Source organism: Oncorhynchus mykiss, chromosome 21 (assembly GCF_013265735.2).
Source record: "Oncorhynchus mykiss isolate Arlee chromosome 21, USDA_OmykA_1.1, whole genome shotgun sequence".
Taxonomy (NCBI): domain Eukaryota; kingdom Metazoa; phylum Chordata; class Actinopteri; order Salmoniformes; family Salmonidae; genus Oncorhynchus; species Oncorhynchus mykiss.
The window spans coordinates 2,188,617-2,260,705 of NC_048585.1; the positions used below are offsets into that span (position 1 = coordinate 2,188,617).

Below are 72,089 nucleotides of genomic sequence, written 5' to 3' on the forward strand. Positions count from 1 at the left end.
ACACTGGTACAGAGAGACAGGAAACACAGGGATAAATACACTGGTACAGAGAGACAGGAAACACAGGGATAAATACACTGGCACAGAGAGACAGGAAACACAAGGATAAATACACTGGTACAGAGAGACAGGAAACACAGGGATAAATACACTGGTACAGAGAGACAGGAAACACAGGGATAAATACACTGGCACAGAGAAACAGGAAACACAGGGATAAATACACTGGTACAGAGAGACAGGAAACAGAGATAAATACACTGGTACAGAGAGACAGGAAACAGAGATAAATACACTGGTACAGAGAGATAGGAAACACAGAGATAAATACACTGGTACAGAGAGACAGGAAACACAGAGATAAATACACTGTCACAGAGAGACAGGAAACACATGGATAAATACACTGGTACAGAGAGACAGGAAACACAGAGATAAATACACTGGTACAGAGAGACAGGAAACACAGATAAATACACTGGTACAGAGAGACAGGAAACACATGGATAAATACACTGGTACAGAGAGACAGGAAACACAGAGATAAATACACTGGTACAGAGAGACAGGAAACACAGGGATAAATACACTGGTACAGAGAGACAGGGAACACAGGGATAAATACACTGGCACAGAGAGACAGGAAACACAGGGATAAATACACTGGTACAGAGAGACAGGAAACGCAGAGATAAATACACTGGCACAGAGAGACAGGAAACACAGGGATAAATACACTGGTACAGAGAGACAGGAAACACAGGGATAAATACACTGGCACAGAGAGACAGGAAACACATGGATAAATACACTGGTACAGAGAGACAGGAAACACAGGGATAAATACACTGGCACAGAGAGACAGGAAACACATGGATAAATACACTGGCACAGAGAGACAGGAAACACAGGGATAAATACACTGGTACAGAGAGACAGGAAACACAGGGATAAATACACATATACATATAGCCCCCCCTTATGTACATATAGCCTCCCCTTATATACATATAGCCCCCCCTTATATACATATAGCCTCCCCTTATATACATATAGCCCCTCTAGATTTCATGATAATCTTCAATAATCTGACTGGAGACAGACGTTCATCTAGGTCCTTCACCATTAACACACACCCATCAGACTGGAGACAGAGTAGGAGTGACCTAGGATCAGATCTCCCCCCACCGTCCATGTAATCTGACCTAGGATCAGATCTCCCCCCACCGTCCATGTAATCTGACCTAGGATCAGATCTCCCCCCCACCGTCCATGTAATCTGACCTACGATCAGATCTCCCCCCCACCGTCCATGTAATCTGACCTACGATCAGATCTCCCCCCACCGTCCATGTAATCTGACCTACGATCAGATCTCCCCCCCCACCGTCCATGTAATCTGATCTATTACGTAACTGAACCTAGATCAGCCCTCCTGAATTTTTAAGACTATTTCTTAATGAGTCAAAGTTGTTCTCTGAAGAGGCGGGCTGGAGGCGGGGATGCAAATGAGGAAACCAAGTGAGTTACTACTTCTTTATTTCTGATGTGCCTCAAAAAGGGGAACATCCATAAAGACATTGGTCACAGGCCTTGAACAGAAGACATTCTGACATGTACTGCAATCATTATACAACTCAAATATATAACAGGTTAAATGTATATACAGCGTGATCAATATTTACCGTCAGACTTTAATATCTACGAGATGATAGCAATAAAACGGGGGAAAAAGTTCAACATTTCAGCATGAATAATACACAGTTCAGTGTATGGACAGCGAAGCCCCCCATTCAGAGAGAGACGTAGAGCAGTACAATGAAACAGAGCTCCTTTAAAGAAAAACACACTAATTCAGGTTCAAGGACATATGGATCAACCAACTTCACAAGTGAAGAAACTGCCATAATTTTAACAAAGATCTGAAATCTAAATCACAGCATCATTTGATGCAGGTAAATGATGGAGAAACACATGATGCATTGTGGTCCATAGTTCAGCAGGTTGGGGGTTCCAGTCCATTCACAAAGCAAACCTAATTCCAAAATGTTCCTGATTGAAGAGAACTGGAATTTCAGTGTACTTCCTGAATGGACTAGATTTGAACCCCAAAGTTGAGTATCAAATACATGTTCCAAGCATGCTGTATGGGACATGTCAAAGCCAGCTTTTGATCAAGTCATGATCGGGGTCCATTTGAATTGAAGCCAGTCAATTGAGGAAGTGAATTGTATTTAACATTGCTAATGTAAAAAAACTTGGAATAAATAACTTCTGCTTTTCAGTTTGAGAAATCATTGAAAATAGATCTTTTTTTTTTCTTCTTCATTTATTGTATTGGAATTTCAGTTGACTTCCTGAATTGATGACTTCTAATTCACCTTGACCACAACCCCAGATCAAGTGGTACCACGTGTTGCTGCTTTAGGCAGTGTTGGCGTCCCTCTTCCCAATCTGGCAGTACAGGGTCATGGCGAAGGCCATTCCAAAGAGCTGAAACACAAAACAGGTACGTCACAACCCATTCACTACCAGGCTATAGCCCGGTCCCACATCAGTTTGTGGTGTCTAGCCTGGTTCCAGATCCATTTGTACAGTCTTGCCAACAGGTTGTTAATTGGCAATGACAAACGGCCATCGGCGTTGCCAAGAAGGTGCCAACAGATCTGAGACCAGGATACAGTCACTAAGTACTGAGTGAATTGCACATATCCATCTTAATGCCAATGAGAACAGCCATAAAGTAAGAGTTAGTGAAGATGAAACAGACCAATACAAATGTATTCCATTTATATTACCGGTACAGTACATAATATAATGTATTAATAGAGGCTTTGTTATACATAATATAGTGTATTAATAGAGGCGTTGTTATACATAATATAATGTATTAATAGAGGCGTTGTTATGTATAATAGTGTATTAATAGAGGCGTTGTTATGTATAATAGTGTATTAATAGAGGCGTTGTTATGTATAATATAGTGTATTAATAGAGGCTTTGTTATGCATAATGTAATGTATTAATAGAGGCTGTGTTATGTATAATAGTGTATTAATAGAGGCTTTGTTATGTATAATAGTGTATTAATAGAGGCTTTGTTATGTATAATAGTGTATTAATAGAGGCGTTGTTATGTATAATAGTGTATTAATAGAGGCTTTGTTATGCATAATATAATGTATTAATAGAGGCTTTGTTATGCATAATGTACTGTATTAATAGAGGCTTTGTTATGTATAATAGTGTATTAATAGAGGCTTTGTTATGTATAATAGTGTATTAATAGAGGCTTTGTTATGCATAATGTACTGTATTAATAGAGGCTTTGTTATGCATAGTATAATGTATTAATAGAGGCTTTGTTATAGAGATTGAACTTTTGGATTCTTACCATCAAGACTGCGATACCAAATGCAATCCCCAGCGCGATGATTGCGTGCTTCTCCATGAACGAAGTCACAAACTTGGCACAAGGCTGCGGAGGACAAAGCCAACAGTCAACACTAGTTAACACCAGGTCATGGTAACTGTACGAAGACGCTGCTTTGCGGTTCGGGGTTGTATCATCCTGGAACCCTCTATGGTTTCATGTGGCTGTAGATCAGTTCCCTGTACAGGTTCTGTTTATAGGAGTGTAGTGGAATGTAGAGTAGTGGTAGTGTAGTGTAATGGTAATGTATGGTAGCATAGTGGTAATGTATGGTAGTGGTAATGTAGAGTAGTGGTAGTGTAGTGTAGTGGTAATGTATGGTAGTGTAGTGGAATGTAGAGTGGTGGTAGTGTAGTGTAATGGTAATGTATGGTAGTGTAGTGTAATGGTAATGTATGGTAGTGTAGTGGTAATGTATGGTAGTGTAGTGGAATGGTAATGTATGGTAGTGTAGTGGAATGTAGAGTGGTGGTAGTGTAGTGGAATGGTAATGTATGGTAGTGTAGTGTAATGTAGAGTGGTGGTAGTGTAGTGGAATGGTAATGTATGGTAGTGTAGTGTAATGTAGAGTAGTGGTAGTGTAGTGTAATGGTAATGTATGGTAGTGGAATGTAGAGTAGTGGAATGGTAATGTATGGTAGTGTAGTGGAATGTAGAGTAGTGGTAGTGTAGTGGAATGGTAATGTATGGTAGTGGAACGTAGAGTAGTGGAATGTAGAGTAGTGGAATGTAGAGTAGTGGTATGGTAATGCATGGTAGTGTAGTGGAATGTAGAGTAGTGGTAGTGTAGTGTAATGGTAATGTATGGTAGTGGAATGTAGAGTAGTGGAATGTAGAGTAGTGGTATGGTAATGCATGGTAGTGTAGTGGAATGTAGAGTAGTGGTAGTGTAGTGTAATGGTAATGTATGGTAGTGGAATGTAGAGTAGTGGAATGTAGAGTAGTGGTATGGTAATGTATGGTAGTGTAGTGTAATGTAGAGTAGTGGTAGTGTAGTGTAATGGTAATGTATGGTAGTGGAAAGTAGAGTAGTGGAATGTAGAGTAGTGGTATGGTAATGCATGGTAGTGTAGTGGAATGTAGAGTAGTGGTAGTGTAGTGGAATGGTAATGTATGGTAGTGGAAAGTAGAGTAGTGGAATGTAGAGTAGTGGTATGGTAATGCATGGTAGTGTAGTGGAGAGTAGTGGTAGAGTAGTGGTATGGTAATGTATGGTAGTGTAGTGGAATGTAGAGTAGTGGTAGTGTAGTGGAATGGTAATGTATGGTAGTGTAGTGGAATGTAGAGTAGGTGTATGGTAATGTATGGTAGTGTAGTGGAATGTAGAGTAGTGGTAGTGTAGTGTAGTGGTAATGTATGGTAGTGTAGTGGAATGTAGAGTAGTGGTAGTGTAGTGTAATGGTAATGTATGGTAGTGTAGTGGAATGGTAATGTATGGTAGTGTAGTGTAATGTAGAGTAGTGGTAGTGTAGTGGAATGGTAATGTATGGTAGTGTAGTGTAATGTAGAGTAGTGGTAGTGTAGTGGAATGTAGAGTAGTGGTATGGTAATGTATGGTAGTGTAGTGTAATGGTAATGTATGGTAGTGTAGTGGAATGGTAATGTATGGTAGTGTAGTGTAATGTAGAATAGTGGTAGTGTAGTGGAATGGTAATGTATGGTAGTGTAGTGGAATGGTAATGTATGGTAGTGTATTGGAATGTAGAGTAGTGGTAGTGTAGTGAAATGTAGAGTAGTGGTATGGTAATGTATGGTAGTGTAGTGTAATGTAGAGTAGTGGTAGTGTAGTGGAATGGTAATGTATGGTAGTGGAACGTAGAGTAGTGGAATGTAGAGTAGTGGAATGTAGAGTAGTGGTATGGTAATGCATGGTAGTGTAGTGGAATGTAGAGTAGTGGTAGTGTAGTGTAATGGTAATGTATGGTAGTGGAATGTAGAGTAGTGGAATGTAGAGTAGTGGTATGGTAATGCATGGTAGTGTAGTGGAATGTAGAGTAGTGGTAGTGTAGTGTAATGGTAATGTATGGTAGTGGAATGTAGAGTAGTGGAATGTAGAGTAGTGGTATGGTAATGTATGGTAGTGTAGTGTAATGTAGAGTAGTGGTAGTGTAGTGTAATGGTAATGTATGGTAGTGGAAAGTAGAGTAGTGGAATGTAGAGTAGTGGTATGGTAATGCATGGTAGTGTAGTGGAATGTAGAGTAGTGGTAGTGTAGTGGAATGGTAATGTATGGTAGTGTAGTGGAATGTAGAGTAGTGGTAGTGTAGTGTAATGGTAATGTATGGTAGTGGAAAGTAGAGTAGTGGAATGTAGAGTAGTGGTATGGTAATGCATGGTAGTGTAGTGGAATGTAGAGTAGTGGTAGTGTAGTGGAATGGTAATGTATGGTAGTGTAGTGTAATGTAAAGTAGTGGTAGTGTAGTGGAATGTAGAGTAGTGGTATGGTAATGTATGGTAGTGTAGTGTAATGGTAATGTATGGTAGTGTAGTGGAATGGTAATGTATGGTAGTGTAGTGTAATGTAGAGTAGTGGTAGTGTAGTGGAATGGTAATGTATGGTAGTGTAGTGTAATGTAGAGTAGTGGTAGTGTAGTGGAATGTAGAGTAGTGGTATGGTAATGTATGGTAGTGTAGTGTAATGGTAATGTATGGTAGTGTAGTGGAATGGTAATGTATGGTAGTGTAGTGTAATGTAGAATAGTGGTAGTGTAGTGGAATGGTAATGTATGGTAGTGTAGTGGAATGGTAATGTATGGTAGTGTATTGGAATGTAGAGTAGTGGTAGTGTAGTGAAATGTAGAGTAGTGGTATGGTAATGTATGGTAGTGTAGTGTAATGTAGAGTAGTGGTAGTGTAGTGGAATGGTAATGTATGGTAGTGGAACGTAGAGTAGTGGAATGTAGAGTAGTGGAATGTAGAGTAGTGGTATGGTAATGCATGGTAGTGTAGTGGAATGTAGAGTAGTGGTAGTGTAGTGTAATGGTAATGTATGGTAGTGGAATGTAGAGTAGTGGAATGTAGAGTAGTGGTATGGTAATGCATGGTAGTGTAGTGGAATGTAGAGTAGTGGTAGTGTAGTGTAATGGTAATGTATGGTAGTGGAATGTAGAGTAGTGGAATGTAGAGTAGTGGTATGGTAATGCATGGTAGTGTAGTGGAATGTAGAGTAGTGGTAGTGTAGTGGAATGGTAATGTATGGTAGTGTAGTGGAATGTAGAGTAGTGGTAGTGTAGTGTAATGGTAATGTATGGTAGTGGAAAGTAGAGTAGTGGAATGTAGAGCAGTGGTATGGTAATGCATGGTAGTGTAGTGGAATGTAGAGTAGTGGTAGAGTAGTGGTATGGTAATGTATGGTAGTGTAGTGGAATGTAGAGTAGTGGTAGTGTAGTGGAATGGTAATGTATGGTAGTGTAGTGGAATGTAGAGTAGGTGTATGGTAATGTATGGTAGTGTAGTGGAATGTAGAGTAGTGGTAGTGTAGTGTAGTGGTAATGTATGGTAGTGTAGTGGAATGTAGAGTAGTGGTAGTGTAGTGTAATGGTAATGTATGGTAGTGTAGTGGAATGGTAATGTATGGTAGTGTAGTGTAATGTAGAGTAGTGGTAGTGTAGTGGAATGGTAATGTATGGTAGTGTAGTGTAATGTAGAGTAGTGGTAGTGTAGTGGAATGTAGAGTAGTGGTATGGTAATGTATGGTAGTGTAGTGTAATGGTAATGTATGGTAGTGTAGTGGAATGGTAATGTATGGTAGTGTAGTGTAATGTAGAATAGTGGTAGTGTAGTGGAATGGTAATGTATGGTAGTGTAGTGGAATGGTAATGTATGGTAGTGTATTGGAATGTAGAGTAGTGGTAGTGTAGTGAAATGTAGAGTAGTGGTATGGTAATGTATGGTAGTGTAGTGTAATGGTAATGTATGGTAGTGTAGTGGAATGTAGAGTAGTGGTAGTGTAGTGGAATGGTAATGTATGGTAGTGGAATGTAGAGTAGTGGAATGTAGAGTAGTGGTATGGTAATGCATGGTAGTGTAGTGGAATGTAGAGTAGTGGTAGTGTAGTGTAATGGTAATGTATGGTAGTGGAATGTAGAGTAGTGGAATGTAGAGTAGTGGTATGGTAATGTATGGTAGTGTAGTGTAATGTAGAGTAGTGGTAGTGTAGTGTAATGGTAATGTATGGTAGTGGAAAGTAGAGTAGTGGAATGTAGAGTAGTGGTATGGTAATGCATGGTAGTGTAGTGGAATGTAGAGTAGTGGTAGTGTAGTGGAATGGTAATGTATGGTACTGTAGTGGAATGTAGAGTAGTGGTAGTGTAGTGTAATGGTAATGTATGGTAGTGGAAAGTAGAGTAGTGGAATGTAGAGTAGTGGTATGGTAATGCATGGTAGTGTAGTGGAATGTAGAGTAGTGGTAGAGTAGTGGTATGGTAATGTATGGTAGTGTAGTGGAATGTAGAGTAGTGGTAGTGTAGTGGAATGGTAATGTATGGTAGTGTAGTGGAATGTAGAGTAGGTGTATGGTAATGTATGGTAGTGTAGTGGAATGTAGAGTAGTGGTAGTGTAGTGTAGTGGTAATGTATGGTAGTGTAGTGGAATGTAGAGTAGTGGTAGTGTAGTGTAGTGGTAATGTATGGTAGTGTAGTGGAATGTAGAGTAGTGGTAGAGTAGTGGTATGGTAATGTATGGTAGTGTAGTGGAATGTAGAGTAGTGGTATGGTAATGTATGGTAGTGTAGTGGAATGTAGAGTAGTGGTAGTGTAGTGTAGTGGTAATGTATGGTAGTGTAGTGGAATGTAGAGTAGTGGTAGTGTAGTGGAATGGTAATGTATGGTAGTGTAGAGGAATGTAGAGTAGTGGTAGTGTAGTGGAATGTAGAGTAGTGGTATGGTAATGTATGGTAGTGTAGTGTAATGGTAATGTATGGTAGTGTAGTGGAATGGTAATGTATGGTAGTGTAGTGTAATGTAGAGTAGTGGTAGTGTAGTGGAATGGTAATGTATGGTAGTGTAGTGTAATGTAGAGTAGTGGTAGTGTAGTGGAATGTAGAGTAGTGGTATGGTAATGTATGGTAGTGTAGTGGAATGTAGAGTAGTGGTATTGGAATGGTAATGTATGGTAGAGTAGTGGTATGGTAATGTATGGTAGTGTAGTGGAATGTAGAGTAGTGGTAGTGGAATGGTAATGTATGGTAGAGTAGTGGTATGGTAATGTATGGTAGTGTAGTGGAATGTAGAGTAGTGGTAGTGTAGTGGAATGGTAATGTATGGTAGTGGAATGTAGAGTAGTGGAATGTAGAGTAGTGGTATGGTAATGCATGGTAGTGTAGTGGAATGTAGAGTAGTGGTCGTGTAGTGTAATGGTAATGTATGGTAGTGGAATGTAGAGTAGTGGAATGTAGAGTAGTGGTATGGTAATGTATGGTAGTGTAGTGTAATGTAGAGTAGTGGTAGTGTAGTGTAATGGTAATGTATGGTAGTGGAAAGTAGAGTAGTGGAATGTAGAGTAGTGGTATGGTAATGCATGGTAGTGTAGTGGAATGTAGAGTAGTGGTAGTGTAGTGGAATGGTAATGTATGGTAGTGGAAAGTAGAGTAGTGGAATGTAGAGTAGTGGTATGGTAATGCATGGTAGTGTAGTGGAGAGTAGTGGTAGAGTAGTGGTATGGTAATGTATGGTAGTGTAGTGGAATGTAGAGTAGTGGTAGTGTAGTGGAATGGTAATGTATGGTAGTGTAGTGGAATGTAGAGTAGGTGTATGGTAATGTATGGTAGTGTAGTGGAATGTAGAGTAGTGGTAGTGTAGTGTAGTGGTAATGTATGGTAGTGTAGTGGAATGTAGAGTAGTGGTAGTGTAGTGTAATGGTAATGTATGGTAGTGTAGTGGAATGGTAATGTATGGTAGTGTAGTGTAATGTAGAGTAGTGGTAGTGTAGTGGAATGGTAATGTATGGTAGTGTAGTGTAATGTAGAGTAGTGGTAGTGTAGTGGAATGTAGAGTAGTGGTATGGTAATGTATGGTAGTGTAGTGTAATGGTAATGTATGGTAGTGTAGTGGAATGGTAATGTATGGTAGTGTAGTGGAATGTAGAATAGTGGTAGTGTAGTGGAATGGTAATGTATGGTAGTGTAGTGGAATGGTAATGTATGGTAGTGTATTGGAATGTAGAGTAGTGGTAGTGTAGTGAAATGTAGAGTAGTGGTATGGTAATGTATGGTAGTGTAGTGTAATGTAGAGTAGTGGTAGTGTAGTGGAATGGTAATGTATGGTAGTGGAACGTAGAGTAGTGGAATGTAGAGTAGTGGAATGTAGAGTAGTGGTATGGTAATGCATGGTAGTGTAGTGGAATGTAGAGTAGTGGTAGTGTAGTGTAATGGTAATGTATGGTAGTGGAATGTAGAGTAGTGGAATGTAGAGTAGTGGTATGGTAATGCATGGTAGTGTAGTGGAATGTAGAGTAGTGGTAGTGTAGTGTAATGGTAATGTATGGTAGTGGAATGTAGAGTAGTGGAATGTAGAGTAGTGGTATGGTAATGCATGGTAGTGTAGTGGAATGTAGAGTAGTGGTAGTGTAGTGGAATGGTAATGTATGGTAGTGTAGTGGAATGTAGAGTAGTGGTAGTGTAGTGTAATGGTAATGTATGGTAGTGGAAAGTAGAGTAGTGGAATGTAGAGCAGTGGTATGGTAATGCATGGTAGTGTAGTGGAATGTAGAGTAGTGGTAGAGTAGTGGTATGGTAATGTATGGTAGTGTAGTGGAATGTAGAGTAGTGGTAGTGTAGTGGAATGGTAATGTATGGTAGTGTAGTGGAATGTAGAGTAGGTGTATGGTAATGTATGGTAGTGTAGTGGAATGTAGAGTAGTGGTAGTGTAGTGTAGTGGTAATGTATGGTAGTGTAGTGGAATGGTAATGTATGGTAGTGTAGTGTAATGTAGAGTAGTGGTAGTGTAGTGGAATGGTAATGTATGGTAGTGTAGTGTAATGTAGAGTAGTGGTAGTGTAGTGGAATGTAGAGTAGTGGTATGGTAATGTATGGTAGTGTAGTGTAATGGTAATGTATGGTAGTGTAGTGGAATGGTAATGTATGGTAGTGTAGTGTAATGTAGAGTAGTGGTAGTGTAGTGGAATGGTAATGTATGGTAGTGTAGTGGAATGGTAATGTATGGTAGTGTAGTGTAATGTAGAGTAGTGGTAGTGTAGTGGAATGGTAATGTATGGTAGTGTAGTGTAATGTAGAGTAGTGGTAGTGTAGTGGAATGTAGAGTAGTGGTATGGTAATGTATGGTAGTGTAGTGTAATGGTAATGTATGGTAGTGTAGTGGAATGGTAATGTATGGTAGTGTAGTGTAATGTAGAGTAGTGGTAGTGTAGTGGAATGGTAATGTATGGTAGTGTAGTGTAATGTAGAGTAGTGGTAGTGTAGTGGAATGTAGAGTAGTGGTATGGTAATGTATGGTAGTGTAGTGTAATGGTAATGTATGGTAGTGTAGTGGAATGGTAATGTATGGTAGTGTAGTGTAATGTAGAATAGTGGTAGTGTAGTGGAATGGTAATGTATGGTAGTGTAGTGGAATGGTAATGTATGGTAGTGTATTGGAATGTAGAGTAGTGGTAGTGTAGTGAAATGTAGAGTAGTGGTATGGTAATGTATGGTAGTGTAGTGTAATGGTAATGTATGGTAGTGTAGTGGAATGTAGAGTAGTGGTAGTGTAGTGGAATGGTAATGTATGGTAGTGGAATGTAGAGTAGTGGAATGTAGAGTAGTGGTATGGTAATGCATGGTAGTGTAGTGGAATGTAGAGTAGTGGTAGTGTAGTGTAATGGTAATGTATGGTAGTGGAATGTAGAGTAGTGGAATGTAGAGTAGTGGTATGGTAATGTATGGTAGTGTAGTGTAATGTAGAGTAGTGGTAGTGTAGTGTAATGGTAATGTATGGTAGTGGAAAGTAGAGTAGTGGAATGTAGAGTAGTGGTATGGTAATGCATGGTAGTGTAGTGGAATGTAGAGTAGTGGTAGTGTAGTGGAATGGTAATGTATGGTACTGTAGTGGAATGTAGAGTAGTGGTAGTGTAGTGTAATGGTAATGTATGGTAGTGGAAAGTAGAGTAGTGGAATGTAGAGTAGTGGTATGGTAATGCATGGTAGTGTAGTGGAATGTAGAGTAGTGGTAGAGTAGTGGTATGGTAATGTATGGTAGTGTAGTGGAATGTAGAGTAGTGGTAGTGTAGTGGAATGGTAATGTATGGTAGTGTAGTGGAATGTAGAGTAGGTGTATGGTAATGTATGGTAGTGTAGTGGAATGTAGAGTAGTGGTAGTGTAGTGTAGTGGTAATGTATGGTAGTGTAGTGGAATGTAGAGTAGTGGTAGTGTAGTGTAGTGGTAATGTATGGTAGTGTAGTGGAATGTAGAGTAGTGGTAGAGTAGTGGTATGGTAATGTATGGTAGTGTAGTGGAATGTAGAGTAGTGGTATGGTAATGTATGGTAGTGTAGTGGAATGTAGAGTAGTGGTAGTGTAGTGTAGTGGTAATGTATGGTAGTGTAGTGGAATGTAGAGTAGTGGAATGGTAATGTATGGTAGTGTAGAGGAATGTAGAGTAGTGGTAGTGTAGTGGAATGTAGAGTAGTGGTATGGTAATGTATGGTAGTGTAGTGTAATGGTAATGTATGGTAGTGTAGTGGAATGGTAATGTATGGTAGTGTAGTGTAATGTAGAGTAGTGGTAGTGTAGTGGAATGGTAATGTATGGTAGTGTAGTGTAATGTAGAGTAGTGGTAGTGTAGTGGAATGTAGAGTAGTGGTATGGTAATGTATGGTAGTGTAGTGGAATGTAGAGTAGTGGTATTGGAATGGTAATGTATGGTAGAGTAGTGGTATGGTAATGTATGGTAGTGTAGTGGAATGTAGAGTAGTGGTAGTGGAATGGTAATGTATGGTAGAGTAGTGGTATGGTAATGTATGGTAGTGTAGTGGAATGTAGAGTAGTGGTAGTGTAGTGGAATGGTAATGTATGGTAGTGTAGTGGAATGGTAATGTATGGTAGTGTATTGGAATGTAGAGTAGTGGTAGTGTATTGGAATGTAGAGTAGTGGTAGTGTAGTGGAATGGTAATGTATGGTAGTGTATTGGAATGTAGAGTAGTGGTAGTGTAGTGGAATGTAGAGTAGTGGTATGGTAATGTATGGCAGTGTAGTGTAATGGTAATGTATGGTAGTGTAGTGGAATGGTAATGTATGGTAGTGTAGTGTAATGTAGAGTAGTGGTAGTGTAGTGTAATGGTAAAGTATGGTAGTGTAGTGTAATGTAGAGTAGTGGTAGTGTAGTGTAGTGGTAATGTATGGTAGTGTAGTGGAATGTAGAGTAGTGGTAGTGTAGTGGAATGGTAATGTATGGTAGTGTATTGGAATGTAGAGTAGTGGTAGTGTAGTGGAATGTAGAGTAGTGGTATGGTAATGTATGGTAGTGTAGTGTAATGGTAATGTATGGTAGTGTAGTGGAATGGTAATGTATGGTAGTGTAGTGTAATGTAGAGTAGTGGTAGTGTAGTGTAATGGTAAAGTATGGTAGTGTAGTGTAATGTAGAGTAGTGGTAGTGTAGTGTAATGGTAAAGTATGGTAGTGTAGTGTAATGTATAGTAGTGGTAGTGTAGTGTAATGGTAAAGTATTGTAGTGTAGTGGTAAAGTATGGTAGTGTAGTGTAATGTAGAGTAGTGGTAGTGTAGTGGAATGGTAATGTATGGTAGTGTAGTGTAGTGGTAATGTATGGTAGTGTAGTGTAATGTAGAGTAGTGGTAGTGTAGTGGAATGGTAAAGTATGGTAGTGTAGTGGAATGGTAATGTATGGTAGTGTAGTGTAGTGTAATGTAGAGTAGTGGTAGTGTAGTGTAATGTAGAGTAGTGGTAGTGGAATGGTAAAGTATGGTAGTGTAGTGTAGTGGAATGGTAAAGTATGGTAGTGTAGTGGAATGGTAGTGTAGTGTAGTGGAATGGTAAAGTATGGTAGTGTAGTGTAATGTAGAGTAGTGGTAGTGTAGTGTAATGTAGAGTAGTGGTAGTGTAGTGTAATGTAGAGTAGTGGTAGTGTAATGTAGAGTAGTGGTAGTGTAGTGGAATGGTAAAGTAGTGCAGCGGTAATGTAATGTGTGTTATTGATGTTTCCTATATACCAAGTAAAGAGTTGAGTTTCCTAGATAGTACTTTATTAATAATATGTGATTGTCTGCTTACCGTTGAGTACACTTGGCGTCCATCTGCACTTTGGCACGCCTGAGCGGTGTCAACACAGTTACAAGAGCTGGGGACAGTGGAGCCCCAGTCAGAGGGTCCGTTGATCAGTCCACAGCACTTTGCCTGAAAAACAAAGGAGTTAGACCTCCGTCTCACCGACACAGGGGTTGTGTTCAGTAAAGGCACACTGTCATTTTCCCGTTGCAAAATATTTCACTACAATCTGTTTAGGTAGCAGCCCATCTAACATTTTTTTTTAAAGTTATTCAGTTCGTCGACAAAAATAATCCAATAACATTCGTAGCCGATTAAGAACAATTAATCTGGACCCAACTAATTAAGTTTAACCAATAATTATTCATACATTCATGACAGGACCATCGATTACTGCGTCCCAAATTGCACCCCGTTCCCTTTGGAAACAAAGTAGGACCCTATGGGTCCTGCTCAAAAGTACTTCACTACAGGGAATTGATACCATTTGTGGCACATCCTATGTCCAGGTGATTCATATTGGGACCTGTGAAACCCCCACTTTTTGGGGGCGGCAGGTAGCCTGGTGGATAGAGCGTTGGGCCAGCAACTGAAAGGTTGCTAGATTGAATCCCCGAGCTGACAAGGTAAGGCAAGAATCTGAACAATATGCTCCTGAACAAGGCAGTTAACCCTCTGCTCCTAGGCCGTCACTGTAAATAAGAATTTGTTCTTAACTATGTTATCATGGGTAATGCCATTGATGAGTTTTGAATTGTAGGGGGGGGGGGGGATTCAACTTCATTGGCTGATCCCTCCTGATGGCCCTGTTGGAGTCATGTCCACCTTGGTCATCAGGAGAGATCAAAGAACTCATTTAACTTGTGATGAAGTGTACTACTTCAAAACAGCGAGTACCTCAACGCCGTTGCCCCCCCGTGTTCACAGACACCACAATTAGACATGTAAAAAAAAAAATCTAGCATTCTCTATGGTACCTCCACTTCCAGTTTCTGCAAGTCCGTTTGAACGTCAGGCTTCTGGTCCCTCAGTGGTAGCAGCTTCGCCATACTCTCCTTCACCCACACCTGAGACTGGAAGAGGCCATTTACAGTCATGGACCAGTAGGAGAGTCACACAAAGACATGAAACAGTCCTTCACCCACACCTGAAACTGGAAGAGGCCATTTACAGTCATGGACCAGTAGGAGAGTCACACAAAGACACGAAACAGTCCTTCACCCACACCTGAGACTGGAAGAGGCCATTTACAGTCATGGAACAGTAGGAGAGTCACAGACAGGAAACAGGTGTGGAACAGTAGGAGAGTCACACAAAGACAGGAAACAGGTGTGGAACAGTAGAAGAGTCACACAAAGACAGGAAACAGGTGTGGAACAGTAGGAGAGTCACACAAAGACAGGAAACCGGTGTGGAACAGTAGGAGAGTCACACAAAGACAGGAAACAGGTGTGGAAAGAATGTTTTATTAGCACATGCAACAAGTGTCAAGGTCCCAACAGGTTAAGAGTTTTGGGCCAGGAACCGAGAGGTCGAAGGTTAGAATCCGAGCCGAATTAGGGACAAACTGTCGCTGTTCCCAAGGCAACCTAGTTGCACCTGTAAGTCGCTCTGTATAAGAGCTTCTCCTAAATGAATAAAATATAAAATCTGATCGCACCGAGTGGGTCATCACGGGTGATGACGTCCTCCTTACCTTCCCCTCACTAACAGTGGGTGTGTGAGACATCCCTCTGAGCACAGAATTCAATTCAACTTCTATTCCACGTTAGTTCAACGTAATTTCATTGAAATGTGGAAACGCTGATTCAACCAGGGAGGGTTTCCTCCTTACCTTCTTCTCTCCGACAGCTCCCAGGATTCCGGCGATCAACAGGAGGATGAAGATGAGGAGCAGCCCGATGAAGAACTGAAACAAACCAATAACCGCGCGCACATGATATTTGTCCCATTAAGGCAAGGGGACAGATATCTGGATTTAACATTTTAATCTGATTTGGGTTTTTCCAAAACTGAAATGATACTCTGATCCTTCAGTCAAGGATTTGGTGATCCTTCAGATAAGAATTTGGTAATCCAATATCACCTTTTAAAAAAATCAGGATTCAAATGTAGTGATGAGGCTATTTTTGATACCGAAAAAAAATATTTACCAAATTTGTGTTACAGCCTGAACTCAAAATGGATTAAACATATCCCCCGCCCCCCCCACCTCACCCATTTATGCACAATACTGCACAATGGCAAAAAATAAATGTTTTAGACATTTGCACATTTATTGTAATCTCATTTATAAAAGTATCCACCCAACCCCCCTTGAATACTTTCTGAAGGCACAATATAAAAGGGATTTGCTCCATTTTAAATTGGACTTATTTTCATTAAATGTAGGTTACTCATCTCTGTGTCCCTGTAATAGTGAAGTAGTACCCCAATGTCAATTAGATGGTGAGGTGTGGGCCAAGTCAAAGCACTGAAAATCTGGATTCTGTGATCTTGATATGTTGCCATCTGGATCAGATTGATCCAATTATGGGAAAGTGGGAAAAAAATGGCTGAAAAAATAGCCAGATTGTAATCGTCTGATCCTGGATAGCAAAAACAGACTCTGGATCATTCCGATCTTTTAAGTTGTGAAAAACTGGCCATAGAAGTCTTTTCCAATGGGTGACCTGGAAAACCAGCTCACACTTGGCATCTCTTTTGCAAAAGTGACATCTCTGACATGTACGAAAAGGTTAAATAAATGATTGTGTGTGTGTGTGTGTAGGTACTTTTTCCACATTGTTCCATCTACATACAAACACGCCATAATGACTGCACAATACCCCATAATGACATCACAATAGCCCCATAATGACATCACAATAGCCCATAATGACATCACAATAGCCCCATAATGACATCACAATAGCCCCATAATGACAAAGCGAAAACAGGTTTAGCATTTTTTTGCAAATGTATTTAAAACACTGAAATCTTATTTACATAAGTATTCAGACCCTTTGTTATGAGACTCGAAAATTGATCTCAGGTGCATCTTACTTACATTGATCATCCTTGATATGTTTCTACAACTTGAACGGAGTCCACCTGTGGTCAACTGAATGGGACATGATTTGGAAAGGAACGCATCTGTCTATACAAAGTCCCAGAGTTGACCGTGCATGTCAGAGCAAAAACCAATCCGTGAGGTTCAAGGAGTTGTCCGTTTAGCACCGATACGGGATTGTGTCAAGGCACAGATACGGGGAAGGATAAGCCAAAAAAATATTCTGTGGCATTCATCATTCTTAAATGGAAGACGTTTGGAACCACCAAGACTCAACCTAGAGCTGGCCTCACGGCCAAACTGAGCAATAGGGGAAGGGGCTTGGTCAGTGAGGTGACCAAGAACCCAATGGTCACTCTGACAGAGCTCTAGAATTCATCTGGAGATGGGAGAACCTTCCAGAATGACAACAATCTTCGCAGTACTCCACCAATCAGGCCTTCATGGTAGAGTGGCCAGACGGAAGCCACTCCTCAGTAAAAAGGCTTGGAGTTTGCTAGAAGGCACCTAAAAGGACTCGGACCATGAGAAAAATCTTGGTTTCATCACACGATAATTTAACTCTTTGGCCTGAATGCCAAGCGTCATGTCTTGAGGAAATCTGGCACCATCCCTACGGTGAAGCGTGGTGGTGGCAGCATCATGCTGTGGGGGACGTTTTTCAGTGGCAGGGACAAGGAGACTAGTCCGGAATGAGGGAAAGATGAACGGAGCAAAGTACAGCGAGATACAGAGAAAACATGCTCCAGAGAACTCAGGACCTCAGACTGGGGTGAAGGTTCACCTTCCAACAGGACAACGACCCTAAGCACACAGCCAACGCAGGAGTGGCTTCCGGACAAGTCTCAATGTCCTTGAGTGGCCGAGCCAGAGGCCGGACTTGAACCCGATCAAACATCTCTGGAGAGACCTGAATATAGCTGTGCAGCAACGCTCCCCATTCAACCTAACAGATCTTGCAGGGATCTGCAGAGAAGAATGGGATAAACTCCCCAAATACAGGTGTGTCAAGCTTGCTGCATCATTCCCAACGAGACTCAAGTTTGTAATCGCTGCCAAAAGTGCTTCAACAAAGTCCTGAGAAAAGGGTCTGAAGACTTATGTAACAGGGATGGTTTTTATTACATTATTACAACCTGTTTTTGCTTCGTCCTTATGGGGTAGTGTGATGTCATTATGGGGTAGTGTGATGTCATTATGGGGTAGTGCGATGTCATTATGGGGTAGTGCGATGTCGTCCTTATGGGGTAGTGCGATGTCGTCCTTATGGGGTAGTGTGATGTCATTATGGGGTAGTGCGATGTCGTCCTTATGGGGTAGTGCGATGTCGTCCTTATGGGGTAGTGCGATGTCGTCCTTATGGGGTAGTGCGATGTCGTCCTTATGGGGTAGTGCGATGTCGTCCTTATGGGGTAGTGCGATGTCGTCCTTATGGGGTAGTGCGATGTCGTCCTTATGGGGTAGTGCGATGTCGTCCTTATGGGGTAGTGCGATGTCGTCCTTATGGGGTAGTGCGATGTCGTCATTATGGGGTAGTGCGATGTCGTCATTATGGGGTAGTGCGATGTCGTCATTATGGGGTAGTGCGATGTCGTCCTTATGGGGTAGTGCGATGTCGTCCTTATGGGGTAGTGCGATGTCGTCCTTATGGGGTAGTGCGATGTCGTCCTTATGGGGTAGTGCGATGTCATTATGGGGTATTGCGATGTCATTATGGGGTATTGTGATGTCATTATGGGGTATTGTGATGTCATTATGGGGTATTGTGATGTCATTATGGGGTATTGTGATGTCATTATGGGGTAGTGTGATGTCCTTATGGGGTAGTGTGATGTCCTTATGGGGTAGTGTGATGTCATTATGGGGTATTGTGATGTCATTATGGGGTAGTGTGTAGATTGAGGGGGGAAAAAGTTCATATATTTCTGAATAAGGCTGTAACATGAAATGTGGAAAAAGTCAAGAGGTCTGAATACTTTTCGAATGCACTGCATATGAAGAGACTGGTTTGGTTAGAACCTAGAACCGCTTCAGCGGTTGGCTATTGGGACAGCATTATCCTGGGCAGTGTACAATGTAACATTTTAAATGTGAGGGTTGGCTATTGTAAGGGAGTGTGTGTTTCCCCTCACCAGAATGAGCATGCATCGGTTTTCCTTAATGGCTCCACAGCAGCCCAGGAAGCCCAGTACCATGATGATGACGCCAACAGCTATCAGCAGGTCTACAAACGGCACTGCCTCATCCATTATCTGAGGGAGGGGGACAGACAGTTACTCAGTCATTTTACATGTAGATATGTGCTGAATAGGTGTATATGACTGGATGCATTTGTTTCAAGGTGTTATTTTTTACTGTGTAAAGAGGGCTTTTGATGGTGTTGGCATTAATTGAATGTCACACTGGATATTTCCTTACCACGTTTGCATTCTTGCTCACTTTGAGGTAGATGGAGACACCAAGAATGATGCAGCCACTGATCTGGAAAACAAAATGAGATGACATGAGCTTTTTATCTAGAATCAACTTTAGAAAGTTGTGCGTTTCAATGTCACTGGGATTGAAGGAACAGGTCTTGTTGCATACCAACTCAACACACTAGCTACATCTACTGGCAACTCTGAGGAACTACAGTTGAACCACCATCACAATAGAGCATCATCCAGCCCCCACATGAGGATATCTTTCCTGGGTTAACAGTGGACTCTAGACCACATGGGGGAATCTCAATTGCATTAACTTGATTCCTCAGATACTCTCCTCTTAAATCCAGAGGGGAGAGGATGCGAGGAATCCAGGAAAATAAATAGAGATTCTCATGGGGGAATCTCAATTGCATTAACTTGATTCCTCAGATCCTCTCCTCTTAAATCCAGTGGGGAGAGGATGCGAAGAATCCAGGAAATGAAATAGAGATTCTCCCGTGGTGTCAGAACTGATAGTGACAGGTTACATGCATTGAATATTTAATGTAACTATTTTTTTGAGGCCAGTCAACACAACAGACATAAGGTTAAATGTCAAGGCTACATGAATGAATGCTCATTATTTAGAGAGATTATATACCATATACCCACATTTATGTTGAAGACATTCTGCGATGACTGGACTATGAATTTGGTAATTATTTTGGCTTTCAAAAACGAGATTCCCTTCAAATTTAAAAAAATAAATAAGATTCTGATTGAGATTAACTCCAAATATGAGTCCTCACATCCACACAGCCCCCCTTGTGGCCTGGAGTGGCATGCCCAAGCAGGAGAGGTTGTGACATCATGATTTGCATCTCGTCATTCCACACCCGTGCATCCAGTGACTCAAAAACACAGGAACCAGAAAACCTCAACACTTAAGCTAAATGCAATGAGGGCTGTTTCCAAAATAAACACTGGGGTATAGTCTTCGACAAGAGAGCTACTGTAAAGTGTCATTTCAGCAAACAATGGCAACTTCTGTTCTTAAGCCAGGGACACTTTAAAATGAGCTTCTACACACTGTCAATACATTACACTATAACCTACAGTAGGTACAGTCATCTCTGGTTAATATATTACACTATAACCTACAGTAGGTACAGTCATCTCTGGTTAATATATTACACTATAACCTACAGTAGGTACAGTCATCTCTGGTTAATATATTACACTATAACCTACAGTAGGTACAGTCACCTCTGGGTAATATATTACACTATAACCTAGGTACAGTCATCTCTGGTTAATATATTACACTATAACCTACAGTAGGTACAGTCATCTCTGGTTAATATATTACACTATAACCTACAGTAGGTACAGTCATCTCTGGTTAATATATTACACTATAACCTACAGTAGGTACAGTCACCTCTGGTTAATATATTACACTATAACCTACAGTAGGTACAGTCACCTCTGGTTAATATATTACACTATAACCTACAGTAGGTACAGTCATCTCTGGTTATTATAATACACTATAACCTACAGTAGGTACAGTCATCTAGGTAATATATTACACTATAACCTACAGTAGGTACAGTCACCTCTGGTTAATATATTACACTATAACCTACAGTAGGTACAGTCATCTAGTTAATATATTACACTATAACCTACAGTAGGTACAGTCACCTCTGGTTAATATATTACACTATAACCTACAGTAGGTACAGTCACCTCTGGGTAATATATTACACTATAACCTACAGTAGGTACAGTCATCTCTGGTTAATATATTACACTATAACCTACAGTAGGTACAGTCATCTCTGGTTAATATATTACACTATAACCTACAGTAGGTACAGTCACCTCTGGTTAATATATTACACTATAACCTACAGTAGGTACAGTCACCTCTGGTTAATATATTACACTATAACCTACAGTAGGTACAGTCATCTAGGTAATATATTACACTATAACCTACAGTAGGTACAGTCATCTCTGGTTAATATATTACACTATAACCTACAGTAGGTACAGTCATCTCTGGTTAATATATTACACTATAACCTACAGTAGGTACAGTCACCTCTGGTTAATATATTACACTATAACCTAGGTACAGTCACCTCTGGTTAATATATTACACTATAACCTAGGTACAGTCATCTCTGGTCAATATATTACACTATAACCTACAGTAGGTACAGTCACCTCTGGGTAATATATTACACTATAACCTACAGTAGGTACAGTCACCTCTGGGTAATATATTACACTATAACCTACAGTAGGTACAGTCACCTCTGGTTAATATATTACACTATAACCTACAGTAGGTACAGTCACCTCTGGTTAATATATTACACTATAACCTAGGTACAGTCATCTGGGTAATATATTACACTATAACCTACAGTAGGTACAGTCATCTCTGGTTAATATATTACACTATAACCTACAGTAGGTACAGTCATCTCTGGTTAATATATTACACTATAACCTACAGTAGGTACAGTCATCTCTGGTTAATATATTACACTATAACCTAGGTACAGTCATCTCTGGTTAATATATTACACTATAACCTACAGTAGGTACAGTCATCTCTGGTTACTATATTACACTATAACCTACAGTAGGTACAGTCACCTCTGGTTAATATATTACACTATAACCTAGGTACAGTCACCTCTGGTTAATATATTACACTATAACCTAGGTACAGTCATCTCTGGTTAATATATTACACTATAACCTACAGTAGGTACAGTCATCTCTGGTTAATATATTACACTATAACCTACAGTAGGTACAGTCATCTCTGGTTAATATATTACACTATAACCTACAGTAGGTACAGTCACCTCTGGTTAATATATTACACTATAACCTACAGTAGGTACAGTCACCTCTGGTTAATATATTACACTATAACCTAGGTACAGTCACCTCTGGTTAATATATTACACTATAACCTAGGTACAGTCACCTCTGGTTAATATATTACACTATAACCTACAGTAGGTACAGTCATCTAGGTAATATATTACACTATAACCTACAGTAGGTACAGTCACCTCTGGTTAATATATTACACTATAACCTACAGTAGGTACAGTCATCTAGTTAATATATTACACTATAACCTACAGTAGGTACAGTCACCTCTGGTTAATATATTACACTATAACCTACAGTAGGTACAGTCACCTCTGGGTAATATATTACACTATAACCTACAGTAGGTACAGTCATCTCTGGTTAATATATTACACTATAACCTACAGTAGGTACAGTCATCTCTGGTTAATATATTACACTATAACCTACAGTAGGTACAGTCACCTCTGGTTAATATATTACACTATAACCTACAGTAGGTACAGTCATCTAGGTAATATATTACACTATAACCTACAGTAGGTACAGTCATCTCTGGTTAATATATTACACTATAACCTACAGTAGGTACAGTCATCTCTGGTTAATATATTACACTATAACCTACAGTAGGTACAGTCACCTCTGGGTAATATATTACACTATAACCTACAGTAGGTACAGTCACCTCTGGGTAATATATTACACTATAACCTACAGTAGGTACAGTCATCTCTGGTTAATATATTACACTATAACCTACAGTAGGTACAGTCACCTCTGGTTAATATATTACACTATAACCTACAGTAGGTACAGTCATCTCTGGTTAATATATTACACTATAACCTACAGTAGGTACAGTCATCTCTGGTTAATATATTACACTATAACCTACAGTAGGTACAGTCATCTCTGGTTAATATATTACACTATAACCTACAGTAGGTACAGTCATCTCTGGTTAATATATTACACTATAACCTACAGTAGGTACAGTCACCTCTGGTTAATATATTACACTATAACCTACAGTAGGTACAGTCATCTCTGGTTAATATATTACACTATAACCTACAGTAGGTACAGTCACCTCTGGTTAATATATTACACTATAACCTACAGTAGGTACAGTCACCTCTGGTTAATATATTACACTATAACCTAGGTACAGTCATCTGGGTAATATATTACACTATAACCTACAGTAGGTACAGTCATCTCTGGTTAATATATTACACTATAACCTACAGTAGGTACAGTCACCTCTGGTTAATATATTACACTATAACCTACAGTAGGTACAGTCACCTCTGGTTAATATATTACACTATAACCTACAGTAGGTACAGTCATCTCTGGTTAATATATTACACTATAACCTACAGTAGGTACAGTCACCTCTGGTTAATATATTACACTATAACCTAGGTACAGTCATCTAGGTAATATATTACACTATAACCTACAGTAGGTACAGTCACCTCTGGGTAATATATTACACTATAACCTACAGTAGGTACAGTCATCTCTGGTTAATATATTACACTATAACCTAGGTACAGTCATCTCTGGTTAATATATTACACTATAACCTACAGTAGGTACAGTCATCTAGTTAATATATTACACTATAACCTACAGTAGGTACAGTCATCTCTGGGTAATATATTACACTATAACCTACAGTAGGTACAGTCATCTAGGTAATATATTACACTATAACCTACAGTAGGTACAGTCATCTCTGGGTAATATATTACACTATAACCTACAGTAGGTACAGTCATCTCTGGGTAATATATTACACTATAACCTACAGTAGGTACAGTCATCTGGGTAATATATTACACTATAACCTAGGTACAGTCATCTGGGTAATATATTACACTATAACCTACAGTAGGTACAGTCATCTAGGTAATATATTACACTATAACCTACAGTAGGTACAGTCACCTCTGGTTAATATATTACACTATAACCTACAGTAGGTACAGTCATCTCTGGTTAATATATTACACTATAACCTACAGTAGGTACAGTCACCTCTGGTTAATATATTACACTATAACCTACAGTAGGTACAGTCACCTCTGGTTAATATATTACACTATAACCTACAGTAGGTACAGTCATCTCTGGTTAATATATTACACTATAACCTACAGTAGGTACAGTCATCTCTGGTTAATATATTACACTACAACCTACAGTAGGTACAGTCATCTCTGGTCAATATATTACACTATAACCTACAGTAGGTACAGTCATCTCTGGTTAATATATTACACTATAACCTACAGTAGATACAGTCACCTCTGGTTAATATATTACACTATAACCTACAGTAGGTACAGTCACCTCTGGTTAATATATTACACTATAACCTACAGTAGGTACAGTCATCTCTGGTTAATATATTACACTATAACCTACAGTAGGTACAGTCACCTCTGGTTAATATATTACACTATAACCTACAGTAGGTACAGTCATCTCTGGTTAATATATTACACTATAACCTACAGTAGGTACAGTCATCTCTGGTTAATATATTACACTATAACCTACAGTAGGTACAGTCACCTCTGGTTAATATATTACACTATAACCTACAGTAGGTACAGTCACCTCTGGTTAATATATTACACTATAACCTACAGTAGGTACAGTCACCTCTGGTTAATATATTACACTATAACCTACAGTAGGTACAGTCATCTCTGGTTAATATATTACACTATAACCTACAGTAGGTACAGTCATCTCTGGTTAATATATTACACTATAACCTACAGTAGGTACAGTCACCTCTGGTTAATATATTACACTATAACCTACAGTAGGTACAGTCATCTCTGGTTAATATATTACACTATAACCTACAGTAGGTACAGTCATCTCTGGTTAATATATTACACTATAACCTACAGTAGGTACAGTCACCTCTGGTTAATATATTACACTATAACCTACAGTAGGTACAGTCATCTCTGGTTAATATATTACACTATAACCTACAGTAGGTACAGTCACCTCTGGTTAATATATTACACTATAACCTACAGTAGGTACAGTCATCTCTGGTTAATATATTACACTATAACCTACAGTAGGTACAGTCATCTCTGGTTAATATATTACACTATAACCTACAGTAGGTACAGTCATCTGGGTAATATATTACACTATAACCTACAGTAGGTACAGTCACCTCTGGTTAATATATTACACTATAACCTACAGTAGGTACAGTCATCTCTGGTTAATATATTACACTATAACCTACAGTAGGTACAGTCATCTCTGGTTAATATATTACACTATAACCTAGGTACAGTCATCTCTGGTTAATATATTACACTATAACCTACAGTAGGTACAGTCATCTCTGGTTAATATATTACACTATAACCTACAGTAGGTACAGTCACCTCTGGTTAATATATTACACTATAACCTACAGTAGGTACAGTCATCTCTGGTTAATATATTACACTATAACCTACAGTAGGTACAGTCACCTCTGGTTAATATATTACACTATAACCTACAGTAGGTACAGTCATCTCTGGTTAATATATTACACTATAACCTACAGTAGGTACAGTCATCTCTGGTTAATATATTACACTATAACCTACAGTAGGTACAGTCACCTCTGGTTAATATATTACACTATAACCTACAGTAGGTACAGTCACCTCTGGTTAATATATTACACTATAACCTACAGTAGGTACAGTCACCTCTGGTTAATATATTACACTATAACCTACAGTAGGTACAGTCACCTCTGGTTAATATATTACACTATAACCTACAGTAGGTACAGTCATCTCTGGTTAATATATTACACTATAACCTACAGTAGGTACAGTCATCTCTGGTTAATATATTACACTATAACCTACAGTAGGTACAGTCATCTCTGGTTAATATATTACACTATAACCTAGGTACAGTCATCTCTGGTTAATATATTACACTATAACCTACAGTAGGTACAGTCATCTCTGGTTAATATATTACACTATAACCTACAGTAGGTACAGTCATCTCTGTTTAATATATTACACTATAACCTACAGTAGGTACAGTCATCTCTGGTTAATATATTACACTATAACCTACAGTAGGTACAGTCATCTCTGGTTAATATATTACACTATAACCTACAGTAGGTACAGTCATCTCTGGTTAATATATTACACTATAACCTACAGTAGGTACAGTCACCTCTGGTTAATATATTACACTATAACCTACAGTAGGTACAGTCACCTCTGGTTAATATATTACACTATAACCTACAGTAGGTACAGTCACCTCTGGTTAATATATTACACTATAACCTAGGTACAGTCACCTCTGGTTAATATATTACACTATAACCTACAGTAGGTACAGTCATCTCTGGTTAATATATTACACTATAACCTACAGTAGGTACAGTCACCTCTGGTTAATATATTACACTATAACCTACAGTAGGTACAGTCACCTCTGGTTAATATATTACACTATAACCTACAGTAGGTACAGTCACCTCTGGTTAATATATTACACTATAACCTACAGTAGGTACAGTCACCTCTGGTTAATATATTACACTATAACCTACAGTAGGTACAGTCATCTCTGGTTAATATATTACACTATAACCTACAGTAGGTACAGTCACCTCTGGTTAATATATTACACTATAACCTACAGTAGGTACAGTCACCTCTGGTTAATATATTACACTATAACCTACAGTAGGTACAGTCACCTCTGGTTAATATATTACACTATAACCTACAGTAGGTACAGTCATCTCTGGTTAATATATTACACTAACCTACAGTAGGTACAGTCACCTCTGGTTAATATATTACACTATAACCTACAGTAGGTACAGTCACCTCTGGTTAATATATTACACTATAACCTACAGTAGGTACAGTCACCTCTGGTTAATATATTACACTATAACCTACAGTAGGTACAGTCATCTCTGGTTAATATATTACACTATAACCTACAGTAGGTACAGTCACCTCTGGTTAATATATTACACTATAACCTACAGTAGGTACAGTCACCTCTGGTTAATATATTACACTATAACCTAGGTACAGTCATCTCTGGTTAATATATTACACTATAACCTACAGTAGGTACAGTCATCTCTGGTTAATATATTACACTATAACCTACAGTAGGTACAGTCATCTGGTTAATATATTACACTATAACCTACAGTAGGTACAGTCATCTCTGGTTACTATATTACACTATAACCTAGGTACAGTCTTCTAGGTAATATATTACACTATAACCTACAGTAGGTACAGTCATCTCTGGTCAATATATTACACTATAACCTACAGTAGGTACAGTCATCTCTGGTTAATATATTACACTATAACCTACAGTAGGTACAGTCATCTCTGGTCAATATATTACACTATAACCTACAGTAGGTACAGTCATCTCTGGTTAATATATTACACTATAACCTACAGTAGGTACAGTCACCTCTGGTTAATATATTACACTATAACCTACAGTAGGTACAGTCATCTCTGGTTAATATATTACACTATAACCTACAGTAGGTACAGTCACCTCTGGTTAATATATTACACTATAACCTACAGTAGGTACAGTCACCTCTGGTTAATATATTACACTATAACCTACAGTAGGTACAGTCATCTCTGGTTAATATATTACACTATAACCTACAGTAGGTACAGTCATCTAGGTAATATATTACACTATAACCTACAGTAGGTACAGTCATCTCTGGGTAATATATTACACTATAACCTACAGTAGGTACAGTCATCTCTGGTCAATATATTACACTATAACCTACAGTAGGTACAGTCATCTCTGGGTAATATATTACACTATAACCTACAGTAGGTACAGTCATCTCTGGTTAATATATTACACTATAACCTACAGTAGGTACAGTCATCTCTGGTTAATATATTACACTATAACCTACAGTAGGTACAGTCACCTCTGGTTAATATATTACACTATAACCTACAGTAGGTACAGTCATCTCTGGTTAATATATTACACTATAACCTACAGTAGGTACAGTCACCTCTGGTTAATATATTACACTATAACCTACAGTAGGTACAGTCATCTGGTCAAATACGTGGCGTGATAAGACAACTTGGGGAAATGCATTGAACAGTTACATCCCTCTGATAAAGGAGTTAGATTTCTGGGACGTGTAAATAGACCACATTACAGATAATAGAAGGCAGGGCAGGTATCAGTTCCCCCTTGTGCTTTTCCTATCAGATTGTTGCTAAGCAACTCAAGACAAAAAAACAACCTCACAAAGCTTTTGTTTTATTCTTGAGATAAAGACCCGGTCCCCTTGCCAAGACTGGACAGGCAGAAAACACGAGTCTCGGACAAAGGACAGGTTGTGAGCAGATCCTTGCTATTGTCTGGTCATTCACTGTGTCCAACTTCATCCCAAATGGTATCTGATTACCCATTGGCCCAGAGGAGTATGCTTCCAATCAAGATCAAGGAGTTAAACCAGCTAACTGGCCTGAAAATCATCCCAAATGGAATCTGATTACCCATTGGCCCAGAGGAGTATGCTTCCAATCAAGATCAAGGAGTTAAACCAGCTAACTGGCCTGAAAATCATCCCAAATGGTATCTGATTACCCATTGGCCCAGAGGAGTATGCTTCCAATCAAGATCAAGGAGTTAAACCAGCTAACTGGCCTGAAAATCATCCCAAATGGAATCTGATTACCCATTGGCCCAGAGGAGTATGCTTCCAATCAAGATCAAGGAGTTAAACCAGCTAACTGGCCTGAATATCATCCCAAATGGAATCTGATTAGAGACGGTCTAAGGGCCTCATCCACACATCTAGGTTTAGCTTTCTTAACGTTAGGTAAACCAGAAAAAATACATCTGTTGTTTCTCAAAGTCAGCAGGCTAACTCATTGATCCTGCTTTGTAGTGTACCCCTCTGGTCAACAGTAGTGCACTATAGGGAATCCTAGGGTTCCATTTGAGACACCTAATAGTAATTGCACCTGTCCACAAAGGTCAGGTGACACCTTATACCTCAGACTGAATACCCTTTGTTTGTCAACCAACTCAACACAAAACGTACCTGGCGAGCCAAGCGTTCAGTTATTGCAGTGAGGCAACATTGGCTGCCTGAAAATATCACAAGTCTAAACCATAGAGTACAGTTATGTCTAGATACAGTGGGGCAAAAAGTATTTAGTCAGCCACCAATTGTGCAAGTTCTCCCACTTAAAAAGATGAGGCCTGTAATTTATCATAGGTACACTTCAACTATGACAGACAAAATTAGAAGAAAAATGGGAGAACTTGCAATTGGTGGCTGACTAAATACTTTTTGCCCCACTGTACATGACGAGTGGTATGCTCAACTAAGGAACACTGAGCAACACGGCTTTCCATTCTAGAACGGCACAAGTGTACCATTTTAGAAGACACTTCTGCAATAACATTCTAGAACGGCACAAGTGTTCCATTTTAGAAGACACTTCTGCAATAACATTCTAGAACGGCACAAGGGTTCCATTTTAGAAGACACTTCTGCAATAACATTCTAGAACGGCACAAGTGTTCCATTTTAGAAGACACTTCTGCAATAACATCCTAGAACGGCACAAGGGTTCCATTTTAGAAGACACTTCTGCAATAACATCCTAGAACGGCACAAGGGTTCCATTTTAGAAGACACTTCTGCAATAACATTCTAGAACGGCACAAGGGTTCCATTTTAGAAGACACTTCTGCAATAACATTCTAGAACGGCACAAGCGTTCCATTTTAGAAGACACTTCTGCAATAACATCCTAGAACGGCACAAGGGTTCCATTTTAGAAGACACTTCTGCAATAACATCCTAGAACGGCACAAGGGTTCCATTTTAGAAGACACTTCTGCAATAACATCCTAGAACGGCACAAGGGTTCCATTTTAGAAGACACTTCTGCAATAACATTCTAGAACGGCACAAGGGTTCCATTTTAGAAGACACTTCTGCAATAACATTCTAGAACGGCACAAGTGTTCCATTTTAGAAGACACTTCTGCAATAACATTCTAGAACGGCACAAGGGTTCCATTTTAGAAGACACTTCTGCAATAACATTCTGGCACCATCTCCTACATCAGTCATATAGAAGTTGAAGGAGTTCAAACCACACACTAAACACTGTGCCTGGTGACATTTAGCCAGATATCTGGAACGTATTCATTACACACCAAACGGAAGAAAATTGGCCAAATCAGGGAGTTTTTTTTTGTTTTTAGCTATGGAGTGCACTAATACGACCCTGCTTTAACTGTGGTAACTGAGAAGGTTTGTTCTGCTGTCGTCTCAAAGACAACATCTTCCAGAATCAAGAGGTAGAATTAGTTATTCTCCTTCCCAGTCACCCCAGAGTGAGAACCAGTTAGGGCAGTACTGGCACATTGTAGAACAGTGACTAAGTGATTAAGTGATACTTGCACCATTGTCTTCTATCCAACAACCAAGGGTCAGAGGTAATAGTCGTAGCCCAGTCCTCCCCTACCAGCAGTTTCATAAATTAATGAGACCAGGGGTAAACCCAGATTAATATGGGACTGAAACATGTCCTCAGGCCTAATGCAAACCCAGATTAATATGGGACTGAAACATGTCCTCAGGCCTAATGCAAACCCAGATTAATATGGGAGTGTACTGAAACATGTCCTCGGGCCTAATGCAAACCCAGATTCATATGGGACTGAAACATGTCCTCAGGCCTAATGCAAACCCAAATTAATATGGGACTGAAACATGTCCTCAGGCCTAATGCAAACCCAGATTAATATGGGACTGAAACATGTCCTCAGGCCTAATGCAAACCCAGATTAATATGGGACTGAAACATGTCCTCAGGCCTAATGCAAACCCAGATTAATATGGGACTGAAACATGTCCTCAGGCCTAATGTAAACCCAGATTAATATGGGACTGAAACATGTCCTCAGGCCTAATGCAAACCCAAATTAATATGGGACTGAAACATGTCCTCAGGCCTAATGCAAACCCAGATTAATATGGGACTGAAACATGTCCTCAGGCCTAATGCAAACACAGTTGAAGTCGGAAGTTCTTAACCAAATACATTTAAACTCAGTTTCACAATTCCTTACATTTAGTCCAAGTAAAAATTAATTAATTGTCTTAAAATAACGTGGTGATCCTAAGAATGTGAAATATCAGAATAATTTGAGAAAAATATTTATTTCATCACATTCCCAGTTGGTCAGAAGTTTACATGCTACCAAATACTAATTGAGTGTATTGCCATTAAAATTGTTTAACTTGGGTCAAATGTGTCGGGTAGCCTTCCACAATAAGTTGGGTGAATTTTGGCCCATTCCTCCTGACAGAGCTGGTGTAACAGTTAGGTTTGTAGGCCTCCTTGCTCGCACATGCTTTTTCAGTTCTGCCCACAAATTATCTGTAGGATTGAGGCCAGGGCGTTGTGATGGCCACTCCAATACCTTGACTGTTGTCCTTAAGCCATTTTGCCACAACTCTGGAAGTATGCTTGGGGTCATTGTCCATTTGGAAGACCCGTTTGCGACCAAGATTTAACTTCCTGACTGATGTCTTGAGATGTTGCTTCAATATATCCACATAATATTCCATCCTCATGATGCCATCTATTTTGTGAAGTGTACCAGTCCCTCCTGCAGCAATGCACCCCCACAACATGATGCTGCCACCCCCGTGCTTCACGGTTGGGATGGTGTCCTTGGTCTTGTAAGCCTCCCCCTTGTTCCTCCAAACATAACGATGGTCATTATGGCCAAACAGTTCTATTTTTGTTTCATCAGACCAGAGGACATTTCTCCAAAAAGTACGATCTTTGTCCCCATGTGGAGTTCCAAACCGTAGTCTGGCTTTTTTATGGCGGTTTTGGAGCAGTGGCTTCTTCCTTGCTAAGCGGCCTTCCAGGTTATGTCGATATAGGACTCGTTTTACTGTGGATATAGATACTTTTGTATCTGCTTCCTCCAGCATCTTCACAAGGTCCTTTGCTGTTGTTCTGGGATTGATTTGCACTTTTTGCACCAAAGTACGTTCATCTCTAGGAGACAGAACGCATCTCCTTCCTGGGCGGTATGACGGCTGCGTTGTCCCATGGTGTTTATACTTGCATACTATTGTTTGTACAGATGAACGTGGTATCTTCAGGCATTTAGAAATTGCTCCCAAGGATGAACCAGACTTGTGGATGTCTACAAAAAAACATTCTGAGGTCTTGGCTGATTTCTTTTGATTTTCCCATGATACCAAGCAAATATGCACTGAGTTTGAAGGTAGGACTTGAAATACATCCACAGGTACACCTCCAATCAACTCAAATGATGTCAATTAGCCTATCAGAAGCTTCTAAAAACATGACATAATTTTCTGAAATTTTCCAAGCTGTTTAAAGGCACAGTCAACTTAGTGTCGGTAAACTTCTGACCCACTGGAATTGTGATAGTGAATTATAAGTGAAATAATCTGTCTTTGTGGAGTGGTTTAAAAACGAGTTTTAATAACTCCACTCTAAGTGCATGTAAACTTCCGGACTTCATCTGTACATAGTGCTGTAACCTGCGAGTCTCTACAGTGCTGCAACTCTCCAACCTGTTATGCTACATTACATTAGTGATGAACCTCTCCAACCTGTCGTGCTACATTACAGTGCTCTACTGTACCCACTACAGTGTTAAGCTACTAACAACACATGAGTTTAATACACTTTCCACTACCCCATCAAGACACAGCCCCTAGGCTACTGAATACAGATATGTACAGGACATTCCAGAGAAAGAATAGTATAACAAATGATAACAGCTCTATAAAAAGTGACATAATTGTATATTTTATTTATTCATCCGATTAGCTCCAGCCTTTCATCTGATCACCTAGATGGAGCGTTGTGACATATTGCTTAGACTCCATATCGACCCAATATTTAAGAGCTCCACTAAATACCTGGGGGGGGGGGGGGGGGGTGAGACAGAATTAGAACTATGGTTTCTGGGTTGTTTAAGGTTCGGTAAACATACGCAAAGAACTCAGGACAAGTCCTGGCAACAGGCTAAGGACAGATAAACAGGAAGCACTACACTTAGTGATATTTTTCCACATTAACAGTAGTAGAATATTGTATGTCCTACGTTGCCTGTCCAGGCTATGGTTGGGAGACTAGTTTAAGAAGAAGTTGACAAAACATACAGAGAAAAAGGGACTTGGCTGTAAAGGTTTCTTTCTACACACAGATTAAATCACCATGTCACATCTTCCAAAACAACTACCTGTAAAAACTCAGGACAGAGACCAATGACAAAGGGATTGTTATTATTCTTTGAAGGGTTTAGATCTGAGAAGTGCATCTATACATTATCCTGCTATGACCTGGCTATAACATCCCTCTGGTCGGGCTGAGAGGGTGGCAAAATGGAATTATCATTGATTTGATAATGTCTTTAGGAAGATGGAAAAAGCCAGTGTGGCTCTACGGAACAGAAACCAGACGAAGGAGGGAGTGGTCAGTGTTTGTCTAAGGCTTCGTGAATTTTTAGTCATGTGATGTTCACACATTGTTTCCATAGAAATGTGAACGTCATCTCATTTCCATAGCAGACATGTAAACAGATTTTAAAATGGATTACTATGTGTACTAGGCTACTAGTTGATCACTAAACAAACAAACATCACTATACCACACACACACACACGATTAAAAACCTACATCAAACCAATGGAGAACACTATAGTTAAAGTAAAGAATGCAGGTTAATAGGACTCACCCAGAACAGTAGATTGAAGAGAAAGAGCGAGTACTTGATACACTTATTCACAGCCATCTTCTAACCTTCCAACAGACAGGAAAGACGCGATGTGACAAACCAATGTTAAGTTAATCCCTATTCCTCTGTTCCAGACCCACCCTGGTGTTGCAGGTGTGCGCGCGTGTGAGAGAGGGTTCTTTCACAAGCCCGTATTTAAAAGCTGTGGGTGTGGTTCCTGACTAGTCAGTCCAGTCCAGGCTCCTACCAGTCCCCACTCTCTAGCTCGTATTTAAAAGCTGTGGGTGTGGTTACCGACTACTCAGTCCAGTCCAGGCTACAACAGTCTCCTACATAAAGACCCCACAGCAAACACCCTCCTCTGAAGACCTGACCCTCAGTCTTCTAGATAGTGAAACCCCAGAGCAAACACCCTCCTCTGAAAACCTGACCCTCAGTCTTCTAGATAGTGAAACCCCAGAGCAAACACCCTCCTCTGTTTGTAGTTAAATAAAGTTAGACTAGTTCAAGCAGGTCTGACTCTCGCTTGAGAGGCACAATTTACTCAGAGCACAGGGTGAAACAGTGGCAGACTGATCGCCAAAACATAGACGATGCAAACTACAACGACACCAGCTATATCCTGGGTAAAGAGTTTGTATGATGCCCTGAATATGCTTTCTGTATGGTCCTCATCACCTGCCTTTCTGAAGAACAATGGGCTGTTTTCCTTCATTAGATTGATTGGGAAGTCCTGGTGTTAAGGGCTTGATTTGGCAACGGGACCAATTCCAAATCAACCTCTAGCATCTAGGCCAGGGGTGTTCAACTCATTCCATGGAGGACCTCGTGTCTGCTGATTTTAGTTTTTTTCCTTTCAATTAAGACCTAGACAACCAGGGGAGGATAGTTCCTTACTAATTAGTGACCTTAATTCATCAATCAAGTACAAGGGAGGAGTGAAAAACCACAGACACTCAGCCCTTCGTGGAATGAGTTTGACACGTGACCTAGGCCCTGCTTGGATATTTTAAATGATCAGATAGGTGAAGGCAATAATATGTTAATTGCTTCACCTTGCCTTATGATAGGCTGAGTTGAGTTTTCACCATTTTGCTTACACCTTTCCAATAACTTCAGATCTACAGGAGTGGCTAGGGAGTAGGCGATAGTCGTCTGTTTGGAATTCAGCCAATCTCTCCAAGTCCTCTGCTGGCTCGTTCATCAGTGTAATCAGCCAGTAACAATTATCATCTGAGTCCAATTAACTAATTACGCCTACTGCCAATGAACTACATCATCACGGCTCACAAGCTGTACCTACTGCCGATTAACTACATTATCACGGCTCACAAGCTGTACCTACTGCTGATGAACTACATTATCAAGGTTCACAAGCTGTACCTACTGCTGATGAACTACATTATCACGGCTCACAAGCTGTACCTGCTGCCGATGAACTACATTATCAAGGCTAACAAGCTGTACCTACTGCTGATGAACTACATTATCAAGGCTCACAAGCTGTACCTGCTGCCGATGAACTATATTATCAAGGCTCACAAGCTGTACCTACTGCTGATGAACTACATTATCACGGCTCACAAGCTGTACCTACTGCTGATGAACTACATTATCAAGGCTCACAAGCTGTACCTACTGCTGATGAACTACATTATCAAGGCTCACAAGCTGTACCTACTGCTGATGAACTACATTATCAAGGTTAACAAGCTGTACCTACTGCTGATGACCTACATTATCAAGGCTCACAAGCTGTACCTACTGCCGATGAACTACATCATCATGGCTCACAAGCTGTACCACAGGAAATAACAACCATTATACATGTTAAAGCCTTGCTCTGTACAACTTGTAAATCTTTGTTTGACAAAGCAACCCCCATATGCAGAGACCAAACCATTATCTCTGTCTGTCCCCATATACAGAGACCCAGCCATTGTCTCTGTCTATCCCCATATACAGAGACCCAGCCATTGTCTCTGTCTGTCCCCATATACAGAGACCCAGCCATTGTCTCTGTCTGTCCCCATATACAGAGATCTAGACATTGTCTCTGTCTGTCCCCATATACAGAGACCCAGCCATTGTCTCTGTCTGTCCCCATATACAGAGACCTAGTCATTGTCTCATATACAGAGAGAGAGAGAGTGACTTAAATAACAAAATTGCATGAGAGAGAGAGAGAAAGAGACAGAGGGAGACAGAGAGAGAGAGAGACAGAGAGAGACAGAGAGAGACAGAGAGAGACAGAGAGAGACAGACAGAGAGAGACAGAGAGAGAGAGACAGAGACAGAGAGAGACAGAGAGAGAGAGAGAGAAAGAAAGAAAGAGAGAGAGAGAGAGAGAGCGAGACAGAGAGAGAGAGAGAGAGAGAGAGAGAGAGAGAGACAGAGAGAGACAGAGAGAGAGAGAGAGAGACAGAGACAGAGATAGAGAGAGACAGCAGAGAAAATGAGAGAGAGAGAGAGAGAGAGAGACAGCAGAGAAAATGAGAGAGAGAAAGAGAGAGAGAGAGAGAGAGACAGAGAGAGAGAGAGACAGCAGAGAAAAGGAGAGAGAGAAAGAGAGAGAGAGAGAGAGAGAGAGAGAGACAGAGAGAGAGAGAGCGCTCAGAGAAAAGGAGAGAGGACTCCAGTGTCCTCCACGACCCATTAGAGTTTAATGAACATGGTGTTAGAGAGGAAACACCAGGCAGATGCATCCCTAATGGCTGTGTTACTATGAGCCATGACACAGATCCAATAACCCAGGAGAGACTTCATAGCTCAGGGAGGAAACTGTTGCTGGTTTCTGATGTTTCCCAGGCCAGCTGCCTATGTATGTGATTAGATGTAAACCCTCATTAGATTAGATGATGATAGGTCCATCTCAACTCTCAGCTGAGGCCTGTTGGTAGGCAGATAGAGGAGCAACAGGGGTCAGAAGGGTCGAAAGCAGAATGTGATGCAAACTCTCCCTAAAATGTGTGTGTGTGTGTGTGTGTGTGTGTGTGTGTGTGTGTGTGTTTGCATTTTGGGCATTGGGCCACTCCCTAAACAGTGTGCAGTGTGGTCAGTGTAGCGAGCGGCGTACACAGACCGAATGGCTTGTGGCAGGAACCACCTCCTCCACTATGTCCTCTGAGACATGGGCTGTATGAGTCAGAGATGAATTAGCTCCATCTCAGATCTGACATGACAGCAGGCAGATAACGGAGCAACAACAGGGTCAGTCAGTGCAGAAACCTGGAAGCCAGCGCAGGCTCTGGGTATAAGAGACATAAGAAGACGCCGATAGGGGAACCCCAAACTAAGGAAGTCAGGGTCTCAACTTACTGTTAGAAAGGATAGGAGAAGGTGACGTGTGTTTTATTTGGTTCTGCAACAGTTTTCCTCTTGTCAATCACTGAGAGTCAGACAACAGAGCTCGCCAGACGCTAGTCCTAAAAAACAGACATGTTTCCTACCTCTGGTTCGTTCAGCCGTTCCTATCGGGGAAATGAATGGGGAAATGAATGGGGAAATGATTGGGGAAATGAATGGGGAAATGAATGGGGACATGAATGGGGACATGAATGGGGAAATTAATGGGGAAATGAATGGGGACATTCATGGGGAAATGAATGGGGAAATGAATGGGGAAATGAATGGGGACATTAATGGGGAAATGAATGGGAAAATGAATGGGAAAATGAATGGGGAAATGAATGGGGAAATGAATGGGGAAATGATTGGGGAAATGAATGGGGAAATTAATGGGGACATTAATGGGGAAATGAATGGGGAAATGAATGGGGAAATGAATGGGGACATTAATGGGGAAATGAATGGGGAAATGAATGGGGACATTAATGGGGAAATGAATGGGGAAATGAATGGGGAAATGATTGGGGAAATGAATGGGGAAATGATTGGGTAAATGAATGGGGAAATGAATGGGGAAATTAATGGGGACATGAATGGGGAAATTAATGGGGAAATGAATGGGGACATTCATGGGGAAATGAATGGGGAAATGAATGGGGAAATGAATGGGGACATTAATGGGGAAATGAATGGGAAAATGAATGGGAAAATGAATGGGGAAATGAATGGGGAAATGATTGGGGAAATGAATGGGGAAATGAATGGGGACATTAATGGGGAAATGAATGGGGAAATGAATGGGAAAATGAATGGGAAAATGAATGGGGAAATGAATGGGGAAATGATTGGGGAAATGAATGGGGAAATGAATGGGGACATTAATGGGGAAATGAATGGGGAAATGAATGGGGAAATGAATGGGGACATTAATGGGGAAATGAATGGGAAAATGAATGGGGACATTAATGGGGAAATGAATGGGGAAATGAATGGGGAAATGATTGGGGAAATGAATGGGGAAATGAATGGGGAAATGATTGGGGAAATGAATGGGGAAATGAATGGGGAAATGAATGGGGAAATGAATGGGGACATTAATGGGGAAATGAATGGGGAAATTATTGGGGAAATGAATGGGCAAATGAATGGGGAAATGAATGGGGACATGAATGGGGAAATGAATGTGGAAATTAATGGGGAAATGAATGGGGAAATGAATGGGGACATTAATGGGAAAATGAATGGGGAAATGAATGGGGAAATGAATGGGGTTTGGGGTAAAACGTCGACAATAAGGTCTGAGGTTAACACATTTCTTAGGAGATCTTATAGCTTTCGTTCTATGTGATAATATCCGTCAGTTAAAGGTAGATTCAGCTAAATGGCGTTGCCATGAGCCGAGCCACAGATGATGAGAAGAGCGAGATGCAAGACTCTCACACAGTTATGTGATTTATGGGCTTATTTTGATGACATAAATGCTTTAAAAAAATCCTAAAAAGGGACGTTAACTGATGAAGATTATCTCATAGAACAAAACGCATAAGATCTCCTGAGCCTGTGTTCACCACAGACCTTATTTTCAGGAGTTTATCCAAAAAGTAAAAAATAAATAAAAGAAGACCATTACTGGCCAACGAGCCATGGCAGAGTTAGCCTCTGTTAGTACCTACAAAAAGACACCATTAGTGATGAGTGTTTGCAAGCTGACTTCAGTTGCCAGCTGGACGGTGTTTCCTCCGACACATTGGTGCTTCTGGTGTTAAGCGAGCAGTGTGGCTTGGCAGGGTTGAGTTTCGGAGGACACATTGGTGCTTCTGGTGTTAAGCGAGCAGTGTGGCTTGGTAGTGTTGAGTTTCGGAGGACACATTGGTGCTTCTGGTGTTAAGCGAGCAGTGTGGCTTGGCAGGGTTGAGTTTCGGAGGACACATTGGTGCTTCTGGTGTTAAGCGAGCAGTGTGGCTTGGCAGGGTTGAGTTTCGGAGGACACATTGGTGCTTCTGGTGTTAAGCGAGCAGTGTGGCTTGGCAGGGTTGAGTTTCGGAGGACACATTGGTGCTTCTGGTGTTAAGCGAGCAGTGTGGCTTGGCAGGGTTGTGTTTCGGAGGACACATTGGTGCTTCTGGGTTAAGCGAGCAGTGTGGCTTGGCAGGGTTGTGTTTCGGAGGACACATTGGTGCTTCTGGGTTAAGCGAGCAGTGTGGCTTGGCAGAATGTGTGTGTGTTGGGGGGGGGGGGGGGGGTGGGGGGGGTACATGTCCCCAGTGAAAGTTGTGCCCCGGGGTTGCTAGGTAAGATAGTCTAGCCAGCAATCTTAACCTTGCAGTAATCATGGAGGAGTGGGCCCCCATTGATTTAGTCACTCTCACTCAGATATCATATGAACATAAGTCATGGCAAAATGTGTCAAATTGAAGGAAATGTTCTTTAAAGGGGCAATACACAGTGGGAACAAAAAGGGGCAATACACAGTGGGAACAAAAAGGGGCAATACACAGTGGGAACAAAAAGGGGCAATACACAGTGGGAACAAAAAGGGGCAATACACAGTGGGAACAAAAAGGGGCAATACACAGTGGGAACAAAAAGGGGCAATACACAGTGGGAACAAAAAGGGGCAATGCACAGTGGAAACAAAAAGGGGCAATACACAGTGGGAACAAAAAGGGGCAATACACAGTGGGAACAAAAAGGGGAAATGCACAGTGGGAACAAAAAGGGGCAACACACAGTGGGAACAAAAAGGGGCAATACACAGTGGGAACAAAAAGGGGCAATGCACAGTGGGAACAAAAAGGGGCAATACACAGTGGGAACAAAAAGGGGCAATACACAGTGGGAACCAAAATGGGCAATACACAGTGGGAACAAAAAGGGGCAATGCACAGTGGGAACAAAGATATACCATGACGAGATCCTGAGGTCCATTGTCGTGCAATTCATCCGCCACCATCACCTCACGCATTATAATGCTCGGCCCCATGTCACAATGATCTGTGCACAATTCCCGAAAGCGGAAAATGTCCCAGTTCTTCCATGGCCTGCATATTCACCAGACATGTCACCCACTGAGCATGTTTGGGATGCTCTGGATTGACGTGTACAACAGCTTGTTCCAGTTATATCTAGCAACTTCGCACAGCCATTGAAGAGGTGTGGGACAACATTCCACAGGCCACAATCAACAGCCTGATCAACTCTATGCGAAGAAGTTGTATCGCGCTGCATGAGGCAAATGGTGTTCACGCTTCAACCTTTAAAAAAAAGATATCTGTGGCCAACAGATGCATATCTGTATTCCCAGTCATGTTAAATCCATAGATTAGGGCCTAATGAATTTATTTAAATTGACTGATTTCCTTATATGAACTGTAACACAGTAACATCTTGGAAATTGTTGCATGTTGCGTTTATATTGTGTTTGCTTCTCTTGGCTATCTCTGGCTTCTCCGGGCTATCTCTGTCTTTTCCTGACTATCTCTGGCTTCTCCGGGCTATATCTGGCCTCTCCTGGCTATCTCTGGCTTCTCCTGACTATCTCTGGCCTCTCCTGACTATCTCTGGCCTCTCCTGACTATCTCTGGCTTCTCCGGGCTATCTCTGGCATCTCCTGGCTATCTCTGGCTTCTCCTGACTATCTCTGGCTTCTCCTGGCTATCTCTGGCCTCTCCTGGCTATCTCTGGCTTCTCCTGACTATCTCTGGCTTCTCCTGACTATCTCTGGCCTCTCCTGGCTATCTCTGGCCTCTCCAGGCTATCTCTGGCCTCTCCTGGCTATCTCTGGCCTCTCCTGGCTATCTCTGGTCTCTCTTGGCTATCTCTGGCCTCTCCTGGCTATCTCTGGCCTCTCCTGGCTTTCTCTGGTCTCTCCTGGCTATCTCTGGCTTCTCCTGACTATCTCTGGCCTCTCCTGACTATCTCTGGCCTCTCCTGACTATCTCTGGCTTCTCCTGACTATCTCTGGCTTCTCCTGACTATCTCTGGCTTATCCTGACTATCTCTGGCCTCTCCTGGCTATCTCTGGCCTCTCCTGACGATCTCTGGCTTATTCTGACTATCTCTGGCCTCTCCTGGCTATCCCTGGCTTCTCCTGGCTATATCTGGCCTCTCCTGGCTATCCCTGGCTTCTCCTGGCTATCTCTGGCCTCTCCTGAATATCTCTGGCTAATCCTGGCTATCTCTGGCCTCTCCTGGCATCTCTGGCATCTCCATATTTCTCTTCTATAGTTACACCTTCTTGGCCCTGCAATGCCTTGAAGTGTGAACAAACATTCCCGCTCCTCTATTGCAACCCTCCCCAAAATGTAAGTGATTTCGACATGCTGCGTAGCTGTGTGTGTGGGCGTGCAGTAGGCCACTCCCAAAACAATGCTCAGTGTGATGTATTATTGTACACAAACTGAAATGTTGTAGCAGGTACCTCCATCGCCACTATACCACGCCTGGTGGAGGAATGTTCTCTCTCTCTCTCTCTCTCTCGCTCTCGCTCTCTCGCTCTCGCTCTTTCTCTCACTTTCTCTCACTTTCTCTCTCTCTCTCTCTCTCTGTCTTTCTCTCTCTCTGTCTTTCTCTCTCTCTCTTGCTCTCTCTCACTCTTGCTCTCTCTCTCTCACTCTCACTCTCTCTCTCTCTCTCTCTCTCTCTCTCTCTCTCTCTCTCTCTCTCTCTAGAGAGTGGATTCTGGTGGATTCTGTTTGATTTACATTCATTAGTGTAGGTTCAAGTCAGAGAGAATGACTCAATACTTCCATAAAGGAGAGGTGAATCTCTGAATAAAAGCGGGTCAGAGAAAAATGCTCCTAAATGAAAACTAGATGGTGAATGAAACAGAGGCCATTCTATGGGTTCAGGTTCCAGACAGAGTTATAGCCTATTATAATAGTTGTTTGTTAACTCACACACATTATACAAGCTTGTAAATCATTGTAGTCCTGTTGCTAGGCTCCTCTCACTAGGCATATGCTCCTCCTGCAAATTCAGACTCATTCATTGTTTGAATTGTGTAAATTGTGTAAATTGTTTGAATTGTTTGAATTGTGTGAATTGTGTAAATTGTGTAAATTGTGTAAATTGTGTAAATTGTTTGAATTGCGTAAATTGTGTAAATTGTGTAAATTGTTTGAATTGCGTAAATTGTGTAAATTGTTTGAATTGTGTAAATTGTGTAAATTGTGTAAATTGTTTGAATTGCGTAAATTGTGTAAATTGTTTAAATTGTGTAAATTGTTTGAATTGCGTAAATTGTGTAAATTGTGTAAATTGTGTAAATTGTTTGAATTGTTTGCTCTTTGTTAAATGTTTCTCAATCCAAACAACCTACAACACAGTGTATATGTTTCTCAATTCCCTGATTAATATATTAATATATCACCATGAATGAATTTACTGTGAATCCCCATCACATTTCCCAGTTAATGTTCAGTTACATTTGTAGCCTATTGTCTGTTCATTCATTAAAATGTGTTTCCACTTTATTTTACCGTTCTCATTCCTGGAGGGGAAACGTTGTTTGCAGAGTTCACAAACTACACGACACTTGTGAGTGGAGGAGAAACGTTGTTTGCAGAGTTCACAAACTACACGACACTTGTGAGTGTTGGAGAAACGTTGTTTGCAGAGTTCACAAACTACACGACACTTGTGAGTGGAGGGGAAATGTTGTTTGCAGAGTTCACAAACTACACGACACTTGTGAGTGGAGGGGAAATGTTGTTTGCAGAGTTCACAAACTACACGACACTTGTGAGTGGAGGAGAAACGTTGTTTGCAGAGTTCACAAACTACACGACACTTGTGAGTGTAAGATGTTTTGGTTAATTCATTTCAGATTTTTTTTTTGCCAAACTCCCCAATGTCTTGTTTAGAGCGCTCAGGGTGTGCATGTGTTTGGTTTCTCCATCCTGTTGAATGTTATGGGGGCGTTTGTTTAGAGCTCTCCGTGTGTGCATGTGTTTGGTTTCTCCATCCTGTTGAATGTTACGGGGGCGTTTGTTTAGAGCGCTCAGTGTGTGCATGTGTTTGGTTTCTCCATCCTGTTGAATGTTATGGGGGCGTTTGTTTAGAGCGCTCAGTGTGTGCATGTGTTTGGTTTCTCCATCCTGTTGAATGTTATGGGGGCGTTTGTTTAGAGCGCTCAGGGTGTGCATGTGTTTGGTTTCTCCATCCTGTTGAATGTTATGGGGGCGTTTGTTTAGAGCGCTCAGTGTGTGCATGTGTTTGGTTTCTCCATCCTGTTGACTGTTATGGGGGCGTTTGTTTAGAGCGCTCAGTGTGTGCATGTGTTTGGTTTCTCCATCCTGTTGAATGTTATGGGGGCGTTTGTTTAGAGCGCTCAGTGTGTGCATGTGTTTGGTTTCTCCATCCTGTTGAATGTTATGGGGGGCGTTTGTTTAGAGCGCTCAGTGTGTGCATGTGTTTGGTTTCTCCATCCTGTTGACTGTTACGGGGGCGTTTGCCGTGAACCGCCTAGAAATACGTGACCTGCACGCCAAATTTGAGTAGGTTCTAAATCTACTGTGAGTTGAAGGAAAATGGTGTTTAATTTATGAACTGTGATGAAACAGTAGCTGTAAAACCTACCTGAGTAGGCTGCATAGATTTCATGGCTAAAGCCTCAAAAGAAGAAAACTCCGTTTTTTTTTGTGTGTTTGTAGTTTACTGTAGTAAATACATGTTGGATTTTGTGAGCAGAAACCAACCTCTCCAGCCATGATGAAAAGCTCCTTTACGCTCATGGAACAAAGAGAGGATATGTGGTTTTTTGTGCCAATATCCCCTTTTGTTCCCATTTGGTTTCATTTGATTAAAAACAGAAGTATAGAGGCTCCCCTCAATGAAGGCTGTTGTTGTTGTTGTCCTGCCCAATGCGTTCGCCATGTAGCCAAGCCTACCAATAAAGGTGTTTGGCTCCTGAGACTGCTTTGAAATAAATCTTAATTGCCAAAGCCTTAGTAAAATATATAGTTTGGAAGCAGCAAAACAGTGAGTGGACATCCCTTTATATCTATATATTGTTTAGGCCCATAGCTGCAGGATGTAGGGGTGCTGGGGGTGCTGCAGCAACCCCTGAAAATATATAGATAATTTTTGGAGAAAAACAAATATTGTTTCACAAAAGTAGTGCACTGGAAGAACACAACGCTGTACCATTTCTCTGTGATGTCATTCTAATGGAATCCAGAAAGAACACAACCCTGTACCATTTCTCTGTGATGTCATTCTAATGGAATCCAGAAAGAACACAACCCTGTACCATTTCTCTGTGATGTCATTCTAATGGAATCCAGAAAGAACACAACCCTGTACCATTTCTCTGTGATGTCATTCTAATGGAATCCAGATAGAACACAACCCTGTTCCATTTCTCTGTGATGTCATTCTAATGGAATCCAGAAAGAACACAACCCTGTTCCATTTCTCTGTGATGTCATTCTAATGGAATCCAGAAAGAACACAACCCTGTACCATTTCCCTGTGATGTCATTTTAATGGAATCCAGAAAGAACACAACCCTGTACCATTTCTCTGTGATGTCATTCTAATGGAATCCAGATAGAACACAACCCTGTACCATTTCTCTGTGATGTCATTCTAATGGAATCCAGAAAGAACAAAACCCTGTACCATTTCTCTGTGATGTCATTCTAATGGAATCCAGAAAGAACACAACCCTGTACCATTTCTCTGTGATGTCATTCTAATGTAATCCAGAAAGAACACAACCCTGTACCATTTCTCTGTGATGTCATTCTAATGTAATCCAGAAAGAACACAACCCTGTACCATTTCTCTGTGATGTCATTTTAATGGAATCCAGAAAGAACACAACCCTGTACCATTTCTCTGTGATGTCATTCTAATGTAATCCAGAAAGAACACAACCCTGTACCATTTCTCTGTGATGTCATTCTAATGGAATCCAGAAAGAACACAACCCTGTACCATTTCTCTGTGATGTCATTCTAATGGAATCCAGAAAGAACACAACCCTGTACCATTTCTCTGTGATGTCATTCTAATGGAATACAGAAAGAACACAACCCTGTACCATTTCTCTGTGATGTCATTCTAATGGAATCCAGAAAGAACACAACCCTGTACCATTTCTCTGTGATGTCATTCTAATGGAATACAGAAAGAACACAACCCTGTACCATTTCTCTGTGATGTCATTCTAATGGAATCCAGATAGAACAAAACCCTGTTCCATTTCTCTGTGATGTCATTCTAATGGAATCCAGAAAGAACACAAACCATACCAAGCAAAAAAAATGTACATTCCACAAGTATTATCAGATGAACTGTTTTGTACAGATAATTATCAGACTCAAGTTATGTGAACATCCATACATTTAAATTGTTGCATATTGAGGAGAGAAAATTGCTTGTTTTTTTATTAATTTTATAATTGTATAAATAAATAAACGTATTAGAATGATTCACTGCCCTGGCTTTATGATGAGAACGAAGCAACCACATATTTATCCATGGAGACACGTTCTGATTGGCCAGTGAGGGGTCAAGCCTCCAACTTATTTATTCATCAACACTCAGCCCTTTTACGCCACCGCCAGCTACTGCGCCCATAATTCCCACTGTGAAAATAGCACCACCATTTCTGACACACCACTGGACAGTGCTACGGCCAGTACTAAGATTTAACATTGCATTAGAGCCCAGAGGGTATGTATGTGGTCTGTTACCAGCGAAGGTGTATGTATTGTACATTTCCAACGACTATTTGCTTGATATTTAGTTTTGTATGAGAAAACAAACAATAAAGCTAGCCCTCAGCTGTGGAATAAACTGGATCTGATGCCAAACACTTAAATCAACATAGTTTGGAACCAAACTCTGATAAGGAAACTGGCACATTGCTGACTGTTAAAAAGCAGTTGTTCCACCCCCATGTCTGTCAGTGACCTTGTGATTCCAATGTGTACTGTAGAAAGCATAGGAGTGTTGTGTTGACACCCAGAGATACTGAGCGTGTCTATACTGCATAGCCTTGTCATCATATTCCAGATGATTATGGGCAAATAACTGTACAACAATATAGCCGAGTTGTCACTGTATATGATAACACTGAGGGACACATCTCAACACAAGGGACCTCTGGACCTCTGGACCAGTCCAGAAACAACCCCTATCACCTAGCACCTAACCCCTATGACCTCTGGGCTTAGGCAACATCCTGTACGGACCAGTGCCGAGGATGGGAAACACCGCCCTGGGCTGATTGTGCGTTCTACCTGTGAGACCACATGACTGTGGCCTCGGGCCAAAGGTGCTTTACACTCAGAAACAGGTCACTTAAAGTGATGGTGTGTTCAGTACTCAGTGTGTTGTGGAAGAAGGAGACAAGGCAAATGTCCTCTCATAAATGTTTGACGCTGTGATGTAACAGAAAGGCCACTAGATGGCAGCCCTTGACCGAGCATGGTAGATTGATCTCTCCCTGTCTCTCTCTGACTCTCTCTGTCTCTCTCTCTCTCTCTCTCTCTCTCTCTGACTCTCTCTCTCTCTCTCTCTCTCTCTCTCTGACTCTCTCTGTCTCTCTCTCTCTCTCTCTCTCTCTCTCTGACTCTCTCTCTCTCTCTCTCTCTCTGTCTCTCTCTGACTCTCTCTCTCTCTCTCCCTCTGTCTCTCTGTCTCTCTCTCTCTCTCTCTCTGACAACTGAGCTTCCTAAAAGCTTGTTGGTCAGTTTTTAAACTAAATTACTTTCAAGGCTTATGCCCAGATCAACGCACAAGCCCAGTGAGCAGAAGCTATATCTCCTACATCCCATAATGGGACATTTCTAGAACCATCTCAAGAGGTGGGAAACTTGTTGATAAGAAGAGGATTATAGGTTGATTTAGAGTGGCATGACGGGTCAGTTTGATCTCCAAGACAACCAGGAGTACAGACTGTCAATCTGAGGAAAAAAGATGGCCGCCTCTTGATCTACGGAGGGAGAGGAGACTGAAGGAGAAAAACAAGGCCTGAATTCACATAGGGTCTCCGAGTAGGAGTGCTGATCTAGGATCACTCTTAACTTTTAAATCCTTGTGAATTAAAGGGAGTGAGGTGTCCTAGATCAACACTCCTACTCAGAGACGTTTTGTGAACATGGGACCTGGTATTTTGTAAATAATCCTTGACATTTTGCTCCCTGACCGCTGTGCTGCTTTGCTCTCCGTCACCAGTCTTCACGACCTCTTGGGGTCATGTTGAAACAACTGATAGAAGCACTAAACCCCTTTCTCTGAGGCTTAATCTGAGTGTGAGTGGGCTGACCTGGAGGGTCCAAGTCGATATCTCAATATCTGACAACTTGTTGTTATCCTCTGAACTGCTGTTGTTATCCTCTGAACTGCTGTTGTACCACTGTTGTTATCACTGTTGTTATCCTCTGAACTGCTGTTGTACCACTGTTGTTATCCTCTGAACTGCTGTTGTACCACTGTTGTTATCCTCTGAACTGCTGTTGTACCACTGTTGTTATCACTGCTGTTGTACCACTGTTGTTATCACTGTTGTTGTCACTGTTGTTATCACTGTTGTTATCACTGTTGTTATCCTCTGAACTGCTACCAACTAGTACCACAACCTCTCCTCAGGTCGTTCTCCCTCCCCTACCAGCTAGTACCTCAACCTCTCCTCAGGTCGTTCTCCCTCCCCTACCAACTAATACCTCAACCTCTCCTCAGGTCGTTCTCCCTCCCCTACCAACTAGTACCTCAACCTCTCCTCAGGTCGTTCTCCGTCCCCTACACCAACTAGTATCTCAACCTCTCCTCAGGTCGTTCTCCCTCCCCTACCAACTAGTACCTCAACCTCTCCTCAGGTCGTTCTCCCTCCCCTACCAACTAGTACCTCAACCTCTCCTCAGGTCGTTCTCCCTCCCCTACCAACTAGTACCTCAACCTCTCCTCAGGTCGTTCTCCCTCCCCTACCAACTAATACCTCAACCTCTCCTCAGGTCGTTCTCCCTCCCCTACCAACTAGTACCTCAACCTCTCCTCAGGTCGTTCTCCCTCCCCTACCAACTAGTACCTCAACCTCTCCTCAGGTCGTTCTCCCTCCCCTACCAACTAGTACCTCAACCTCTCCTCAGGTCGTTCTCCCTCCCCTACACCAACTAGTACCTCAACCTCTCCTCAGGTCGTTCTCCCACCCCTACCAACTAGTACCTCAACCTCTCCTCAGGTCGTTCTCCCTCCCCTACCTACTAATACCTCAACCTCTCCTCAGGTCGTTCTCCCTCCCCTACCAACTAGTACCTCAACCTCTCCTCAGGTCGTTCTCCCTCCCCTACCAACTAGTACCTCAACCTCTCCTCAGGTCGTTCTCCCTCCCCTACCAACTAATACCTCAACCTCTCCTCAGGTCGTTCTCCCTCCCCTACCAACTAGTACCTCAACCTCTCCTCAGGTCGTTCTCCCTCCCCTACCAACTAGTACCTCAACCTCTCCTCAGGTCGTTCTCCGTCCCCTACACCAACTAGTACCTCAACCTCTCCTCAGGTCGTTCTCCCTCCCCTACCAACTAGTACCTCAACCTCTCCTCAGGTCGTTCTCCCTCCCCTACCAACTAGTACCTCAACCTCTCCTCAGGTTGTTCTCCCTCCCCTACCAACTAGTACCTCAACCTCTCCTCAGGTTGTTCTCCCTCCCCTACCAACTAGTACCTCAACCTCTCCTCAATCATCAAAAAGACTTTGTATTCCTCCCCTACCTACCTCCACCTCCTTCTCTACCTTCTCCACCTCCACCACCACCTCCTTCTCTACCTTCTCCATCACCACCTCCACCTCCTTCTCTACCTTCTCCACCTCCACCACCACCTCCACCTCCTTCTCTACCTTCTCCACCTCCACCTCCTTCTTTACCTTCTCCACCACCACCTCCACCTCCTTCTCCACCTTCTCCACCACCACCACTACCTCCACCTCCTTCTCCACCTTCTCCATCTTCACCTCCTTCTCCACCACCACCTCCACCTCCTTCTCTTCCTTCTCCACCTTCACCACTACCTCCACCTCCTTCTCTACCTTCACCACCACTACCTCCACCTCCTTCTCTACCTTCACCACCACTACCTCCACCTCCTTCTCTGCCTTCACCACCACTACCTCCACCTCCTTCTCTACCTTCACCACCACTACCTCCACCTCCTTCTCTAACTTCACCACCATTACCTCCACCTCCTTCTCTACCTTCACCACCACTACCTCCACCTCCTTCTTTACCTTCTCCACCTCCACCACCACCTCCACCTCCTTCTCTACCTACTCCACCTCCACCTCATTCTCTACCTTCTCCTCCACCATCACCACTACCTTCACCTCCTTCTCTACCTTCACCACCACTACCTCCACCTTCTTCTTTACCTTCTCCACCTCCACCTCCTTCTCCACCTTCACCACTACCTCCACCTCCTTCTCTACCTTCACCACCACTACCTCCACCTCCTTCTCTACCTTCACCACCACTACCTCCACCTCCTTCTCTACCTTCACCACCACTACCTCCACCTCCTTCTCCACCTCCACCTCCTTCTCTACCTTCTCCACCTCCACCACCACCTCCACCTCCTTCTCTACCTTCTCCTCCACCATCACCACCTTCACCTCCTTCTCTACCTTCACCACCACTACCTCCACCTCCTTCTCTACCTTCACCACCACTACCTCCACCTCCTTCTCTACCTTCACCACCACTACCTCCACCTCCTTCTTTACCTTCTCCACCTCCACCACCACCTCCACCTCCTTCTCTACCTACTCCACCTCCACCTCCTTCTCTACCTTCTCCTCCACCATCACCACTACCTTCACCTCCTTCTCTACCTTCACCACCACTACCTCCACCTTCTTCTTTACCTTCTCCACCTCCACCTCCTTCTCCACCTTCACCACTACCTCCACCTCCTTCTCTACCTTCACCACCACTACCTCCACCTCCTTCTCTACCTTCACCACCACTACCTCCACCTCCTTCTCTACCTTCACCACCACTACCTCCACCTCCTTCTCCACCTCCACCTCCTTCTCTACCTTCTCCACCTCCACCACCACCTCCACCTCCTTCTCTACCTTCTCCTCCACCATCACCACCTTCACCTCCTTCTCTACCTTCACCACCACTACCTCCACCTCCTTCTTTACCTTCTCCACCTCCACCTCCTTCTCTACCTTCTCCACCACCACTACCTCCACCTCCTTCTCTACCTTCACCACCACTACCTCCACCTTCTTCTCCACCTCCACCTCCTTCTCTACCTTCTCCACCTCCACCACCACCTCCACCTCCTTCTCTACCTTCTCCTCCACCACCACTACCTCCACTTCCTTCTCTACCTTCTCCCCCACCATCACTACCCCTGCCCCCTTCTCTACCTTCTCCACCTCCACCTCCTTCTCTACCTTCTCCACCACCACCACTACCTCCACCTCCTTCTCTACCTTCACCTCCTTCTCCACCTTCTCCACCACCACCACCTCCACCTCCTTCTCTACCTTCTCCACCACCACCTCCACCTCCTTCTCTACCTTCTCCACCTCACTCCCCTAATCCCACTCACCTATGAAAGTAGCACCGTCACCTCCACCTCTCATAAGGCAGATCAAGTCGTACTCCTCCCAGGGGAGTCTGGAGCCAAGGACAGTGCCTTGCTGGTACTGGAGAGCTCTTAGTGTCGGCTGGGACTTTAAAGTGCGTACACCTTAGAAGTTAAAATAAGCTATATGTTCTCATAAAGTAAACACAGACACAGTCTACAATCACAATCAATCATGCGTGCGGCAGACACTTCAGCATTCATACTTCAAAGTGGCAACTCTAAACACACGCACACACACTAAAGCCCCGAAAACATACCTTGTTTTGGGCATTACAGAGGCAACCTGGCATGACCTCAGCTAGCACGGCCTTAGTGAGGCTTCTGATCCCATTACACCATAGAGAAACCACCAGGCTGTGGAAAAAAACACAGTGATATGGGATATGAAGGACGAGAGATGGTGAACTGGGGTTTAACCATACAAAGAACCACCAGGCAGGGTGAGATGCAGACCTGCACGGGTTTGAATAGTATGACAACTTTTAAATACTTCATTTGTGCTTGAGTGAGCTTCCCAGGTGCAATGGAACCAATGGAACCAATGGAACCAATAGAACCAATGGAACCAAAAGAACCAATGGAACCAATGGAACCAATGGAACCAATAGAACCAATGGAACCAATAGAACCAATAGAACCAATAGAACCAATGGAGCCAATGGAACCAATGGAACCAATAGAACCAATGGAACCAATAGAACCAATATAACCAATGGAGCCAATGGAAAAGCCATTGGAAATGTGAACCACACTCATCTGACATTCCAGGCAGACACAGCTAAATCAACAGGGAGACCTGGCCTGAAACACAGCCAGGGTGATGTCAGACACAGCTAAATTAACAGGGAGACCTGGCCTGAAACACAGCCAGGGTGATGTCAGACACAGCTAAATCAACAGGGAGACCTGGCCTGAAACACAGCCAGGGTGATGTCAGACAGCTAATTCAACAGGGAGACCTGGCCTGAAACACAGCCAGGGTGATGTCAGACAGCTAATTCAACAGGGAGACCTGGCCTGAAACACAGCCAGGGTGATGTCAGACAGCTAAATCAACAGGGAGACCTGGCCTGAAACACAGCCAGGGTGATGTCAGACAGCTAATTCAACAGGGAGACCTGGCCTGAAACACAGCCAGGGTGATGTCAGACAGCTAATTCAACAGGGAGACCTGGCCTGAAACACAGCCAGGGTGATGTCAGACAGCTAATTCAACAGGGAGACCTGGCCTGAAACACAGCCAGGGTGATGTCAGACACAGCAAAATCAACAGGGAGACCTGGCCTGAAACACAGCCAGGGTGATGATGTCAGACACAGCAGCAACTAGTCAGAGCAGCAATGTGTTAAAACTGAGGACCAAATGGCACCCTATTCCCTATTTAGTGCAGTACTTTTTACCAGGGCCCACAGGGTAAAACAAAAAGTAGGGAATAGGGTGCCATTTGGAACACAGCCCTGCTATCTGTTCTGGCTTGAAGTATGAACAGCCATTCAGGTGATGATATCTCATTTCAGCTAGAATAGAATAGAATATAACAGGTAAACCATTTGTAAATACATCTCATATCTATCACATCTATTTAGAAAGGTAAAGACTTTTCTATTGACCTTTCTCCTCCAACATGCACATATTAGTTTAAATTCCAGCCAATCAGTAAGTACACCAAAATTATAATTATAATTCTCCCCAATGAATTTAAAAGAGGAAAATGTGTAATTAAAATTTGAATTTGGTTTGCTTTCTAAATTGACTGAAGTTGAAATGGAAATGACCCCAACCCTGGCTCTGACAGTGCTGTATAGGCTTGCGCATCATGAATGTGCATTTCCATTTGTGACCAGTAGATGGCGACATTCTCATGACTGAGTGAGCCTGGGAACTTCCATATCAATGATAATCAGGAACAAACACATTACTGCCATCTTCAGACATGGCACCAACAGAATATAAGAAGCTAACTAGCTAACAACTTTTCCAGCATATTATAATGTAAAGAGTACAACACAATCATTGTATTGCACTGACTTTATATGTGTGAAGATCAAGTTATCATCATGGCTCCTTCTCTAGTCTCTCTACTAGAGTTATCATCATGGCTCCGTCTCTAGTCTCTCTACTAGAGTTATCATCATGACTCCTTCTCTAGTCTCTCTACTAGAGTTATCATCATGGCTCCTACTCTAGTTTCTCTACCAGAGTTATTATCATGGCTCCTTCTCTAGTCTCTCTACTAGAGTTATCATCATGGCTCCTTCTCTAGTCTCTATCTACTAGAGTTATCATCATGGCTCCTTCTCTAGTCTCTATCTACTAGAGTTATCATCATGGCTCCGTCTCTAGTCTCTCTACTAGAGTTATCATCATGGCTCCTTCTCTAGTATCTCTACTAGAGTTATCATCATGGCTCCTTCTCTAGTCTCTCTACTAGAGTTATCATCATGGCTCCTTCTCTAGTCTCTCCCTACTAGAGTTATCATAATGGATCCTTCTCTAGTCTCTCCCTACTAGAGTTATCATTATGGCTCCTTCTCTAGTCTCTCTCTACTAGAGTTATCATCATGGCTCCTTCTCCAGTCTCTCTACTAGAGTTATCATCATGACTCCTTCTCTAGTCTCTCTACTAGAGTTATCATCATGGCTCCTTCTCTAGTCTCTCTACTAGAGTTATCATCATGGCTCCTACTCTAGTCTCTCTACCAGAGTTATCATCATGGCTCCTTCTCTAGTCTCTCTACTAGAGTTATCATCGTGGCTCCTTCTCTAGCCTCTATCTACTAGAGTTATCATCATGGCTCCTTCTCTAGTCTCTCTCTACTAGAGTTATCATCATGGCTCCGTCTCTAGTCTCTCTACTAGAGTTATCATCATGGCTCCTTCTCTAGTCTCTCTACTAGAGTTATCATTATGGCTCCTTCTCTAGTCTCTCTCTACTAGAGTTATCATCATGGCTCCTTCTCTAGTCTCTCTCTACTAGAGTTATCATTATGGCTCCTTCTCTAGTCTCTCTCTACTAGAGTTATCATCATGTCTCCTTCTCTAGTCTCTCTACTAGAGTTATCATCATGGCTCCTTCTCTAGTCTCTCCCTACTAGAGTTATCATCATGGATCCTTCTCTAGTCTCTCCCTACTAGAGTTATCATCATGGCTCCTTCTCTAGTCTCTCTACTAGAGTTATCATCATGGCTCCTTCTCTAGTCTCTCTACTAGAGTTATCATCATGGCTCCTTCTCTAGTCTCTCTACTAGAGTTATTATCATGGCTCCTTCTCTAGTCTCTCTACTAGAGTTATCATTATGGCTCCTTCTCTAGTCTCTCTACTAGAGTTATCATCATGGCTCCTTCTCTAGTCTCTCTACTAGAGTTATCATCATGGCTCCTTCTCTAGTCTCTCTACTAGAGTTATTATCATGGCTCCTTCTCTAGTCTCTCGCTGATCTAGGATCAGATCCTCCCCCTGTCCATGTAACCTGATCTGGGATCAGATCCTCCCCTGTCCATTTAACCTGATCTAGGATCAGATCCTCCCCCCGTCCACGTAACCTGATCTAGGATCAGATCCTCCCCCTGTCCATGTAACCTTATTCATTATAACCTAAAAGACACAACCCTGGTTACCATCCTGGACCCAGACCTCAGTCTGACCCTGGTTACCATCCTGGACCCAGATCTCAGTCTGACCCTGGTTACCATCCTGGACCCAGACACTGGTTATCCTCGTACAGTAATGCTGTGCCAACCATAGAGTACTGGAGCCAAATGAGGATGATAATGGAGGGTAATGTGGTGAATGTTGTGTGATGATGCATGCCATGTAATACATAAGTAAGTATCTCTCTCCATCTTTCTCTCTCTCTCTGTCTGTCTCTACTCTCTCTCTCTCTCTCCCCTCTCTCTCTCCATATTTTTCTCTCTCTCTCTTTCTCTCTCCTCTCTCTCCATCTTTCTCTCTCCGTCTTTCTCTCTCTCTCTCTCTCTCTCCACTCTCTCTGACTCTCCCTCTCTCTCTCTCTCTCTCTCCGTCTCTCTCTCTCTGTGTCTCTCTCTCTCTTTCTCTCTCTTCTCTCTCTCTCTCTTTTTCTGTCTCTCTCTCTCCCTCTCCTATCTCTCTCTCCCGTCTCTCTCTCTCTCTCCTCTCTCTCTCTCTCTCTTTTCTGTCTCTCTCTCTCCCTCTCCTATCTCTCTCTCTGTGTCTCTCTCCTCTCTCTCTCTCTCTCTCTCTCTCTCTCTCTCTCTCTCTCTCTCTCTCTCTCCTCTCTCTCTCTCTCTCTGTCTCTTTTTCTGTCTCTCTCTCTCCCTCTCCTATCTCTCTCTCCCGTCTCTCTCTCTCTCTCCTCTCTCTCTCTCTCTCTCTCTCTCTCTCTCTTTTCTGTCTCTCTCTCTCCCTCTCCTATCTCTCTCTCTGTGTCTCTCTCCTCTCTCTCTCTCTCTCTCTCTCTCTCTCTCTCTCCTCTCTCTCTCTCTCTCTCTCTTTTCTGTCTCTCTCTCTCCCTCTCCTATCTCTCTCTCCGGTCTCTCTCTCTCTCTCTCTCTCTCTCTCTCTCTCTCTCGCTCACTCTCTCTCTCTCTCTCTCTCTCTCTCTCTCTCTTTCACCTCTCTCTCCATCTTTCTCTCCATCTTTCTCTCTCTCTCTGTCTGTCTCTCTACTCTCTCTCTCTCTCTCCCCTCTCTCTCTCCATATTTTTCTCTCTCTCTCTCTTTCTCTCTCCTCTCTCTCCATCTTTCTCTCTCCGTCTTTCTCTCTCTCTCTCTCTCTCCACTCTCTCTGACTCTCCCTCTCTCTCTCTCTCTCTCTCCGTCTCTCTCTCTCTGTCTCACACTCTCCTCTCTCTCTCTCTCTCTCTTTCTCTCTCTTCTCTCTCTCTCTCTTTTTCTGTCTCTCTCTCTCCCTCTCCTATCTCTCTCTCCCGTCTCTCTCTCTCTCTCTCTCCTCTCTCTCTCTCTCTCTCTCTCTCTCTCTCTTTTCTGTCTCTCTCTTTCCCTCTCCTATCTCTCTCTCCGGTCTCTCTCTCTCTCTCTCTCTCTCTCTCTCTCTCGCTCTCTCTCTCTCTCTCTCTCTCTCTTTCACCACTCTCTCCCTCTGTCTCTCACTACTCTTTCGCTCACTACTCTTTCTCTCTCTCCTTATCCCTCTCTCCTAACGACCGCCCGCCCGCCTGCCTGCGTTTTCCTCTAAACAAAGTTTGTTGCTCAGGCTAATTCAATTATTCAGCACTCACAACTTTAAAAACATAGAATAGTCATGACTAAACCCCTGATGAGAGCGCTAATTTAGCGGAACATTTCACTGCGAATCAAGTCAAGGCCAAAACAGAAATGTATGTTGTCATTTGCTTTGGGGTGGGATGGTTTACATCACATTCAGATCTGCCAGAGAAATGGAAGGGAAAGATGGTTACTTACATGTCGTCGTAGTAAAGAGTCCTTGTGGTTGTGGAGACAACGGTTATGTTGGTATTTATACATCCTATTAAAGAGTCCTTGTGGTTGTGGTATTAAAGAGTCCTTGTGGTTGTGGTATTAAAGAGTCCTTGTGGTTGTGGTATTAAAGAGTCCTTGTAGTTGTGGTATTAAAGAGTCCTTGTGGTTGTGGTATTAAAGAGTCCTTGTGGTTGTGGTATTAAAGAGTCCTTGTGGTTGTGGTATTAAAGAGTCCTTGTGGTTGTGGTATTAAAGGGTCCTTGTGGTTGTGGTATTAAAGAGTCCTTGTGGTTGTGGAGACAACGGTTGTGTTGGTATTTATACATCGTAGTAAAGGGTCCTTGTGGTTGTGGTATTAAAGAGTCCTTGTGGTTGTGGTATTAAAGAGTCCTTGTGGTTGTGGTATTAAAGAGTCCTTGTGGTTGTGGTATTAAAGGGTCCTTGTGGTTGTGGTATTAAAGAGTCCTTGTGGTTGTGGTATTAAAGAGTCCTTGTGGTTGTGGTATTAAAGAGTCCTTGTGGTTGTAGAGACAACGGTGTGCATGTGTGTGTGCGTGTGCACGTGTGTGTGCGCAGACCCAGCCTCTGCCCTCTGACCTCTCTCACCAACCCCAGTACGACACACCACACAGCTCACACATAACCAGCCTCTCTGATGCTCTCTGGCTGGATGATCCCCCCCCTCCCAGTCTAGAACACATGCCTCTGTCGAAATGGCTTTGTGTTTCATAAGTAAATAATGCCCTGCACAATTCAACACTTTGTTTCCTGGTGTTTCAATAGAGGAGCCTGGAGGAACCCCTTGTATGTTATCCTACTAGCTCCTAGCTGTGATTACAGAGCAGGTCCTGTTTCCTGATCCCCAGAAGCTCATTATTAGTACAATGCTGGTGTTTAATCTGAGGGGAGGAAAACAACGACACATTGTGTTATTAAGGCCAGTCATCTCAATCAACTTCTACACGTTGAATGTGGACACAGAAATAATACTTCTTTTTTTTCCAGAAATATTCTATTAAAATACACAAATGAGGTGATGTTTCATTTAAATAAAAAAAAAGGCACATAAATCTAAATCAAATTTTTATAAAATGATATTATATTTATTATAAAATACATGTATATTGTTCTGGACACTGCATGAAGTCGGCCTACATTTAAATGTTTTACTTTGTGAAGACACTTCAGGACCAGACTTTTACCATCTTTCTATCTGTAAAACACTAAAGACACGTAGTAAAACACTTTTTTTAAATGTATTTTTAAAGAAAATGGAATCTAGAATAAATAAAATGTGAAAAGATGTCTGAGTGTTGTGGTGTACCCCTGACAAAATGTAGATTTTAAAAACTAGAAAATGGTGCCGTCTGCTTAATATAAGGCTTTTTAAATGATTTATATTTTTTACTTTTGGTACGTAAGAATATTTAGAACCAAACACATTTAGACTTTTACTCAAGTAGTATTTTACTGGGTGACTTTCACTTCTACTTGAGTACTATTTTTCTGGGTGACTTTCACTTCTACTTGAGTACTATTTTTCTGGGTGACTTTCACTTCTACTTGAGTACTATTTTACTGGGTGACTTTCACTTCTACTTGAGTACTATTTTACTGGGTGACTTTCACTTCTACTTAAGTACTATTTTACTGGGTGACTTTCACTTCTACTTGAGTAACTTTCTATTAAGTTTGGCAATTGGGTACTTATTCCACCACTGAATATATCTAAAGATAACCACACCATATCTAAAGATAACCACACCATATCTAAAGATAACCACACCATATCTAAAGATAACCACACCATATCTAAGGATAACCACACCATATCTAAAGATAACCACACCATATCAGGTGAATATATCTAAAGATAACCACACCATATCTAAGGATAACCACACCATATCTAAAGATAACCACACCATATCTAAATATAACCACACCATATCTAAGGATAACCACACCTTATCTAAAGATAACCACACCATATCAGGTGAATATATCTAAAGATAACCACACCATATCTAAAGATAACCACACCATATCTAAAGATAATCACACCATATCTAAAGATAACCACACCATATCTAAAGATAACCACACCATATCTAAAGATAACCACACCATATCTAAGGATAACCACACCATATCTAAGGATAACCACACCATATCTAAGGATAACCACACCATATCAGGTGAATATATCTAAAGATAACCGCACCATATCTAAAGATAACCACACCATATCTAAAGATAACCACACCATATCTAAAGATAACCACACCATATCTAAATATAACCACACCATATCTAAGGATAACCACACCATATCTAAGGATAACCACACAATATCTAAGGATAACCACACCATATCTAAAGATAACCACACCATATCTAAAGATAACCACACCATATCTAAATATAACCACACCATATCTAAGGATAACAACACCTTATCTAAAGATAACCACACCATATCAGGTGAATATATCTAAAGATAACCACACCATATCTAAAGATAACCACACCATATCTAAAGATAACCACACCATATCTAAAGATAATCACACCATATCTAAAGATAACCACACCATATCTAAAGATAACCACACCATATCTAAGGATAACCACACCATATCTAAGGATAACCACACCATATCAGGTGAATATATCTAAAGATAACCGCACCATATCTAAAGATAACCACACCATATCTAAAGATAACCGCACCATATCTAAAGATAACCACACCATATCTAAAGATAACCACACCATATCTAAAGATAACCACACCATATCTAAATATAACCACACCATATCTAAGGATAACCACACCATATCTAAGGATAACCACACAATATCTAAGGATAACCACACCATATCTAAAGATAACCACATCATATCTAAAGATAACCACACCATATCTAAATATAACCACACCATATCTAAGGATAACAACACCTTATCTAAAGATAACCACACCATATCAGGTGAATATATCTAAAGATAACCACACCATATCTAAAGATAACCACACCATATCTAAAGATAACCACACCATATCTAAAGATAATCACACCATATCTAAAGATAACCACACCATATCTAAAGATAACCACACCATATCTAAAGATAATCACACCATATCTAAAGATAACCACACCATATCTAAAGATAACCACACCATATCTAAGGATAACCACACCATATCTAAGGATAACCACACCATATCTAAGGATAACCACACCATATCAGGTGAATATATCTAAAGATAACCGCACCATATCTAAAGATAACCACACCATATCTAAAGATAACCACACCATATCTAAAGATAACCACACCATATCTAAATATAACCACACCATATCTAAGGATAACCACACCATATCTAAGGATAACCACACAATATCTAAGGATAACCACACCATATCTAAGGATAAGCACACCATATCTAAAGATAACCACACCATATCTAAAGATAACCACACCATATCTAAAGATAACCACACCATATCTAAAGATAACCACACCATATCTAAAGATGACCACACCATATCTAAAGATAACCACACCATATCTAAAGATAACCACACCATATCAGGTGAATATATCTAAAGATAACCACACCATATCTAAAGATAACCACACCATATCTAAAGATAACCACACCATATCTAAATATAACCACACCCAATCTAAGGATAACCACACCATATCTAAAGATAACCACACCATATCTAAGGATAACCACACCATATCAGGTGAATATATCTAAAGATAACCACACCATATCTAAGGATAACCACACCATATCAGGTGAATATATCTAAGGATAACCACACCATATCAGGTGAATATATCTAAAGATAACCACACCATATCTAAGGATAACCACACCATATCAGGTAAATATATCTAAGGATAACCACACCATATCTAAGGATAACCACACCATAACAGGTGAATATATCTAAAGATAACCACACCATATCTAAAGATAACCACACCATATCTAAAGATAACCACACCATATCAGGTGAATATATCTAAAGATAACCACACCATATCTAAAGATAACCACACCATATCTAAAGATAACCACACCATATCTAAATATAACCACACCCAATCTAAGGATAACCACACCATATCTAAAGATAACCACACCATATCTAAGGATAACCACACCATATCAGGTGAATATATCTAAAGATAACCACACCATATCTAAGGATAACCACACCATATCAGGTGAATATATCTAAGGATAACCACACCATATCAGGTGAATATATCTAAAGATAACCACACCATATCTAAGGATAACCACACCATATCAGGTAAATATATCTAAGGATAACCACACCATATCTAAGGATAACCACACAATATCTAAGGATAACCACACCATATCTAAGGATAACCACACCATATCTAAAGATAACCACACCATATCAGGTGAATATATCTAAAGATAACCACACCATATCTAAAGATAACCACACCATATCTAAAGATAACCACACCATATCTAAAGATAACCACACCATATCTAAATATAACCACACCATATCTAAGGATAACCACACCATATCTAAGGATAACCACACAATATCTAAGGATAACCACACCATATCTAAGGATAACCACACCATATCTAAAGATAACCACACCATATCTAAAGATAACCACACCATATCTAAAGATAACCACACCATATCTAAAGATAACCACACCATATCTAAAGATGACCACACCATATCTAAAGATAACCACACCATATCTAAAGATAACCACACCATATCAGGTGAATATATCTAAAGATAACCACACCATATCTAAAGATAACCACACCATATCTAAAGATAACCACACCATATCTAAATATAACCACACCCAATCTAAGGATAACCACACCATATCTAAAGATAACCACACCATATCTAAGGATAACCACACCATATCAGGTGAATATATCTAAAGATAACCACACCATATCTAAGGATAACCACACCATATCAGGTGAATATATCTAAGGATAACCACACCATATCAGGTGAATATATCTAAAGATAACCACACCATATCTAAGGATAACCACACCATATCAGGTAAATATATCTAAGGATAACCACACCATATCTAAGGATAACCACACCATATCAGGTGAATATATCTAAAGATAACCACACCATATCTAAGGATAACCACACCATATCTAAAGATAACCACACCATATCAGGTGAATATATCTAAAGATAACCACACCATATCTAAAGATAACCACACCATATCTAAAGATAACCACACCATATCTAAATATAACCACACCCAATCTAAGGATAACCACACCATATCTAAAGATAACCACACCATATCTAAGGATAACCACACCATATCAGGTGAATATATCTAAAGATAACCACACCATATCTAAGGATAACCACACCATATCAGGTGAATATATCTAAGGATAACCACACCATATCAGGTGAATATATCTAAAGATAACCACACCATATCAGGTAAATATATCTAAGGATAACCACACCATATCAGGTGAATATATCTAAAGATAACCACACCATATCAGGTAAATATATCTAAGGATAACCACACCATATCTAAGGATAACCACACCATATCTAAGGATAACCACACCATATCTAAGGATAACCACACCATATCTAAGGATAACCACACCATATCTAAGGATAACCACACCATATCAGGTGAATATATCTAAAGATAACCACACCATATCAGGTAAATATATCTAAAGATAACCACACCATATCAGGTAAATATATCTAAGATAACCACACCATATCTAAGGATAACCACACCATATCAGGTGAATATATCTAAAGATAACCACACCATATCTAAGGATAACCACACCATATCAGGTGAATATATCTAAAGATAACCACACCATATCTAAAGATAACCACACCGTATCTAAAGATAACCACACAATATCTAAATATAACCACACCCAATCTAAGGATAACCACACCATATCTAAAGATAACCACACCATATCTAAGGATAACCACACCATATCAGGTGAATATATCTAAAGATAACCACACCATATCTAAGGATAACCACACCATATCAGGTGAATATATCTAAGGATAACCACACCATATCTAAGGATAACCACACCATATCAGGTGAATATATCTAAAGATAACCACACCATATCTAAGGATAACCACACCATATCAGGTGAATATATCTAAAGATAACCACACCATATCTAAGGATAACCACACCATATCAGGTGAATATATCTAAGGATAACCACACCATATCTAAGGATAACCACACCATATCAGGTGAATATATCTAAAGATAACCACACCATATCTAAGGATAACCACACCATATCTAAGGATAACCACACCATATCAGGTGAATATATCTAAGGATAACCACACCATATCAGGTAAATATATCTAAGGATAACCACACCATATCTAAGGATAACCACACCATATCAGGTGAATATATCTAAAGATAACCACACCATATCTAAGGATAACCACACCATATCAGGTGAATATATCTAAAGATAACCACACCATATCTAAGGATAACCACACCATATCAGGTGAATATATCTAAGGATAACCACACCATATCTAAGGATAACCACACCATATCAGGTGAATATATCTAAAGATAACCACACCATATCTAAGGATAACCACACCATATCTAAGGATAACCACACCATATCAGGTGAATATATCTAAGGATAACCACACCATATCAGGTAAATATATCTAAGGATAACCACACCATATCTAAGGATAACCACACCATATCAGGTTAATATTTTTTTTATTTTACCTTTATTTAACTAGGCAAGTCAGTTGACAAACAATTCTTATTTACAATGAGAGTCTAGGAACAGTGGGTTAACTGCCTTGTTCAGGGGAACAGTGGGTTAACTGCCTTGTTCAGGGGCAGAACAACAGATTTTTACCTTGTCAGCTCAGGGATCCGATCTAACAATCTTTCAGTCACTGACCAAGCACTCTAACCGCTAGGCAGGAGGTTAGGAAGTGCAGCCCAGTTTCCAACCCATTTTGTGGGCAGTGTGCACATAGCCTGTCTTCTCTTGAGAGCCAGGTCTGCCTGCGGTGGCTTTTCTCAATAGCAAGGCTATGCTCACTGAGTCTGCAAATAGTCAACGCTTTCCTTAAGGTTGGGTCAGTTACAGTGGTCAGGTATTCTGCCATGTTTTCTCATGGTTTGGTTGGGTCTAATTGTGCTGCTGTCCTGGGGCTATGTGGGGTCTGCCTGTGTTTGTGATCAGAGCCCCAGGACCAGCTTGCTTAGGGGACTCTTCTCCAGGTTAATCTCTCTGTAGGTGATGGCTTTGTTATGGAAGGTTTGGGAATCACTTCCTTTTAGGTGGTTGTAGAATTTAACGGCTCTTTTCTGGATTTTGATAATTAGTGGGTATCGGCCTAATTCTGCTCTGCATGCATTATTTGGTGTTTTACGTTGTACACGGAGGATATTTTTGCAGAATTCTGCGTGCAGAGTCTCAATTTGGTGTTTGTCCCATTTTGTGAATTCTTGGTTGCTGAGCGGACCCCAGACCTCACAACCATAAAGAGCAATGGGTTCTAAGTATTTTTAGCCAGATCCTAAATGGTATGTCAAATTGTATGTTGCTTTTGATGGCATAGAAGGCCCTTCTTGCCTTGTCTCTCAGTCTCTATCTCTCTCTCAATTCAATTTAAGGGGCTTTATTGACATAGGAAACATGTATTTACGTTGCCTAAGCAAGTGAAATTGATCAACAAAAGTGAAATAAACAATAAAAAGTGAACAGTAAATATTACACTCACACAAGTTCCAAATAAACAAAGACATTTCAAATGTCATATTATGTCCATAGTAAAATCAAAATCAAATTAAATTGTATTTGTCATCAAATACAACCTTACAGTGAAATGCTGAATACAACAGGTGTAGTAGACCTTACAGTGAAATGCTGAATACAACAGGTGTAGTAGACCTTACAGTGAAATGCTGAATACAACAGGTGTAGTAGACCTTACAGTGAAATGCTGAATACAACAGGTGTAGTAGACCTTACAGTGAAATGCTGAATACAACAGGTGTAGTAGACCTTACAGTGAAATGCTGAATACAACAGGTGTAGTAGACCTTACAGTGAAATGCTGAATACAACAGGTGTAGTAGACCTTACAGTGAAATGCTGAATACAACAGGTGTAGTAGACCTTACAGTGAAATGCTGAATACAACAGGTGTAGTAGACCTTACAGTGAAATGCTGAATACAACAGGTGTAGTAGACCTTACAGTGAAATGCTGAATACAACAGGTGTAGTAGACCTTACAGTGAAATGCTGAATACAACAGGTGTAGTAGACCTCACAGTGAAATGCTGAATACAACAGGTGTAGTAGACCTTACAGTGAAATGCTGAATACAACAGGTGTAGTAGACCTTACAGTGAAATGCTGAATACAACAGGTGTAGTAGACCTTACAGTGAAATGCTGAATACAACAGGTGTAGTAGACCTCACAGTGAAATGCTGAATACAACAGGTGTAGTAGACCTTACAGTGAAATGCTGAATACAACAGGTGTAGTAGACCTTACAGTGAAATGCTGAATACAACAGGTGTAGTAGACCTTACAGTGAAATGCTGAATACAACAGGTGTAGTAGACCTCACAGTGAAATGCTGAATACAACAGGTGTAGTAGACCTTACAGTGAAATGCTGAATACAACAGGTGTAGTAGACCTCACAGTGAAATGCTGAATACAACAGGTGTAGTAGACCTTACAGTGAAATGCTGAATACAACAGGTGTAGTAGACCTTACAGTGAAATGCTGAATACAACAGGTGTAGTAGACCTTACAGTGAAATGCTGAATACAACAGGTGTAGTAGACCTCACAGTGAAATGCTGAATACAACAGGTGTAGTAGACCTTACAGTGAAATGCTGAATACAACAGGTGTAGTAGACCTTACAGTGAAATGCTGAATACAACAGGTGTAGTAGACCTTACAGTGAAATGCTGAATACAACAGGTGTAGTAGACCTCACAGTGAAATGCTGAATACAACAGGTGTAGTAGACCTTACAGTGAAATGCTGAATACAACAGGTGTAGTAGACCTCACAGTGAAATGCTGAATACAACAGGTGTAGTAGACCTTACAGTGAAATGCTGAATACAACAGGTGTAGTAGACCTTACAGTGAAATGCTGAATACAACAGGTGTAGTAGACCTTACAGTGAAATGCTGAATACAACAGGTGTAGTAGACCTCACAGTGAAATGCTGAATACAACAGGTGTAGTAGACCTTACAGTGAAATGCTGAATACAACAGGTGTAGTAGACCTTACAGTGAAATGCTGAATACAACAGGTGTAGTAGACCTTACAGTGAAATGCTGAATACAACAGGTGCAGTAGACCTTACAGTGAAATGCTGAATACAACAGGTGTAGTAGACCTTACAGTGAAATGCTGAATACAACAGGTGTAGTAGACCTTACAGTGAAATGCTGAATACAACAGGTGTAGTAGAACTCACAGTGAAACGCTGAATACAACAGGTGTAGTAGACCTTACTGGGAGAATGCTGAATACAACAGGTGTAGTAGAACTTACAGTGAAATGCTGAATACAACAGGTGTAGTAGACCTTACAGTGAAATGCTGAATACAACAGGTGTAGTAGACCTTACAGTGAAATGCTGAATACAACAGGTGTAGTAGACCTTACAGTGAAATGCTGAATACAACAGGTGCAGTAGACCTTACAGTGAAATGCTGAATACAACAGGTGTAGTAGACCGTACAGTGAAATGCTGAATACAACAGGTGTAGTAGATCTTACAGTGAAATGCCGAATACAACAGGTGTAGTAGACCTTACAGTGAAATGCTGAATACAACAGGTGTAGTAGACCTTACAGTTAATTCTGCATGGTTACAGGGTTAATTCTGCTTGGTTACAGGGTTAATTCTGCATGGTTACAGGGTTAATTCTGCTTGGTTACAGGGTTAAATCTGCTTGGTTACAGGGTTAAATCTGCTTGGTTACAGGGTTAATTCTGCTCGGTGACAGGGTTATTTCAGCTTGGTTACAGAGTTAATTCTGCTTGGTTACAGGGTTAATTCTGCTTGGTTACAGGGTTAATTCTGCTTGGTTACATGGTTAATTCTGCTTGGTTACAGGGTTAATTCTGCTTGGTTACATGGTTAATTCTGCTTGGTTACATGGTTAATTCTGCTTGGTTACAGGGTTAATTCTGCTTGGTCACATGGTTAATTCTGCATGGTTACAGGGTTAAATCTGTATGGTTACATGGTTAATTCTGCTTGGTTACATGGTTAATTCTGTATGGTTACAGGGTTAATTCTGTATGGTTACATGGTTAATTCTGCTTGGTTACATGGTTAATTCTGCATGGTTACAGGGTTAATTCTGCTTGGTTACAGGGTTAATTCTGCATGGATAGTTCTGCATGGTAAATTCTGCTTGGTTACATGGTTAATTCTGTATGGTTACATGGTTAATTCTGCTTGGTTACATGGTTAATTCTGCAAGGTTACAGGGTTAATTCTGCTTGGTTACAGGGTTAATTATGCATGGTTACATGGTTAATTCTGCTTGGTTACATGGTTAATTCTGCTTGGTTACAGGGTTAATTCTGCTTGGTTGCATGGTTAATTCTGCTTGGTTACATGGTTAATTCTGCTTGGTTACAGGGTTAATTCTGCTTGTTTACAGGGTTAATTCTGCATGGTTACAGGGTTAATTCTGCATGGTTACAGGGTTAATTCTGCATGGTTACAGGGTTAATTCTGCATGGTTACAGGGTTAATTCTGCATGGTTACAGGGTTAATTCTGCTTGGTTACAGGGTTAATTCTGCATGGTTACAGGGTTAATTCTGCTTGGTTACAGGGTTAATTCTGCTTGGTTACAGGGTTAATTCTGCATGGTTACAGGGTTAATTCTGCATGGTTACAGGGTTAATTCTGCTTGGTTACAGGGTTAATTCTGCTTGGTTACAGGGTTAATTCTGCTTGGTTACAGGGTTAAATCTGCTTGGTTACAGGGTTAATTCTGCATGGTTACAGGGTTAATTCTGCTTGGTTACAGGGTTAATTCTGCATGGATACAGGGTTAATTCTGCTTGGTTACAGGGTTAATTCTGCTTGGTCACATGGTTAATTCTGCATGGTTACATGGTTAAATCTGCTTGGTTACAGGGTTAAATCTGCTTGGTTACAGGGTTAAATCTGCTTGGTTACAGGGTTAATTCTGCTCGGTGACAGGGTTATTTCAGCTTGGTTACAGAGTTAATTCTGCTTGGTTACAGGGTTAATTCTGCTTGGTTACAGGGTTAATTCTGCTTGGTTACATGGTTAATTCTGCTTGGTTACAGGGTTAATTCTGCTTGGTTACATGGTTAATTCTGCTTGGTTACATGGTTAATTCTGATTGGTTACAGGGTTAATTCTGCTTGGTCACATGGTTAATTCTGCATGGTTACAGGGTTAAATCTGTATGGTTACATGGTTAATTCTGCTTGGTTACATGGTTAATTCTGTATGGTTACAGGGTTAATTCTGTATGGTTACATGGTTAATTCTGCTTGGTTACATGGTTAATTCTGCATGGTTACAGGGTTAATTCTGCTTGGTTACAGGGTTAATTCTGCATGGATAGTTCTGCATGGTAAATTCTGCTTGGTTACATGGTTAATTCTGTATGGTTACATGGTTAATTCTTCTTGGTTACATGGTTAATTCTGCTTGGTTACAGGGTTAATTCTGCTTGGTTGCATGGTTAATTCTGCTTGGTTACATGGTTAATTCTGCTTGGTTACAGGGTTAATTCTGCTTGGTCACATGGTTAATTCTGCTTGGTTACATGGTTAATTCTGCTTGGTTACAGGGTTAATTCTGCTTGGTTGCATGGTTAATTCTGCTTGGTTACATGGTTAATTCTGCTTGGTTACAGGGTTAATTCTGCTTGGTCACATGGTTAATTCTGCATGGTTACATGGTTAATTCTGCTTGGTTACAGGTTTAATTCTGCTTGTTTACAGGGTTAATTCTGCATGGTTACAGGGTTAATTCTGCATGGTTACAGGGTTAATTCTGCATGGTTACAGGGTTCATTCTGCATGGTTACAGGGTTAATTCTGCATGGTTACAGGGTTAATTCTGCATGGTTACATGTTTAAAACAAAAACATCTCAAAGGTTAACAGTTTAGGTATGAATTCTGATTGGTTAAGGTTAGGGCTATGGTTTGGAGAAGGCTTAAAACTAAATAATTAAAAAACGACACGCTATTACCATCAAGTATCATCAAGTCTGCTCAGGGCTTGCTAGGGCATTGTGAACTGTAGTGGCGCGGTGTGCTGTGTGCTCCGGCTGTGAGCATGAAGAGTTCCTACCCACTGCTGGGAAATCTTGTTTCTGTGTGAGGAAGGCATATATGGACGTTCTCAGAACCTTTTCAAACGTCTGAAATCGAAGTCTATTTCTAGTGATCAAAGCTGCACACATACGCGCACACACACACACACGCACACGCACACGCACACACGCACACACATACACACGTATACACACACGCACACGCACACGTACAATCACATGCACACCTTTCCTCAAACTGTTACATTGCAACAAAAGGTTCCTCTGTCAATAAGCCCCCTGTAGGATAACAACACACCTCTAGTCTGAGTTGAACATCCTGTCAATGAGCCCCCCTGTAGGATAACAACACACCTCTAGTCTGAGTTGAACATCTCTCTCACCTTTCCTCAAACTGTTACATTAACAACAAAGAAGTTCCTCTGTCAATAAGCCCCCCTGTAGGATAACAGCACACATCTAGTCTCAGAGTTGAACATCTCTCTCAACCGCTTCTTCTCCTAAAATTGACACAAAGTTGAGACTTGGCTGATGCCACCCACACAATACAGCCTTTCCAGACACCGAAGCAGAGTTTGGTATCAGCCAGACTATATCTGTATGCCTGGAGGTGTAGCTTTTAACTGAGATTGCCTCGTAGAGTTGCCTCATTCCTCGGCGCGTCCTGATAAAACCTTCTTATCTCATATTACTTGAAGAACGTGTTTCATGGCACTATGGATATATAGCTGATTCACTCCGCTAACCTAATAATACACTGTGAGGAGCAGTAGTACAATGCATTCATTCACCGTGTTCTCCAGAAACATTCACACCGTCCAGCACCCTAATAGAACCATGTTGTAAAAACTTAAATGTCAATCATTGACAGTTCTTTCAGACATGATCAGTTCTCTCAACTTGTTCTCATTACAGTGCCAACAGACAATGTTCATCCCCACGTTTGGTTGTGTTACAGCCTGAATTCAAAATGGATTCATAGGTTTTATTTCCCATGTTCCCACAATACCCCGTAATGACAAAGTGAAAACATGTTTTATAGATTTTTTTTTGTTTTGTTGATGCATATTTCTTAAAAATAAAAAACTGGCAAAACCTCATTTACATAATAGTTTTAAATTCAGGCTGTAACACGACAAGATGTGGGGGAAAAGTCAAGAGGTGAGAATACTTTCTGAAGGCGCTGTATGTCTCGGAACTTTCTCAGTAGCCTAGTCAGCTTGAGATTTGTGGTGAAATGTGTAAGTCATTGCATGTGGCATACTGACATTTTTCAGAGCGGCAAAATATGGGAAGCAGGAGGATGATTAGCAGGCTATAGTACATGTGTATACTAGGAGCGATAACCGCGTGCGTGCGGTAGGCTTTACACGTTCCCCGTCCCGAGATCATTCACGCGCTCAGCTCCGCTTAGCTGCCTGGTTTTGAATGGCGTTGACTGACGTCACGAAGCGCGGCACACTGGTGAGACTGTTTAAAGCTGTGAAGCATTTCAGGATGGATCTCAGAGAATAGGAACAGAGGGACACGCTGTCTGAACTACTCCATGCGCTCCAGACAGAAGGCTTGATACATCGACACATACAGACAGCCGCAGACTGGGAGACTTGGAAGGACTTACTGAAACGGCGGCAAACTCTTATTTCATTTTTTTCAGCACCTTTGATTTAGTTTTTTCCTTTTAAAAAACGGTGGAGATGTTTCATCCCCGTAAAGTTTTAATCATCTTATTGCTGGTGGTCGCGGAATGCGGAGCGATATCGCAGATGGGGGCTCAGGTCGGCGACTGCCCGTCCCGCTGTCACTGCGAGGAGGACGGCATGCTTCAACGTGTCGACTGCTCGGATCTCGGGCTCACGGACATTCCAGCCAACCTTAGCGTCTTTACTTCTTATCTGTAAGTCTCATTTTGTCTATTTTGTCCTTCGTGAGCGGTGAGAACGGGGCACCTGTGCACTTGGCACGGCGAGGACTTCTAGCCTACTAACTAACCAACTAGGAAAGAGCGCTTATTTTCGTGCGTCTCTCTCTACTACATTAATGAAGACTAGTCAACTTTGACAGATATGAAGCCAGCCTCGTTTGGCTCGGCTCGCAGAGAGAGTAACGCGCAAGCTGTTTTACAAATGTTAACCTTCACGTGGTACTTGTCAGGCAAAGAAACTATGGATAGGATTTAGTTGCATATAGTCTACATTTTATTTGCGTGTTTGGTTTCAATTTACACCAGATGATTTTGTATACCATTATAGATTTACAAATATTTACAAATATTATTGAAAAAAAGCGCTATGTTACAGATTTATTTAACTAGGCAAGTAAGTTAAGAACAAATTCTTATTTTCAATGACGAACAGTGGGTTAACTGGTCTAGGAACAGTGGGTTAACTGCCTGTTCAGGGGCAGAACGACAGATTTTTACCTTGTCAACTCAGGGATTCAATCTAGCAACCTTACGGTTTCTGGCCCAACACCTGCCTCTAACCACTAGGCTACCTGCCTCTAACCACTAGGCTACCCTGCCTCTAACGACTAGGCTACCTGCCTCTAACCACTAGGCTACCTGCCTCTAACCACTAGGCTACCTGCCTCTAACCACTAGGCTACCTGCCTCTAACCACTAGGCTACCCTGCCTCTAACCACTAGGCTACCTGCCTCTAACCACCAGGCCACCTGCCTCTAACCACTAGGCTACCTGCCTCTAACCACTAGACAACCCTGCCTCTAACCACTAGGCTACCTGCCTCTAACCACTAGGCTACCTACCTATAACCACTAGGCTACCTGCCTCTAACCACTAGGCTACCTGCCTCTAACCACTAGGCTACCCTGCCTCTAACCACTAGGCTACCTGCCTCTAACCACTAGGCTACCTGCCTCTAACCACTAGGCTACCTACCTCTAACCACTAGGCTACCTGCCTCTAACCACTAGGCTACCTGCCTCTAACCACTAGACTACCCTGCCTCTAACCACTAGGCTACCTGCCTCTAACCACTAGGCTACCTGCCTCTAACCACTAGGCTACCTGCCTCTAACCACCAGGCTACCTGCCTCTAACCACTAGGCTACCTGCCTCTAACTGCCGTTAAGGCTAAACATAACTTAATCAACAATGGCTCAGTTGGTTCAGTCATGGTGCAACTCCATTTTTACATGGGCCACGTAACCGACTGAGTAAATGCTGTAAGTTAAGTTGGATAAAGTTAATGCTGAATTAAAACGTTGTTTTCTTTCTGTTCTAATACTGTTATTACTACAGTAATTAACTGCAGGTGTTATGCTTCTATTGTCGTATGGAGTTGTTTGTGTTGTCGTATGGAGTTGTTTGTGTTGTTGTTTGTGTTGTCGTATGGAGTTG

At 41.3% G+C, this 72,089-nt stretch overlaps 2 protein-coding genes across 3 annotated transcripts in view; one reads left to right on the top strand and one right to left on the bottom strand.

The window, feature by feature from the left end:
* Positions 1 to 1,522: 1,522 nt before the first annotated feature.
* Positions 1,523 to 34,584, bottom strand: LOC110499718 (tetraspanin-8). 2 transcript variants are annotated; one of them, XM_036956605.1, is made up of 9 exons: positions 34,304 to 34,584; positions 33,878 to 34,246; positions 19,122 to 19,184; positions 18,836 to 18,955; positions 15,486 to 15,560; positions 14,629 to 14,724; positions 13,658 to 13,780; positions 3,395 to 3,478; positions 1,523 to 2,493 (listed from the first exon to the last, which is right to left on the bottom strand). In XM_036956605.1, exons 2-9 carry the CDS (start codon positions 33,932 to 33,934, stop codon positions 2,425 to 2,427), a joined length of 687 nt encoding a protein of 228 aa, XP_036812500.1. In that variant the 5' UTR covers positions 33,935 to 34,246; positions 34,304 to 34,584; the 3' UTR covers positions 1,523 to 2,424. The 2 variants fall into 2 exon arrangements, with proteins under 2 accessions (XP_036812500.1, XP_036812499.1); XM_036956604.1 differs by having other exon boundaries at positions 33,878 to 34,570.
* A 35,515-nt stretch (positions 34,585 to 70,099) lies between these two features.
* The window catches only part of LOC118942829 (leucine-rich repeat-containing G-protein coupled receptor 5A-like), a 184,363-nt gene continuing 182,373 nt past the window's right edge, over positions 70,100 to 72,089 (top strand). Inside the window, exon 1 of the mRNA XM_036956607.1 lies at positions 70,100 to 70,624. Within this exon, the coding sequence (XP_036812502.1) occupies positions 70,425 to 70,624 (200 nt within the window). The 5' untranslated portion in view covers positions 70,100 to 70,424. The remainder of the gene's footprint in view (positions 70,625 to 72,089) is intronic.

Coding starts and splice junctions, on each gene's coding strand:
- LOC110499718 (XM_036956605.1), bottom strand. CDS start 33,934: ATGGCTGTGAATAAGTGTATCAAGTACTCGCTCTTTCTCTTCAATCTA. Junction 19,185..33,877: donor TCTTCAATCTACTGTTCTGG/GTGAGTCCTATT, acceptor TTTGTTTTCCAG/ATCAGTGGCTGCATCATTCT. Junction 13,781..14,628: donor TGCAGAAACTGGAAGTGGAG/GTACCATAGAGA, acceptor TTTGTTTTTCAG/GCAAAGTGCTGTGGACTGAT.